General features: G+C 43.1%; 1 protein-coding gene across 1 annotated transcript; it reads right to left on the bottom strand.

The window, feature by feature from the left end:
- Nucleotides 1-13,369: 13,369 nt before the first annotated feature.
- Nucleotides 13,370-44,553, bottom strand: LOC141000984 (carbohydrate sulfotransferase 1-like). Its single transcript, XM_073471883.1, has 6 exons — nt 44,511-44,553; nt 42,139-42,524; nt 35,679-35,892; nt 35,300-35,526; nt 17,230-17,447; nt 13,370-13,706 (listed from the first exon to the last, which is right to left on the bottom strand). Exons 2-6 carry the CDS (start codon nt 42,484-42,486, stop codon nt 13,370-13,372), a joined length of 1,344 nt encoding a protein of 447 aa, XP_073327984.1. The 5' UTR covers nt 42,487-42,524; nt 44,511-44,553.
- Between the last annotated feature and the right edge of the window lie 27,536 nt (nt 44,554-72,089).

The raw sequence follows: 72,089 nt of genomic DNA, 5'->3' as shown, positions 1-72,089 counted from the left end.
TGGGGAGGAGAGAGGACGCTTCTCCAGATACAGGGTGGGGTCTTCGCCTGACTGGAACAGAAAAAAAAGAACAATGCGTAGAGAGTGAGAAGACATAAAAATGTATTGAAAGTGTATGATCATTTTTAAAATGAAACTATCAGGTTGCAACCAATGACTTGAGCACTCTTAAATTTAAATTCAAGTTTAAAAACTCACACTCATTATTATCAGATGAATTGCTTTACAATAGTGTAGGGGGGAACATGTTAAACTGATGTAGGAATTTAGGATTGATTAATACCTGATACAAGCTGATGCAAGGTGCTAATGTTTCATCAGTGAATGAATGAATGAATGAATGAAATAATTAAAGGTTTTGCAAAACATTTTTTGTTATTTCCTTCTGTCAACACCATTTGAGGGACACTAGAGGCACTTCTGTTTTCCCCTTTTGACATAAATTAGGTCATATCTATAACTGTGAACTTAGGTGTATTGTTACTAAATGTGAACAAGCACAATAATGTGAGAAAATAAAGGCACTTCAAAGAGGACAGTAAGGAATCAACACAAACATTTCTCACCTTCAGGATATGAAGAAGTGCCTCACAGCTATTCCCAAGCTTCTTTGGTGGTGAAGTTGGTGAGGGGAAGAGGGATGGGAGTGCATTGAAGAGGGCGAGTGTGAAATCCACTAAAGAATATAAGAATGAACAGAATGGTCTGAATGTTGTACAAATATCAATACATATACATATTGTATGGAACAGCAACTTACCACTGCGGACATCCAAAGGGAAAGGGGGTTTCAGGACTTTCTTCCACACACCGTAGAACTGCACCTTGGCACAGAATTCTGCCCATCTTCCTTTTACTTCCTCAATGTATCTGCTGTTGGTGCCACCTACTATGCGCCGCAGCTCATCCATTGCCTAAAACAGCATTGTGCACAGTTCAACAGTTAACAATGCATTGAAATTCAGTACACAGATGGATACACAGTAACTCAAGTACAACAAACCAACATACATTTCGAACATCTTTGAAGCATGGATATGCCTCAAAGATTTTTGCAGGTCGGTCCTCTTCCTTTGTAATATCTGCATCAATGAAAGCCCGTCTGGCCTCAAACTCAAGGTCCAAAATTTGAGCAACATCATTTTGATTGGGTTTTGCATTGGGCTTATTGTACATGTTGCTCAATGTTCTGTAGTGCCTAGCCTGCATCTTCAGACTGTCCTGGCCCACTGAAATGACAAAAAACCAAGCCGAGACATTTCAATGTTAACACTTTAACAACAACACAGGGGAAATAAAGCGTGGTTAAAATACAATGCACTATTTTTTGGGAAACTTTAATCCAATTTCATGGATGACAGGCTGAGAGGTGTGCTGAGGTGGGCTTACCAAAAACATCCTTTGCAGACGTGGCTGGTGATGCAGACGTGGCTGGTGAAGCAGACGTGGTTGGTGAAGCAGACGTGGTTGGTGAAGCAGACGTGGTTGGTGAAGCAATCACAGTCGTGGGTGCGGAGCATGAGGCTGACTCGGATGGCAGCAGTGATGTTTTGGTGCCACTCTTTGGCTTCTTTCGCACAGAGGGGAGTGGTAGTGGGGATGCTTTTTTTTTTTAGAAATAATGAAAAAATTCTCAATACAATTATATGACAGGGCAAAATAGGCATATATAAACACAGTGCATGTCATGAACTCTGGTTCAACAAATGTGGACAACTATAGTTTCATTACATGATTAAACATTTTTAGTCATAAACAAATTTGTATGACAGCCACCCTTTCATTTTTTCCCCACAATTTGCATACCTGCAGAGTTGTCCTCGCTGATGTCATCATTGCTCTCAAGAAGTATGGTATTATTACTCGAGTAGCTTGTGTCTGTCCAATCTGTCTCCATGTCCTGGTTGTCTGCGCTGAAGAGAGCTGTCTTGGCCGCTCCTCTTTGTGGTACGGAGCCCTGCCTCTTCCTTGGAGATCTCATATTCTGGAGTCGCTTGTACATTTTGGTGTAGATGGTCAGCTGTGGTGAAAGAATGTTAGATAAATTGTTTGTCTTGTTGCTGACCTGTCCACAGTTTTGGTTGAGAAAAATGAAAAATATTACTTACATATGGCATATTATATCACGTAACATAGGGAAATAGTCGACAATCTTCTGTGACATGGCTCTCATTTCCAGTTTGGAGGGGTATCTTGCTTGTTTACCCATGGGACTAGCACGCAGGATTGCAACCATGCTAGTGATTGTGTTCCTTACAAGTCTGCAACATAGCTCCTTTGACATCTTGTAGTTCTTTTCCTTTCCATTGCAGAGCAATGCAAAGTACTGACTACGCACCATGTCCAACTCGGAATCTGTGTACACCACATACTCTGGAGGGTCTGGCATTTTCATTGTTTTCTCAGCAGATATGGGGGCGGAGGCTTGCGGCTGGCATGGTGGCATGGAGCTAGTTGAGGGCATAATCCCGCTTCCACTGCAAGTGCTGGCATCTTGGTCCGTGGTATTTTCACACTATTAGGATTATGTAGGATGAAAACAAAATGCATTAGGACCATTAAAATATGGTACAATTTAATTTGAATAACTATTATTTATTCCAATTTGTGTTTACATTTGATTGATGAACTCCCAAAGTTTCTTTCTTCTGAGAAAATTTCCAGGACCAGGAAAAAGATCCTTCAGGTCATCCCGGCTAAGGCCTTTCAAAGCCTCCTCATCAACACCGGCAGCTGTAATATGACAAATAAATATCTTAAGATGAAGCAATGCCAAGCTACAGTACCAAGCAACATAAAGAGGTGCCATTTATCTCTCCCTCTGAGCTCCAACACATTTGTAAACTGTTTAACTAGTTGTCTGTGCTATGAAGCCTCCTTAAAGTCAGCGAAAATAATCATAAGCCTATCTCACAAAGATGCCAGCCCCAAATAAAATCAAGGGTAAAAATGTTAAAGTCTGGACTTTAAACATTGGGCTACCTTTATGCCATAAGTTCAGTGTTGGTCATATTTTTTTATTTATTTACATTAACTAATTTAATTAATTCATTTAAATTATTAATCAGCACATTTGAGCTGCAACTGTGGCTATTACTCAAAAAATCAGATAATGAATAGCAAATTTACTAATTTGGTTTTCTTTAGCTATCAGCTTTTATTATTATTCCTACAAACTATATGCCAAAAGCACCTATACATCAAATATAAACTTTATTTAGTGTGAATGCTTCAAAGCATTCACACTATTGTTCTTCTGGGATTTATTAGTGTGAATGCTTCAAAGCAAGCATCTTTCAGCCTTGTACTTTTCAGCTTTTTAGCTTTTCAACTTGTTCAAATATTCAGCTTTTTCAAAAAAAAAATTAATATGGAAGCAAATGGGAAAATCTTCAAATCCTCTTCAAAACTCATCCACTTTCAACCTCTTCTGGTCCCTCATACTTTGAGCTAGAGACACCATTCCAACTTTAAAATATTCACAAGACCTTGAACTATTGGTCATGTATTTCACTTTTTGAAAATCTTTTACGGTTTTTTTACGGTTTTGAAATAATCACAGTTTTAGTTTTAAGGATTTTTAACTGGTCTTCTGGTTTTATAATGGGTGTGTATTGCGTGAGCTAGAGTGCGTGACATCATCGCTAGAGTGGAGAGCAGCTGCAAAAACTTTAGAAAAAACTGTCTTCAGCTTGATTTGGGTCCCACATCTTTTACTTCACATAGACAATATATACATAGAAATGTAGGAAATCTTGTTGGCTTTCAGATGATGGTCTTATTTCAGATGTAGGACTTAAACTTTTGGCTGTAGAGGCCCTCGAGCAACAAGCACTCCAGCAACTCCCCCATAAGCCGCAGTGTTAACTTTGAGCCTAAATTTCTGGAGTGGAGCAGACGGTACCGGTTTTGTCTCTTGCTCTCGTACCCTCATTTTTCACTCTACAGAAATAAAAAACATATCACAGGCTTCAGCAATGTCTCCTGTTACTCACTGTATACATTTTTTGGCCATAATCATTACACTTTTTTCTAGACCTGCAGGTGTTTGGGAGGTGTTTTCCCATTCATTCTTATGGGGACATTTTCACATTTTGTTCTGCTACTGCTCCAGCTTATGTGCAGCTACAGAAACCATTCAACTATCAAACTGTTCAGCTTTTTGAGCTCTTTCGGCATATTACTTTTCAGCTTTTCAACCTTTTCAAATATTCATCTTTCTGCCTTTTCAACTTTTTCAAATATTCAGCTTTATGTTCAGCTAGAGAAACTGTTCAACTATCACAATATTCAGCTTTTTCAGCCCATTAAGCCTTGTGCTTTTCAGTTTTTTCTGCAAAATCTTGACCATTCATTCTTATAGTTTTATGCATTTCCGGCAGCATGTTCAGCAGATTTCCGAAATCACTTCAGCTGTCAGCATTCACACTGTATTTTCGCAGGAAATGCAATTTTTCTAGTTGTGACTTACCCTCCAAGACCGATACAGTGGCATCGTCAAAAATATCCATTCTGGATTCATCGGCTCCCCGACGAATTAGGCCTAACAGGTGATAGGCTACCTAGCAAAAACACAGCCAAACAGAGCTCGTTAGTTAGCATGCAAAAGTGCACATGAGCTAACACCACCTAGCTTGCTAAGCAAGTACCCCGGTGAAAAACAATTGAAACGATAACCGTCACAGCAACAATCTGCTCTAAAATATGATTTTGGCGACTAATATTAAAAGTTCAATTAAGTTTACTGACCTTGAGCCGCTGTTCCTTCACGAATGTAACGTGCCTCCTTCGTTACTCAAGCGGGGAAATCACTTGGACGTAACGTAAATCCTGACGTCATTGAGGTGGGACAGTTGGAGGACATGAGCCGACATGAACTGAGGATGTAAACATTAGCTTGTTAATAAAAGATTTTTAAAACAAAACATTTACCATCTTAAAATTAATGAAATAACATATACTCGGAGAAATTTTGTGTTCAAATAATAAATACAAATGATAGCATGAGTGCCCCCTCCCCCTCCCCCATCCACCTCAGGGTCATCAGCCAGCGACAACAATATCGCCGCGCAAACCTGGCGCCAACGGTGCATCACTACAGACGGATCGGCATCATGGCAGCGTGGAGGTGTATGATTTGTTTCGTCTTTGTTGCTCTAAGTCTTAAAATCCTACTAAGCCACATTAATGCAAGCCACAGTCGCAGCCCGGATTTTTGGGTTTACTGTGGTATTGATGGATGTGAACAGGACTTTAGAGTTTTCAACTCCTTCTTTCGCCACATTAAACGGACGCACCTTCAGTATTTTCGGACTGGAAGCCCACCAAGTGGATGGAGTACGACGCCTTCTTCTCGCTCTTTGGGACAGGAAACATTTGGTGTGTCCGTTTTTGCCAGCTGTAGCACCCCTGCAGCGGACAGCACTGTGGCTGTCCCACCTGGTGCCTCTCTACCTGAACCGTCACAGCAGCCTGACGCTGTCGGCCGCCTTGAATCCGTAAGTCTCCACAGTTCCATTCGTTTTGACCTCTGAGGGCCTATCTCGCCAATTCATTTGCTCTCTGTGTGATGCTGACTTGTGTAAAGTGTTTTGTTTTGTTTTATTTTATTTTATTTCCCACATACAATGGTGTATTCAAAGCCTGGCTTCCTTGAATCCATACCGGGAATGCACGCATTAATCAGGAGTAGGCTATATGACCTTCTTTTTACAGTCTATATGACAAACTTTCTCTTTCATATACAGTAATTGTCTTCAGTGAATGCTAAGTTACCTCCGTAACACGACGTTATTCACGTGAAACGCACATAATTGAACGAATTTCACACTTACCTTGGGAAGAGACGTTAGAGCTGCTCAGGTCCAAGACCAGTGAGGCAAATGTGGGATTAAAATTATTTTTTCCCCTCTCGTGCGTCCTGTTCCTCATCAATTAGTCCGTATTATGGCACGCTTTTCTCCATAAGGAGAAATGGGACAAAATGTTTTCAACTACTGTAACGTTATACAAAGGGCAATAATTGGAAACATTTTCTCATAGACTGTATTATTTACGTGCTTTAGTTCATTTAGTTTTTAGTTGTAAACAAAGTAGTACCCAGTAAAGTTAAGGTTACCTCGGTAATTAGAGCTGGGTACTTACTTGCTGAATAATAACACTGCTGTCTGAGTCAATTTTACACACTCATTGTTTGTTGTAGTCTAATTTATAATCTTGAAAAAAAAAAAAAAAACCACTTCACTGTAAGAAAAACAAAAAAACAACAACAATTCAAATCAACCCTGATTGTGTCTATCTACTCTTACTTTTATCACTTTCTGAAGGAGCAGGCTGTTGCTGTGACATCCAGAGCCAGACCTGATATTGCTAGATCTGCAGCGGCATTCGCCATCAGTGTCCGGGAACAGTGCCACTTGTCACAGGTAAATTTGTCTTGATGGACAAATGCTTTAATGGTACTATTGATATCGTATAATAATTCCTTGATACAATGTTTATAAAAAAATATAATTACTGTAATAATTCCTTTCTATATTTCAATGTTAACTATGGGCCTGTTAGCAATAATTATATGAGGGGAATATATATGTATATATATATATATATTTTTATATATATTTTCACAGAGAACTGTCAACAGCGTCATCTCGGGGGTGCAACAGTACCAAGCTGCTCTCCTTGACACACTAAGGGAGAGAATCAGAAGGGTGTTTGAAGAGAATCCAGAGACAACTGCTCAGCTCCAAGATGAGGCTTTGGCTACTTTTGATACATTCACGGATCCTTTCTCAACCACAGCATATGGACAGAATAAAACTATCCGGGAACTATTCAATCCAGTCAACCCAGAGGAAGTTGTGATGTCCCAGAAGATTTGTTGGGTAAAGCGTGGTCCTTCAAGGGTCATGGCCTTAAGAAACAAAAGTTTTTACTATGTGCCACTCATTCAAAGTCTCAAGCAGTTACTGACCAATTCTAGAATCTTCACAATGTTGACCACTGTACCACAAAGAAGTAGAGAGGGATTCTTGTATGATTTTACTGATGGAGTCCTTTTTACATCCCACCCCTTATATTCTCAAAGGCCAAATGCATTGCAAATACTATTGTACACCGATGAAATTGAAATATGTAACCCTTTAGGCCCCCATGCCTCTGCAAATAAATTATTGATGTTTTATTACACTTTAGGGAATATTGATCCAAAATTTAGGTCCAAGTTGGCTGCTATAAGACTCCTTGCTATTGCCAAGGCAAATGATATTTCTCAATGCGGTGTTGATGTTATACTAAAAAGAATCCTAAAAGATCTGACACTTCTTTACAATGGTGTTAGGATTGAAACCCCAAATGGTGAAATTGAGTTGTTTGGTGCGGTGATAGCCTTATGTGGAGATACACTTGCCCAACATGACCTTGCTGGGTTTAAACAAGGTGTTGGTTTTGCTTATAGCAAATGTAGACATTGTGAATGCTCCTTTGATGATATGCAAAGTATTTTTGAGGAGAATAAGTTTGCTGAAAGAACTTTGGAAAACCACATCAGGCAATGTCTTGAAATAGACACAGCAAGCACAGAAACATTGAAAGCATCCCTCAAAACCACTTACGGGATTAACAGAAGAAGCAGGCTAGTTGATTTTCCAGCATTTGACCTGATCAAACAAACTCCACAGGATATAATGCATGTAATTTTTGAAGGTGTTGCACCAATGGAAATAAAGCTTGTGTTAAAAAACCTGATTCTGTCAGGACAGATAGAATTAGATGAGATTAACTCAGCTATTATAAATTTTCCTTACTCACCTCTAGATATACGAGATAAGCCATGTCCTATTAGTGTCAGCACTTTAGCTGCTAATGACAATAAAATAAAACAGTCATGTGGACAAATGTTAATACTTTTGAAAATACTACCTTTCATTTTGAATGATATGGACAGTGAGTATGTCAAATTTATTCTCAAATTAATTCAGATTGTTCAAATTATCCTTGCTCCTGTTATTTCATTAGAAACTGTATTGCGGCTCAGGCACATGATTGAGCAACATCTGCATCAGTTCAAAGAACTTTTTTCTGAATCCAATGTCATTCCCAAGCAGCATTACATGCTCCATCTACCTAGCCAAATCATATCTTTTGGTCCTTTAGTAAGAAGTATGTGTATGCGATTTGAAGCTAAGCATAGCTATTTTAAGCAGTGGGCTTCCAAGTTAAATTTCAAAAATGTATGTAAATCGCTTGCAAACCATAATCAGTTCCTTGAATGTTGTCAAAATGAAATAGGCACTGAGCATCCAATTTTTGCTAGTGAAAGAGAATCAGGGCCTGTCTCAGCTGTCAAAAATGTTGATTATGTTAAAAGAAAAGTCAAAGATTTTTTAGGCATAGAGGTCATGCAATCTGTTGTCTCTGTGAAATGGTACATCCTCAATGGAAATAAGTACATAAGTGGGAAATCTATGATTATTGTAGATGTAGATGGTGCTTTCCCAGTGTTCGGACTGATAAAAGATATCTTTGTGATAGATTCCTCTTTAGTTGCTTTTGAGTACCAACGTTATGAAACACTGAATCTGAATCCAGAGTTGCTGGCATATGAGGTGGCAGTTCCCAATGTTGCCCAGGCTACAGAATTTGTAAAAGAACTAATTGACTGCATTTCCTATTTTCCAGTTAGTTTCAAAGACAATACCTTTGTTCCAATAAAATACAGTCTTTGTGACATTATTGCCCACAGACAATAATCTGGAGGAACAATAAGTACTGTATGTATGGGTGTATCATACCATACACATCATGTATTGTGTTGGGTGAACCCAGTTTGCCTGTTTTCTGTTTGCTTTGCCAGTTTTGTGAACATCATCAGCTTGAAGTCAGAGAAATAAACTCTGTTTTTCAGATGCTTTTTGTGTGACTCTTGAATCAAGCAAGTTGAGTTTGTTACTGAATCTTAAAACAAGATTTATTTGAGGAGACTTTGGGTAAAAGATGTAATATATCTTATTTTAACAGTTATTTACCTCATTTTAAGATTCCCTGCCTATTTGAGACAAAAAAGACAAGGTTTGCTTGATATAAGATTGTAGTGTAAAGTTGAACACTTAAAATAAGAAATTAACTCTTAAAACAAGACAAATTATCTAACACTTCTAAATCTAAGTTTTTTTTTCTTGGTAAGAACCAAATAATTTGCAGTGTACCAGGACTCACCATCAGGAGGTGCTGTGGTTCCACCGAACACAGTACAGATTAAACATTACAACTTGATTTCAGTCAATCTTAATCGTAGAGAAACGGGAGAAAGATCAGTTTTATGAGCTTCTTTTACTGATTCTTAATGTGTTAGAATTAAGATTGTGAGATACTGACTTAATGGTTAATTAGAAATGGTCTGAAATCTGGAAGAATACAGAGGCCATTTGAATGGAATGTGACCACAGATAAGGATACCAGGCATATGTCGTAAATAACAGAAGACAGAGTAACAGCATAGAAAAACACGTCAGAAGGTGTCTGGTTTCCACTCTGGAGAGTGTTTGTGGATCAGAAGTCATAGAGACAGAGAGAGAAATAGGTAGAAAGAGATCAGGCTTGTTACTTAATCTGCAAATGTAAAGACATTGTATTAACACAGTCTCTGATAACCAGATGGCTTCGGTCCCTCCTGATGTGGAGAGAGTAGGTAACTTCATGTTTCCTCAGACTGACCTGTGAGGGCAGGATTTATCTGTTTTGAGGCGAAAGAGAGTTCAGAAATGGGAGAGAAAGTTCATCCAAAGGCTTTGGGTTGTAAATTAATTAAAACTGTCCTCATTTGAAGTCTTTATGGTCCAGGCAAACACTATCCTCTCTGCCAGGAGATAAGATGGTCAGCCTGGAAGACGCCTCCTTCCTGTAAATCTTCTTCATCCAGATGAAAAGGGTTAACAAGAACAACAGGGCCTCAGTGTAATGCAGAGGCGATGGACAGATATGTTCCTACACGTTTATATTTTTGTTCAGTGTATATACATCTATATTTATTATTTTATTAAAGTAGCAGGGACAGCCAAATGTAGCAGTTTACCTAAAAACGTATTTTATTTTCCAGATTTTTATGAAGTACAGCAAGATGCTACAGAAATCAAAATTAAACTGAGTGACATGTGATGTACATTGTTACTGGAATATTACTCATGATATATTTTCTCTAGAAGTGAATGATTAAACGGGTTAGACCTTAAATTAATTTTTTGTTATCACAAAGAGAAAAGTAACAAAAAAGGTGTCCTTGGTTATACTATGGGTAATAATAATAATAATAATAATAATAATAATAATAATAATAAAGGTATTGAACTACTAATGAAGCTTCTTTGACCCAGGCCGCTGGATTTCGCTGTATGACATGAGCATGTTAAATTTTAAAGACTCATTAATGTAACCAGAGATTTCTTGTCTCCTCTTGAGCTATTTACTATAATCAAATCAAAAAAATAAATGAAATTCATGGTGGAGTGTTAAGGATGATTCAGGAGTCTTAGGAGAAAAGCTGCTCTGTAGTCTGGTGGTACGGCAGTAGATACTTCTGTATCTTTTGTGAGATGGCAGCAGGGTGAACAGACTGTGGCTGGTGCTGTCTTTTAGTATCCTTTGGGCTCTGTGCAGACATCTCTGGGTACCATCTACAGAGCATCAAATGATGATTTATGTGGTTTTAATCAGATGCAGAGCCTTCCCGTATTAGGCCTTGCACGAACTATGCCAGTTTTCCAATCTGATTGAGCATCCATTTGACATTCATGATAATAATAATAATAATAATAATAAAGTCCCATCCATAGAGGCCGCACGGTGGATCAGACTTGGCTCTGACCCATTGAGGCATAGAAACAGGACCTCTGAGGGTGTCCTGTGGTGGAGGCCAGTTTGACGTGGGAGGCAGGGGGGTCTGCAGAAGTGTTAAAGTGGATGATTCAAGCTAAGTGGCATCCACATGAATACCAGGACCCAAGATTTCCCAACAGAACATTGCATTGAAAAAAACATTATTGATGTTAATCACTTAACCTATGTAGGATTATCAACCACGGGCAAATCTGGATTCATTCAGGAAATTTCCCAGTCAGCCCGGTGTCTTCAGGACACCCCCCTGAGAGTCATAAAATGACTCCAAACACTCCAGGACATCGTCTCGAGGACATCAAAGAGTAAAAGACCTAATGATAAGACAGTTATTTCAGGATAGAGCACCAACCTATCTGATAAACTGTCACCAGACATGGCTATCCACTATTTTCCGACGTAGCCCACAGAAAGACGTGTGAACTGTTCTCTCAGGACCTCGGACCCCAGGGTGCCGTGGCCTGTGTACTTATCTACATGCCTGTCTGTTAACTCACACTACAGCGTTTCTCACGCATATTAATATGTGTGTTAACAGATGCCCTTTTGCCTGATCAGCAAAATGTTTCACTGTGTTATTGTACTGAATATGAGGTCATATCGCTGGTCAAGAAATTGACAGTGGACTGTACAATAACTTTTATTTGCACCATATTAATACTAATATTTTGAGCTATAATTTTAATCTTACATCTGTCAGCAGTTGTAATGTTGTGGCTGACTGGTGTATATTTCCAGGTTATAATGATTTGCTTTTATTACATAACATATTATTCACTTTTTATAAGTAGCTTCTCTTGTAAAAACAGCACATTTATTTATCTTGTTATATCATAACAATTCTGTGTTATTAAACAAAATGAACATATATTTTTAATCAAGAAACTTTTGTTAAAACACTTTAATTAAGCTGGTTTATTGGCATAAGTGAAACATCCATATGTTGCCATAAGAAGAAAAGGATCCAGCCAGTGCCTACATAGATGACATTTCATTAGTTAGAAAACTGACTAATTTACATGGTTTTGGATTATGCTTAATTTCCTGTTTTGGATGAGACAAAAAGAAGTCTTGATTTAAAGGCTGTGTAACAATGTGAACAAAGACATGAAATATACTGATACAGGGAAGCTAAGTGCCCTTGACAATCTGGACTTTAATCTGGACTAAATTATATTATTGACCCCCCCTTCAGTTTAGAGTTAATCAGCTAAAACATGCTATTACTGAAAATATGCAAGCCGTTGTTGAAAATATTAATGAATGCACGTATACAGTAGTTGTTTGGTATTCTCCACTGAGGGTTAAATCCTGTGGTTGAGGCTGATCTGAGATCAGGGACACCCAAACCGGTTTAATCTAAACTATTAAACAATAATATTGTATAGCTACACAACAAATCATTAATAAACAAACCAAGTAATATCTTACAAATTCAAGCCCATTTCAACAATAAAATACTAATAACCAAATAGAGAAAAAGTATTTTGTGCTGTGGTGATGATCGGCCAAATGCTACTTGTGTCAGTTGATTGAGTCTGCAGTCACATCAAATTTCTATTTTGTACTAACTTATCATATTAAAACCAAAAAACAATTCTTGTTTTATTGAATTAGATTTTCTGTCATAACCACAAAGTTTCTTGCTATAACAAGATATGTTGTTGTAGAGTTTTATAAAGTTGTCATTTGTCATGTAGTAATAACAAGAAAAAATATGTCATTATTAATTGAAAATATAACATGAAAATGATCTTGTTCTGAGAAGTATATTGAGACACTGAGAAAATATAGTTTAGTAACGGTGGCAGTATTACACTATCATATGTCCATGTTATGTGGTGAAACATTGTGCTATAATGACCAAGCGAGAATGTAAATCTATATACTGTAATCCTAAGTACTGTATCATAGGCAAACTCTGTGTGGGAATGTCCTTACATAGTCATCATTCTGTAAGGACATTCCCATACAGAGTTTGAACGTGAAACGTCGACATCTATATACTGTAGATTCTTAATGAAGTGTTAAGTTAGATTTAAACACAGTAGCCCCTTAAATGATCATGATGTACTGCATTTATTAACGTAATGTGGTATTAATATGTGGAATGGTAATTCAGTGAAAAAAGATTGAGATGGATAGATAGATAGATGGATGGATGGATGGATGGATGGATGGATGATGGATGGATGGATGGATGGATGGATGGATGGATGGATGGATAGATAGATAGATAGATAGATAGATAGATAGATAGATAGATAGATAGATAGATAGATAGATAACACTGATGCCAGTGGAGATGATGTCAGATTGTTTTATAGAACTTTGAGTTTGGACACAGCTCTTTATCCACAACAGACCTAATGACGATATCCAGATCAGTCGGTCAAACATCTTTGACAATATAATCTCAGTACTGTCTTGTTTTGCTGGTTTCTTAAACCCACATTTGACTATGTATGTCATCAGTTGTTTAAAAAAATGGGAGGAACGTCCTGTCCTCCACCAAAGAGTGTGAGAGGTTTCTTAATTCTCGGGGGTGGTAGACTGTCTTGTATCCAAGAAGCTCCAGAAGCGGCTGACAGGCAGTCTGAGTGTAAACCACCATGTCAAAGGACAGTTTCACCCTCCAGTTCTCTGCATTAGCAGCAGAGTCCCGAACTGTGGTGAACTTCTGCCGAGATGACAGATCACTGCTGCCCCGGGTGTTGTTGATGATCCAATCCTTGACACTGTGGTCCAGAACCAGACCAAGGAATCTATAGAGCTCCCTGGTTTTCTGGAGAGGAAACCTGGCCAAGTCTTCATACCTGACCAATGACAGGGAAGGAAGAATGAAGATCATTCAGTAAAAAAGGACAAAAAAGACAAAATTAGTAATTTGTTTGTGCCTCTGACCATTACATAAGTGAGTCATGGTTAATGTTTTGTTTGGGCAATTCAAACAAAATGTTGAGAGCAGCGAACAGAAAAAAAAACAATGTTGCCTGTTGCTTGGACACTGGACTCAAACAGCTTTTTAATCATAGACCATATTCACACTGCCGCCATTTTCCTCAGACGTCACATTCAGGTTGGGAAGCTCAAATGTCGTACTGCTGTGTTGCAGGTTGCAAGTCATGTAAACGTAGTATATTTTATTAAATGAGAGAAGCATTTAATCTTGTCCTAGCTGACATTACTGTTTGATTTTATCAAGTGTTTTACATCTAGGCTTAAAAAAAATGTGTCCACGGTGTGTGGGTTTCTTTCACAATTAATTTATGCACTTAATATTGTATTATGTAACACTATTAAACGTTAATCTTAGCTAGGAAGTGGCTGAATGCTAATCTTAGCTTAATTGCATAACGGGAGCTAAGGGACTTAAATACGTTGTTTTACCTTGAAATGTGGTCCTCTGTTTCTCCAGATTTTCACTATCCATAGTCTTTTCGGTTGCTGATCAGTATGCAGTGACATGATACTTTGTCAGAGGGAATCTGACAATGTTTATAAAACATGCCACCTGGAACACAGCAGTACAACATTTAGTTTCCCACCTTAGCGTGACATCAGAGGAAATTTGGCATTGTGTGAATATGGTCTATGGTATAACAAAGTTACTCTGTTTTCACTTTTGATTCTTACAGAGGACACTAATATTCTCATGACTGCAAAAGGTTGCTTGACACGAAAATGTGAACACAGGTTATTTTAAGTGCCATTTTGAATAAAAAGAAGAAAAATTCAAAAGAAATCATGGAGAGCTATCTTATAAATAAACTTAGATTATAGTAGAACTAGAGTGCCACATAGAGTGGCACTCCCAAATCCACATTTTCATTCCGAACTGAAGTTCGACATGAGCATCCTTTGTGTTAGGCTTTTGGTATTGAATTTACACTGATCAGCCACAACATACAGACGAAGTAAATAACATTGATCAGCTAGTTACAATGCAATGTTTGCTGGGAAATCGTGGGTACTGGCATTAGTGTGGAGGCCACTTGACATGCACCACCCACCCAAACACCGTTGTGGGCCAAGTATACAACCTCATGGCAACGGCACTTCTAGTTGGCAGTGGTCCCCCCAACGGCACAATGCGCTCTGCAACATCACAAAAACTGCAGAGGAATGGCCAGAGGTACGTGACAAAGAGCCCAATATGACCTGGCCCCAAAATTCCCCAGATCCCAATCCGATCAGGCATCTGTGGGACATGCAGGAACAAGTCCAATCCATGGAGACTCCACCCCCCAACCCACAGGACCCAAAGGATCCACTGCCCCGTCCCGGTGCCAGACACCACAGGACACCCCCAGAAGTCTTGTGTCCATTCCTTGATGGGTCAGAGCTGTTCTGGTGGCACAAGAGAAGCTTCCAAAATATAAAGCCGGTGGTTTTAATGTTGGGGCTGATGGCAAGTCAAAACCTCCACTTTTTGGAAATATTAATCATAATTATACTTCAATGTTACTACAATTTTTTGACATATTTGTGGAAATGACGTCTTTGAGTAGGTGTTTCTCATGTGAGTTCAGTGAATTTGAGAGCTAGAGTCAGACAACATTACTGAGAACATTATAGAGTCAATGTCAAACACTATAGAACCAGTCACAATGTTTGTTTATAATGACTTCTGGGTACATCAAATCCATCTAAAATGCATGTTTGATGCTTTCATATCTCATTAATTACAAAACTTTCACTAATGATAGGTTAGACACCTATTTTACCCATTTGGCCACAGACTGAAGAAAATGACAGCTTGAGCTTACCCAAAACCAGCTTCTAGTGTAACTTGTTTCTGTTGGGTAAATATCAAAGATGCTAGCAACACATGAACTGAGCACAGCAGGAATGTCAGTTAGGTCATACCACCGTGTTTAACCACATATCCTTAAAGGTTACAGTTACAGCTGAATATGACAATAGACTAAAGATAATTTGCTGATGTCACATATCATCACAATGCAAGTCAATCACCAGTTGTCTACCAGGAAGTGACGACTGATGTCAGCGCAATGTCACAGTGGCTGTGTCCGAAATCACTCACTCATTCCCTACTCCCTACTCACTACATAGGGAGTCCAACATAGTGGACTATATAGGGAGCTCATCGGCAGAAAGAAAAAAGCACTTTCGGACACTACTCGGGCGCCGTTAATTACGTCACTGCTGTTGCACAGTTGAAATGTCATACATCGATGCTGGTTGTGGACTATCCGTAATAAATACTTGACCTATAAATACCTAAAGATGAAGGATTTTCACATTCATACAAGACATCTAAATCACTAATGTATTGTCAGTGTCAATAATTCACTCATATTGTGAGACTACACCCCCTCCTGTGGAAAAAGACATGGCACAACTTTGTTCTTAAATCAGATTAGATGGATGGATAAATAGATAGATACTTTATTCATCCCTTAGGGGAAATTCAGGTGTCCAGTAGCTCATAAAAACATACATGAATAAATAAGTTAAAAATAGCTCATAAAAACACACATGAATAATGCGTTCGTTTGCCATTTTTCTCTCAGCACAATGCATGATGGTAAATATTGCTTGGTTAGTGACCATTGGGTGAACACTACTTTTTGCGATGCATTGTGGGATACTTTGAGTTCACTATATAGGGTATAATAATTCCCACTAGACATTCGGACAGCACTACAAAATGGCGTACTCACTATGTAGTGCACGATATAGGGAGTAGTGAGGGATTTCGGACACAGCCAGTGATTCGGTCTAATCGACTCAGAAAGTAGAAGCTAGTTAGCCAATCTAGTTCCCAGCGCACTGTACAATTTGTGCATGTCAGTTCAACACCTACTGAGTGCCATGCTAAATGGAATATGGTGTCCATTATTTTTTAAGAACACCTATAGCTTGCCTGGAAAAAACATTAGGCTATCAAAACCAATGCCTTAAAGTCATTTGGTTATGGTTGTTAGCTACAAGCATGTCAAGAAAACAAGCAAATAAACTGTTTGGGACATTAAAATAACAAACCATCCATATTTTTCACCATATTTTTTGGTAATGATCCAAATATCTAATCATATTTATTCAAGAAACAAAACGAATTTAGCGCCTGTGCTTCAGAGGTTACAAGTCAAAATGTACTGTAAAGTGCTTTATAGACCACCACATGGTGACAGTCTGCACCACTTATTTATCAGCCCCACCTTCAACCAAACTTTGTTGTTGGAGTCATCATGGTGACTGACAAACAGCTGCACTGATGTAGGTGAATGGGCCAGAGTAGTGTAAATAAAGCGCTAAGGCTTACACTGTGTACACAGACTGTATGTCCACAAATACTACCTCTGTCCTTCTCACCTGAGCAGAATGTACCGCCCTCTTAGCCAGGCAGGTCTGGCCAGGCCTGTGGACACAGACCTGAGGAAGTCCTCACACACTGTGTTGATCTGTCCCAGGTCCAGGTTGTGGGGTCGCCGTCCGGTTGCTCTCCACAGACGCCACAGCCGGTAAGTGTCTCGAAATGTCTCAATACGAGATGCCAGGATGCCACGTGGATCTCGAACAAGTTGGACCACCTGATGATGATGAAACATGAGGAATAAACTGTGATTACAACGTCAGCAACGGTACAGATGTCTCTGAATGAGTTCTAGTTCTTCTAGACACTACAGGCTGTTTCTTGTGAGGCCCACCAGGATTTCCGTGAATAAAAAGCTGTTGTTTACTGTGTCTCTCTCCTTGTCTATCCATCTTAATTGTTTATCCTTCGATTTCTGAGTCTTTCATAGTCCCACTGGTACTTTACCTTAGCTAACTTTAGGCTTTTAACACTTTTACGTTTTTTCTCGAAAGGATCTTCTCTTACTGGGTAGTCTGTTGCTGCCCGGTTAGCTTTCCTCAACCTAGTCTAGCTTACTGGTTTTGCCTTTCAACGCAGTTGACAGCCTCGATAAACAAGTGTTACGATGGCTTGTGCTGACTGTTCTGCAGTTGCAGATAGGGTGTCACTATTAGAGAGACGTGTCCATGAGCTAGAGCAGCTTCTTTCTGTTAGCACCACGGGCACTACAGACAGCTTTAGCCCCGGGCCTGATAGTAGGCCTGCTAGCCTTAGTAGTAGCTGAGTCTCGTTGGCAGCTGCTGTGAAGTTTGTCCCTGCTCGACCTTGCCATGGGATGGGGCGCAAGAGCAAGTCACCGGTTGTGTGGACTGGTCAGCAGTCATCCCTCCCAACTGCTAACCAGTTTTCTTTCCTTGCTAGCCCAGTTATTAGTCCTGCTGGCTCGCGTGCCTCCCCAGCCCCAGCTGTCAGGGCTAAATACTGCAGGCTAGTGATAGGAGACTCCATTACCGGCACCGTTAATGTCACCAGCCACTATTTGCTGTTAACCTGGGGCCAGAGCTTCCGACATAGAGGCTAATCTTAGGGTGCTGGTATCACGCAGGGAGAAACTCCCAGCCTCTGCGACTAAACCATTGCAGCGTCTCCACAACGCTGCAGCGCGCCTCATTTTCAATCTACCCAAATTCTCCCATGTGACCCCCCTCCTCCGTGACCTCCACTGGCTTCCTGTTGCAGCCCGCATCCAATTCAAGCCGATGGTGCTGGCCTTCAAGGCCGTCAACGGAACTGCACCCATCTACCTCCAAACACTGGTCAGACCCAACCCAGCCTCCAGTTTAAGTATTGTCATGCCCAGTCAAAATTGAAACCTAACGAAAATAATCAGTGGCTCACTACATCTCTAGCTTCACTAGAGTTCACTACAAGTGAGGCGAGTTTGACGGGATTATTTGTCTTTAACACAACTGCCAAAAGCCAGATTACTGCATTAGCCATAAGCAAGGGAACAAAGTGTTTAAATCCAGGTGAACCTCTCAGTGAACTCAGCACTCAGCAGAGACTCTGGTTCTTTCTCTCCTCTCTGTAACTTTACATTCATGAAGGAAAGTACATTTCCCCTTGTTGAAGAAATCATTCAAGTCCAGTTGAGTAGTTTGCTGTGGTGATGTGTTTATTCAAAGTCTACCGGTAGACTGGTGGACTGACAGGCACAGAGCGGATCTGAGCCGGTGAGTGAACCCAGAGCAAATGAAACAGTAGCATTTTATACAGTAAAAACAAAGAAGATTCAATCAGGTTCAAACAATAGGTAAGCAAAAGACATGCAAAGGGAGGGGGGTCTGCTCTTTGGAGAGTGTGATCAGCAGGGGGTGGGGGAAGTAAGGGGGCACACATTTAACATAGTGATCAAATCGTCTGTCCATTGATTAACTATCCATTGATTAACTGGTGTTACGCAAATGTGTATCTACAGGATTTAGGAGACAGACAGGAATCAACATTTACGTCTGGAGGTCAGAGGGCACTTCTCAGATGTCACTCTAAATGTGTATTTTCTTCCTCAATTCACCCTTTTTTTTTTTTTGTAATTACACACAAGGTCATTCAATGTCAATTTCAGTGTTAAACGAAAAATCTGGATTTTCTTCCTCTATTGGTGGAGCAGGTTGGGTTACAGTGGAGTACATGATATTATTAGTGGTTTGAGTGATACATAACTTGCACATAGATTTGAAACAAGTAATCAGAAGAATGATAAAAGTCCCAGTCAAACAAACCAGGGGTAACAGGGTTAAGAAATGTCTTTGCAATATTATGCAAATGGTTCGTTATTTCTTGTAATGTGGCATTGTGGTCAGGTATAAACGTACAGCCTTCAGTTCCAATTACAGCACAAGTTCCTACTTGAGAGGCCAATAAGTAGTCCAGTGCAGCTCGATTTTGTAAAGTCATCATCCTTACTGCAGTCATTTCTTGTGAAAACATGAACATGCCTTTTGCAGTGGAATTTGCAAGATCTTCCACTGCACGGGAAAGGTCTCTTATTTGGTCCAAGGATGTCATGACTCCATAACTTGGAAAGAGAGCACCACAAATCTTGTCTATAGTGTTTGTATGAGAGACTCTGTGTATAAGTCTCTTTTTACCATGTGAACCTCCGGTGGCACAGTAAGGACTCTCATAGCTGGTATCACATGACCCAGACCACATAATGGTCTATTTTGTAATGGATTGGGACATGTACGGTGTTCCTTGGTGGAACTGAGATGAAGTATGTGAAGTAAGTGTCACATGATGAAGTGGACAGAGCCATTAGTGAAAGTCCTTCTCTTGTGCTGTGGGGTATGAAGCCACAGACATAACAGTTCTTTGGGTTTGGACTATTATCAGCAACCATTTTTTTTTTTTGCCAATTGGAGAAATGCATTTGACCACTGTGGTTCATATCCATTTAGAGTCTTTCCTTTCTGGTGCATGGAAAGGTCCTGTTTGTGGTGTCTGTAGCTCTCTGTGCTCTGTGGGTGTGCTGGTGGGTGTTCTACAGCTTCTTCTGGGCCTCCGGTGCCAGCATTGCTCCTCTGGTCCTCTGGAAGCTGGCGTACATCTTCTTCTGGGCCTCCGGTGCCAGCGTTGCTCCTCTGCTCCTCTGGAAGCTGGCGTACATCTTCTTCTGGGCCTCCGGTGCCAGCGTTGCTCCACTGCTCCTCTGGAAGCTGGCGTACCTCTTCTTCTGGGCCTCGGACACCTGTGTTGTCCTTCAGGGGGGAAGGTCCTTCCCAGGGACGCGGCCAACTCTTTATGGCTCCGTAGGCGATGAGGAAGATGGCCCACTGGATGTAGAGGGACCCCGCTGATTTCTTCCGCATGGTGGAGGTGTCTTCTTACAGTGGGATGCGTGGATCCAAGTAGAACGACCCTCACACTTGACTGCTGTGTTGGTGGTAATCAGGACGTGTTGTGGTTTCGACCAGATAGACTGGATAGACTGGACAGCAGAAGTTAGTGCAGAGCAGAATGTTAACATCAACTCATCCATTGCATGGAGGTATCAGAGCTGAGGGTGCAGCAACTATAGTCTGGACTCAAATGCACGACTCAAACACAGCATTAGGCAGGGTAACAGCCTTTACTGGAAAAAACAGGTTCGGTACACAAGTAATCCGTCAGCGGGGGCAAACAAACCAGACAGGGATCAGGCAGCGGCGAGGTCGGTACACGAGTAGTCAATCAGCGAAGGCAAACTAAGCAGACAGGGATCAGGCAAAGGCGAGGTCAACCAGAACACAGGCAGGGGTCAATACCAGGGAACTAGAAAATACTACAGAGCAATACAGGCTAAGAAGTAACGCATGGGGACAAAAAGACGAACTGGCAATGGACAGGGGAAACACAGGGGCTATATAAGCACACACACAGAACAGGTGAAAGTAATAAGGGCGGGGACAGACAATCAAGGAGGAGGACGAAACCACACGAGGAGGGAAGGGGAATCTGAAACGAGAGGAGAAGTCAATACAACGAGATAACACAGGAAACAGAACTATAACATGGAGCGAGTCATGACAGTACCCCCTCCTCTAGGGACGGCACCTGACGTCCCAGGCTGGTCAGGGTGGCGGCGGCGGAAGTCCTGGATGAGCGTAGGGTCCATAATGTTACTGGACGGGACCCAGCTCCTTTCTTCAGGGCCATAACCCTGTAAATCCACCAGGTACTGGTGACCACGGCCCCGCCGTCGGACCGCCAGAAGCCGCTTCACAGTGAAGACTGGGCCGCCATCGATGAACCGGGGGGGCGGTGGGGGTCTGGAGGCTGGACCAGGGAGCTCTCCATCACTGGCTTGACCCGGGCCACATGGAAAGTGGGATGCACCCTCAGAGACCTGGGCAGCTTGAGCCGCACGGCTGCCGGATTAACCACCTTGGCGATAGGGAAGGGACCCACAAAGCGAGGAGCCAACTTGCGTGATTCCACTCTCAGGGGAAGGTCTTTGGAGGACAGCCACGCCCTCTGCCCAGGCCTGTAGGAAGGAGCCGGGATTCTCCGGCGATCCGCTGCTCTCTTAATCCTGGCAGAACTTCGGAGCAGCACTTGACGGGCCCCGGCCCAGATTCTGTGGCAACGACGGATGAGGGCCTGGGCTGAAGGGACGCTGACCTCCTCCTCCATGACTGGAAACAGCGGCGGCTGATAACCATGGGTGCACTGGAAGGGGGAGAGACCAGAGGAAGAGCAGGGCAGGGTGTTGTGGGTATATTCCACCCAGATGAGGTGTCTGCTCCATGTTGCAGGATTCTGAGATACCAGACAATGTAGTCCGGTCTCCAGTTCTTGATTCAGACGCTCAGTCTGGCCGTTGGACTGGGGATGGTAACCCGATGTTAGGCTGACCGTAGCGCCCAATAGAGAACAGACGGCCTTCCAGAAACGGGAGGCAAACTGCGGCCCCCGATCCGACACCACGTCCTTCGGGAAACCATGGAGACGAAAAACATTCCGCAACATTACCTCCGCCGTTTCCTTGGTGGAGGGTAACTTGGGGAGAGGGATGAAATGAACCATCTTGGAAAACCTGTCCACGACAGTAAGGATGGTTGTGTTCCCTTTCGAGGGAGGCAATCCCGTGACGAAGTCCAGGGAGATGTCAGACCAGGGACGATGAGGTACAGGAAGAGGACGTAGAAGCCCTGCTGGGGGGTGTCGAGAGACCTTGTTTCTGGCGCACACCTGACAGGCTGCCACATACTCGCCCACCTCTTTCTCCATAGCGGGCCACCAGAACCGTTGTTTAATCACAAAGCATGTTCTCTTGATTCCTGGATGACAGGACAGGAGGGAGGTGTGGGCCCAGTGGATTACCTGTGAGCGAAGAGGGACAGGAACAAACAACCGATTCCGGGGGCAACCATCAGGTACCACAGTGTTAATAATAGCTTGTCTGACCTTCTCTTCGATCTCCCAAGTGACTGCTCCAACTGTGCAGGAAGGAGATAGAATACAGAGCATCCGGTTTAACATTCTTGGATCCTGGATGGTAAGACAGAGAAAAGTCAAAACGATTAAAGAACAGTGCCCACCTGGCCTGCCTGGAGTTCAGTCGCTTAGCGGACCGAATGTATTCCAAGTTTTTGTGATCTGTCCAAACCAGGAATGGATGCTTAGCTCCCTCCAGCCAGTGGCGCAATTCCTCCAGGGCCACCTTAACAGCCAATAGCTCCCGATTGCTAACATCGTAGTTCTGTTCAGCAGGAGAGAGTCTTCTGGACAGGAAGGCGCAGGGGTGCAGCTTGTGGTCGACCTGGGACCGCTGAGAGAGGACCGCCCCGATGCCCAGGTCTGAAGCATCCACCTCCACCACAAACTGAAGATTAGTGTCGGGTAGAGTGAGGATGGGTGCAGAGGTGAAACTCTCTCTCAGCTTCCGGAAGGCAAGGTCCACCGAGTAGAGCTGGCCTCTAGGAGGAGTCGAACCAGGAAGCAGATCGATACCGCAGTCGTACGGCCGGTGCGGGGGCAATGAAGTAGCCCAAGTCTTGTTAAATACCTCCTTTAAATCCAGGTAGCAGTCAGGAACGCCAGAGAGGTCTGGGAAGTCTGCGTTAGCCGGAGCCAGATGACGTGAGGAAGGTAGAGGTGCAGGAACAGGATCTGAAGGGAAGCAGCCAGGCGAGCAGCTCTTACTCCACCCCAGAATCTCCCCAGAAGACCAGTTGATGTGTGGGTTGTGCTTGGCGAGCCAGGGAAGGCCCAGCAGGAGAGGATGGGAGGGAGAGTTAAACAGGTGAAAACTCAAAAACTCAGTGTGATTTTTTGCCATGACGAGCTGAATGGGCTGTGTGCGATGAGTTACCTTGCACAATAGTTGTCCATCCAGAGTATTAGCCTCCAGAGGCTTGGGCAGGGGTGTGGTGGCCACACATGGTGACCACCTTTAAGTTGAGTATTTTTGTTGTTATTTTATTTTAAATGACGACACACAGTATTTTCTTTCATACATTATGTTTATTGACAGTTGTTGATTAATTTGAGTGCACGCATTTTGGTTAGCAGGCTGTTCAATATTATTTCCTTTTGTTTGAGTTGAAACTCACCTTGTGTGTCTTATTGTTTGCAGCTCTCCCCAGCTCTGGAAAGGAGGCGGCGCCTTCCAAGATGGCCTCTTATGGAAACGGAACAGGAAGTGGAGGAGGCCACCTTGGAGGTGCCAGAGGGGAGGCTGGCCTTTCTTTGAGATTTATTTAATTTGAGATTATTAAGATTTTTAAGTTTGTTTCATGATTTGAGTATTTATGTTGAGTAGATATAGGTTTTCATTGTAGTTTCTGTTCACATTATGTTTATATCTATTATGAAAGTAATGGTTTGTTTGTTTCCCCCCTATTGTGTCATTTGTTGGCCGGCCAGTACCTATATAACCCCCACCTATTGTTTCATTCAGGAGGTCAGGTATGTTGAGTTAAGTTGCTGTTTGTTTAAGTTGACCTCAGTTTGAGTAAATAGGGCCCTTCTTTAGAGTTATTTTTCTATTTTGTTGTATTTGTATCAATATACTTTTTGAAATTGTTCCTTTTGAATTGAGTTACTAATAAATTAATATTTTTTTGACAGTTGCACCTTTGGTTCTCGAGCCTTTTCTGTTTGGTCCCTGACAAGGGGTAACCGGCTTAGTCCAAGTTTATCAGCCAATCGCCAGTCCATAAAGCTCTCATCAGCTCCGGAGTCCACCAACACCGGAAGAGAGAAAGTTTAAGAAGAAGCCACCAGCTTGGCCTGAACCAGATGGCGAGTGAACATAGAAGAGGAGAAGGTACGGCTCACCAGCGCCCTCTTTATCAAGGGTGAGCCCGGTCTTTTACCGGACATGAAGCGACGAAGCGGCCTCTCTGAGAGCAGTAGATACAGCGGCCCTCTTGCATCCTGCGACGTCTCTCCTCTGGGTCAAGTCTCGTCCTTCCCAGCTGCATGGGTTCCTCCTGGGCAACAGGGGGCGCTGACGATCTGCCTCCCTGGAAAAAATGAGGAGGAGAGCGCCATGAAGAAGCCGCGGCCGCGGACTGCCCCCTCTGGCTGGAGGGAAACACCTGGGATTGTGACCTCTCTCTCTCTCACTCTCTCTCTCGCAGAGTCGTTTGTCTATCTTTACAGAGAGAGAGATTAGCGAATCAAGGTCCTCGGGGAGTTCGAGAGGAGTCAGTTGATCCTTGAGTTGGTCTGCCAGACCATGGAGATAAGCATCACACAGAGAGAAGTTATTCCAGCCGCTGTCCACCGCCAGAGTGCAAAACTCGATGGCGTAATCTGCCACCCGTCGTTTGCCTTGATGGAACCCCATGAGTGCTCTAGCTGCCTCCCGGCCGGGAGTGGTCTGATCGAAGATCTTGGAGAGCGTGGCTTTAAAATTGTCCAGAGAATTACACACCGGATCTCTCGCCCATTCCGCCGTGGCCCATGCTTCGGCTCTGTCGGAGAGATGAGAGATTATGTAAGACACCTTCGCCCGGTCTGTTGGGAAGGAGGCCGCTTGCATTTCAAAATGCAGCCCGCATTGTACCAGGAACGAGCGACAATTCTTGGAGTCCCCGGAAAACCTCGTCGGGTTGGACAGGTGAAGGAGAGGAGCCGGCGTGAGAGCTGGAACGGGTGGCGGCGCAGGCGGAAGAGTAGGGGTGAGAGGAGGAGCGGCTGCCGCCGCGGACACCGCGGTACAGAGATCCACCACTCGTCCGGTCAGTTGTTGAAGCTGCTCACCGAGGGCACGGAACTGGTCACCGGCGATGGACTGGAAGCTCTGTTGCTGGATGGAAATCCCCTGGATCTCCCGCTGGACTGAGGTAAGTCCCTCCTCAGTACTGTGGATACGACCACCTTGAGCCCGAAGCGCAGCGAGCACGGCATCCGAGTCGGCTGAGTCCATGTTTAGGGCCAGTTCGTACTATCAGAGCTGAGGGTGCAGCAACTATAGTCTGGACTCAAATGCACGACTCAAACACAGCGTTAGGCAGGGTAACAGTCTTTACTGGAAAAAACAGGTTCGGTACACAAGTAATCCGTCAGCGGGGGCAAACAAACCAGACAGGGATCAGGCAGCCGCGAGGTCGGTACACGAGTAGTCAATCAGCGAAGGCAAACTAAGCAGACAGGGATCAGGCAAAGGCGAGGTCAACCAGAACACAGGCAGGGGTCAATACCAGGGAACTAGAAAATACTACAGAGCAATACAGGGTAAGAAGTAACGCACGGGGACAAAAAGACGAACTGGCAATGGACAGGGGAAACACAGGGGCTATATAAGCACACACACAGAACAGGTGAAAGTAATGAGGGGGGAGAAGAGGAGAAGTCAATACAACAAGATAACACAGGAAACAGAACTATAACATGGAGCGAGTCATGACAGGAGGTCCATCTCCTTCATGCATGGTACTGAGTTGCTTGGAATAGTCATTGGTCTTCCAGTAATGATCTCATGAGGTGTGAGCTTGCGTTTCCTGATAGTTGTGGACCTCATAGACATTAGGGCTATAGGCAATAGCATTGTCCATTTCAAACCTGTTTCCGCACACAGTTTGGCTAGTTTGTTTTTTAAGATACCATTGTGTCTTTCAAAAAGCCCTGCAGACTGTGGGTGGTATGGACAATGTAGTCTTTGTTCAATCCCCAGTGATTTACAAAGTTCAGTCATTATTTGTCCAGTGAAATGACTACCTTGGTCTGACATGATTGATTGTGGGAGACCATATCTTGGAATAAGGTCTTTCAGCAAGCATTTCGCTACTGAAACAGAATCAGCTTTCTTGCAGGCCCAGGCTTCTGGCCAGTTGGAAAACATATCTATACATACAAGAATATTTTCATATCCATCACATTTTTACAATACAAAGAAATGGGTACCACAACGCCGCCATCGTTGTGGAGCCAAAAGTTATTTACAATTTTACATCCATGGGAAAGCCACAATTTATGCACCTTCATATCATTAGATTCTTGTAAAAAGATCACATCATTAGGAGAAGCAAGATCATTAGCAGGTAGGGAAGGACAGAGCTTTACAAGGACAGACATACCTATTTTGCCAGCCTTTTTTGCTGCATGGTTGGCCAGAGCATTGCTTCTTGAAACAGGTCCTTGGACTTGGTGTGAGCGTCACATTTAACAACAGCAATAGAGGACGGTAGTTGACATGCATCTAATAATTCACCAATTAGTTTGCCGTGTTTAATGGGTGTCCCTGAGGATGTAATGAATCCTTGGTTTGCCCAAAGAGTACCAAAATCATGTAGACATCCAAAAGCATATCTGGAGTTTGTGTAAATGGTGACAGTCTTACCTTTTGCTAGATGACAGGCCCTCATCAGTGCATACAACTCAGCTACTCGGGCGGAACTTGAGGGTGGCAGGGCAGCGCTTTCAACTATTGAAAAATCATCACAAATTGCATATCCTGCACATGGCACTCCATTTTCTCTATAAGCAGAGCCAGTAGTGTAGAAAACAAGATCAGAGTTGGAAAGAGGAGTTTCTGAAAGGTCAGGACGAGGATTTTGGAAGAACATGAGATGACATCCATGTAGTTATGGGGATCGCCATCATCTTTGTAGACAATAGTGTAGCAGGGTTAAGAATAGTGTAATTTTTAGTGTGATATGTGGAGCTGTGAGTGTCAAAACATATTTTGCCTCTCTGGTCCCTGTCACATGTCTGTGTGCCTCCATGGTTATCAAGGTCAGTGCATCGTGTGGGATCATGACTGTTAGTGGAGAACCTAGGACAATATCAGCAGATTGTTAATTGCAAGCGCAGTTGCAGCTACGGCCTTTTAGACAAGTTGGAAATCCTCTCTCTACAGGGTCTAATCTTGAAGAAAAATAAGCAACAGGTCTGTAAGAAGAATTATGTTGCTAAGTCAGAACAGATTGTGCAAATCCACATTTTTCATGAAATCTTTGTCAGGGGGCACTCTGTTTTAGCAATATGTGTGTTGGCTCAACGGTTTTAAATCAAACCAATGTAATTAGAGGAAGAGGCCCATACTGACGGGGCACACTAGACACTACTCTATCATAGACTTTCCCTTTTCTCTTCACCTATGGGTTGGTTTTGATCTATCAGAGCAGCTAACACAGTTTTCTTGTTATGTTGATTAGTCTCTAAAAGGATGCTGTCTGGTGTGCAATAGATGGTGCAATTTAGTTTGCATGACAAATCTCGCTCTAACAGATTCACGGGTGGGTCTGAGGCAAGAAAGGAGTGGGAAGAAGTGAAACTTAACAGGCTTTCAGTGAAAGGACCTTATAGACACTACAGTAGGCTCAGATACAAGTAGATACATGGGAATACCTCCAACCCCCACAGCGCTCTAACTGTTTCAGCTACTTTCAAATTTGTAGATTGTGTTGGTTTAAGTGTAGAAAGAGTAGCTCCTGTGTCTACCAGGAATGACGTTGATTTTCCATTTCCATTCATCACTAAATTAGGTTTCTTCTTTTGTTGTTTTGCTAATTTAATTAGTGGAGCTTCGGTTATAATTTCTCCTGTTTCAATTTGGTCACTGTCCACAGCTCTATTGGTTATACTGTGGGGTTGGTGACTCTTCTATCTGGTTACCTGATGGAGGTGCCGTGTGCAGGGTATGTTGGGATGTCTTGTATGGGCAGTTTCTTACCCAATGACCTGGCTCACCGCATGAGAAGCAATTCTCATGGTTAGAGAAAGGTGGCCTGTGGCTTTGTTCTTGGTGTGAGGGTCTGTGTCTGCGCTCTCCCTCTTTTTGGAAGCTTCCTCTGCCACTGTGTCCTCCTCTGGTTGTTCCGCCTGTGTAGTGAGACACTTGAGAAACCATTAGCATTTCATGCATTCTACATTCTCTTGGTTCTGTGTTAACTCAATGGTCTTGTGCTATTTCTGCCAATTCAGTCAATGGTTTTCTTGACCACCCAACTGTCAACTGCACTTTTATTCTGATTTTTGGTTGAAGACTGTTCACAAACAAATGTTGCATGTAACGAGGGGGAATTCCAACAATTTGACTTGGTGACAGACCACAATTTTCCTTTGCAGTTGTCATAATTTTTCCATACAGCTTCCTAGGATTGTCATCTTTTCTTTGTTTGATTTTTGTGAGAGGAGTGAAGTCAACCTTACCTCATGTTGAACTACTAAAGCTATGACACTGTAAAATGTCTGAGCTTCCTCTGGTGTGATTTTGGCAAACTCTGTGGGATTGCGGGGAATTTCACAGGCATTAATTACTTTGTCTTTCAAATCAGATGGCAAAGTCAGTTTTAACAGTTGCATCATATCAGGCATATGAGGACTGTAGATTGTGTCACACCGCGGTGATGGGTGTCTCGTCTTGGGATTTTTTGTCTTGTGAATTTCATGTTTTATTTTGAAAAGTAACTCTCCTCTCATTTCAGGTCACTTGCCCTTCCTCTTGTGTCACCTCCAGCCCCATGATCACAGTTCTTGTCTCGTCCTTGTCCAGAGCTCTAAGTTGGTATTCTTTATTCCTTTTCTCCTCTTAAGTAGAGTGATTTTCTGTTGTAATTTTTGTCAGAGCAGTGTTTAAGCTAGCCTTGTTTTGTAACCGCTTTTTTCCCTCTGTTGGAGTGGTTTTGTTTTCATAGTTTTTTTCAGAAGTAGTGTAGTCTAATTTTATAGCCTTTGTACCTTCCTCCGTTTGGAGCTTTTTGTTATTAAAATTTCATAGTGATTATTCCTCGTCAGAGTAGATCAGTGTTCAGCCTTTTGGTTTCCTCCCTTTGGAGGGATTTTCTGTTGTGTTTTGAATTTTATTTTTCCCTGTTCCGTGTATTCTCAGATAGACTAGAGTTGATAGCCTTTTTTGTTATCACTCTGTCCTAAGAGCTGAAAAGTGATTTTTCAGAATAAAAGCCTGCTTGATCTGCAAAACCTCTGCATCTGAGTCCTCTTTCTAGTCCAGGCCTGACAGTATACTCTAGCCAGTATGGACTCAGCGGAGGCAGAACAGCTGTCGGGGATTTTGCAAGCTCAGGAAGCCCGCATCTCACGACAGGAGGAGTTCCAGACGGCGATGGCTGCGCATATGGGTCAGCTCACTTCCCAACTACAGGAGTTGATTGCGCAGCTCCCTCGACCCACCGCCCCGGCTCCCGTAACCACTCCGCCCATGCCCTATGTCGGAGCCGGAAGTAAGTTGGCTCCACCAGCACAGTATTCAGGGGAACCAGGACTATGTAAGACATTCCTCATAGACTGCTCAATTCATTTCGAATTAACCCCCCATGCTTTCCCTACTGATCGGTCGAAGATCACATTCATGATCTCGCACCTGACTGGGAGAGCCAAAGCCTGGGCGTCGGCAGAATGGGGCAGACGTTCACCGATCTGCAGCTCTCTCACAGATTTTCAGGCGGCGTTAAAACGGACCTTTGATCCTGTGACGGACGACTGGGAGAAAGCACAGGAGCTGAGTGGGCTGAGACAAGGCAGAGACTCTGTGTGTGACTACGCCATCCGTTTCCGCACACTATCGGCAGAGAGCAGGTGGAACTCCACGGCTCTATATGATGTGTTTTTAAAGGGACTGGCAGCCCCGATTCAAGATCTTCTCGTCCCTCTAGACTTACCCGCAGGCTTGGACGATCTCATCGCTCTCGCCATCCGGACAGACAACAGACTCGGACAGCTCAGACGACGCCGGGGCGACAGGACTGTGATGACCGAGGGAGCTCCGCGCTCGCAAACACAGAGTTGGCCAGCTCTCCACCGCTCCCCGCCGGAGCAGCGTAATCATCCCCCTGTGGAGGGAGAGGGAGACCCCATGCAGCTAGGCAGGGCACGGCTGACGCAGGAGGAACGACGGAGACGACAGCTGGAAGGAAGGTGCTTCTACTGCGGAGAGGCTGGTCACCTCATTATAACCTGTCCAGCCAAGCGATCTAAGGCGGTGAGTCAAATCACGGCTTCAGGCCCCATCACACGCACTCTCACAAAAGTCAAGCTAATGCACCACACTGTCACCAACTGTCTCATAGACTCAGGAGCCGATGAGAGTTTGATGGACTGTGGTTTAGCAGAGGAATTGGGCATAAAGTCTGAACTTTTAGCTAAGCCCATCAGGGCCCGAGCTCTAGATGGGAAAGAACTGTTTTTCATCACCCATATCACTGAACCACTCCACATGCATATTAAGGACCACAAAGAGCGCATTCACTTCTATTTATTCAAAGCATCCACTCACACTCTGATATTGGGACAACCATGGCTCTTTCGCCACAACCCCCAGGTAGACTGGAGATCTGGAGAAATCCAAGAGTGGGGGGAAGAATGCATCAAAGACTGTTTTTTCAATCCAGCCCAGAGCAGTGATGTAGCAGAAATTAACCTGTTTGCTATCAACCCTGCCACAGAATCTGAGTATCCAGACCTGAACTCGGTGCCCTCCTGCTACCACCAGCTCCGTGAGGTTTTTAATAAGACCAAAGCCATGTCTCTTCCCCCACACCACCCATACGACTGCGCCATTGACCTACTTCCAGGTTCCACCATACCTAAGGGTCGCCTGTACTCCATTAGAGAGTATCTCACCACATCTTTGAATGCGGGTCTAATCCGTCCCTCGTCATCACCAGCAGGCGCCGGGTTCTTCTTCGTAGACAAAAAGGATGGGTCCCTAAGACCATGCATAGACTATAGCCCTCTAAATGACATCACAATAAAGAACCGTTACCCTCTCCCTCTCATGTCCTCTGTTTTTGACCAACTCCAGCAGGCCAAGGTGTTCACCAAGTTAGATCTTCGCAACGCCTATCACCTGATTCGCATAAGAGAGGGGGACGAGTGGAAGACTGGATTTAACACCCCTAGTGGTCACTATGAGTACCTGGTCATGCCATTTGGACTCACCAACGCCCCCGCCATTTTCCAAGCCATGATTAACGATGTATTGAGAGACTTCCTTGACCTTTTTGTCTATGTGTATTTAGATGACATTTTAATTTACTCCCCAGACATTGACACACACCAAGACCACGTGACCAGGGTTCTGAAAAGACTGTTGGAAAACCATCTGTATGTCAAAGCAGAAAAAAGTGTGTTTCATGCCGACACCGTCTCCTTCCTGGGCTTCATCGTAGCCCCTGGAGAGTACAGATGGACCCGGTTAAAATTAGCGCTGTAGCTGAGTGGCCTACACCTGATAGCCGCAAGAAGGTTCAGCAGTTCTTGGGATTTGCTAACTTTTACAGGCGGTTTATCAGAGGCTTTAGCGCAATAGCTGCTCCCCTCCATGCTCTTACCTCCACTCAGGTGCAGTTCCGCTGGTCTCCAGAGGCGGAGAGGGCATTCCAGGATCTCAAGAATCGTTTCACTTCTGCTCCCATCCTCACCATGCCAGATCCACAACGCCAGTTCGTGGTAGAAGTGGATGCCTCCAATGAAGGGGTCGGAGCCATCCTCTCTCAATGCTCGGAACAGGATGGTAAAATGCACCCCTGCGCTTTCCTGTCACGACGACTGTCCAAGGCTGAAAGAAACTATGATGTCGGTAACCGGGAGCTGTTGGTGGTTAAACTCGCCTTAGAGGAGTGGAGGCACTGGCTAGAGGGGGCCAACCACCCATTCATAGTCTGGACTGGACTGAAAATCTTGAGTATATCAGAAAAGCTAAGAGGCTCAACTCTCGCCAGGCCAGGTGGGCGCTATTCTTTAACCGCTTTTCTTTTTCTCTCTCTTACAGGCCGGGGTCCCGGAACGTCAAGCCGGACATCCTGTCTCGACTATTCGACCCCGAGCCTGTTGCCAAGGAACCTGAGACCATCCTCCCACTAACCTGTGTGGTTGGAGCGGTAACTTGGCAGATAGAAGATGAGGTGAAGCAGGCTAATGGTGGAGACCCGTCAGATAATCGCCTGTTTGTCCCTGTTGAGTTGCGCCCACAGGTGATCCACTGGGCTCACACCTCGCTGCTTTCATGCCATCCGGGAGTTCAGAGGATGATGTTCGCCATGTCTCGGCGGTTCTGGTGGCCATCCATGGAGCCGGAGGTTCGGGAGTATGTGGACGCATGTTCGGTCTGTGCTCGTAACAAGACATCCTCCGGGTCCCGCATGGGCCTACTGCAGCCACTCCCTATCTCCTCCAGACCGTGGTCCGACATATCCAGGGACTTCGTCACGGGGCTCCCGGTATCCCAAGGTAATACCACTGTCCTCACAGTGGTGGACAGGTTTTCCAAGATGGTTAGATTCATTGCTCTGCCTAAGCTGCCCTCCGCCAAGGAGATGGCAGAGATCATGATGACCAGTGTTTTCAGGGTTCCACTCTCAATCCACTCTTCTTCATCTCCCTGATTATTCATCACATTTCTTGGGTATTCAAAAACCCAGTCATCATCAGTGCTATCATTACTGGATTCTTTTATCTCTCTTACAGGATAAAGGCTTTTTATTTGATCGTTTTTGTTTGTCTTAGTGTTTCTACAGGACATGTCCAATTGACTGTTCGGCTTAGTCCAAGTCTGCGTTGTGTTTTTCTTTTCTTCTTCTAATTGAGCCATTAGCTTTTTATTTTGATCTATAAGAGAAGCTATTTGAGATTCTGCATTACGGCGGTTACTTTCAACCCTCCAAAGTTTGAGGGAGGAGAAATGCTTAATTCTATCCAGGAGAGTACTCAATTTCTCTCTTAAGTTTTCTAATCTGGTCTGATCAAATGTCCCATTTTGGGGGAATCTGAGAAGACCATCGTCTCGCGTTATTTTAACCCATGGTGCAACAAATCTTAAGCTAGCGTTACCGTAATTATCATGCATGTACTTCACAGGACCAGTTAAATCTCTTAGACCTTCTACTGAAATGACTTCCCATTTTCCTTCTGTAAGATCCCTCTATAAAACGAGAACAAAAGTTACCTTCATACACTCTTACTTTAACCACAATTCACTTACAAATCCTTTCAATCAACATTCTACTCAGAAGATACAAGTCATCCTTTTTTTTGTACCGAGAATAAATCAGATCGTTACAGGATGAAAAATATACATCCAAATATTGGGATTTATCATCCCTGGGATAACGAATTTTCCCCACTACTTCCTACTGGTCCTACATAGGCCTATTTTATTAGTGTTCCAAACACCCGTTCCCCAAAATAGAATCACAGAACTGAATATCTGATCTCTTCTATTTTCTCACATGTTAAGTAGGATGTTAACCCCCAGATGCTTGGCCTTTAGGAGAGCGAGTCATTCTAAAGACTAGGAAAATACAAGCGACTCAATCAAAATCAATCAAAAGCTATGAAAAACAAGCATTCCTATACATCTAAAAACGAACTTCCCAATAACATAATTACAGGAATCAAACCTGTTCTTCTCTATCTCACACTGTTGATGTTAAGTAGGATGTTAACCCCTAAATGCTTGGCCTTAAAAGAGCTCCTCGTTCTAAGACTAGGAAGATAGAATCACAGGACTTCAGACCTGTTCTCTCCTATCAAAACAGAATCACAGGACTTCAGACCTGGTCTCTCTATTTCACAAGTTATGATTCCTATGCATATAAAAACTAACCTCCCAATAACATCAGTTTCGAAACCATAAACCCAAAACAGAAAAAAAAAAAAAATTCACAAAACACACAGCAAACTTACTTAAAATGTCGGATGGCGTCACCCTTCCTTAGGACTCCCTCCTCCACAGACCTCCAACAATGCGCAGTAACAAATTGGGTTTTCAAAAGGACCCTTACCTCTGCAATTTGGTTCTCAGGTCACTGGCATGTTATTGGTCTGGAAAAAGGAGTCTCTGTAGAAGGTCTGTTGCCATCCGGGTCACGGCACCAAATTGTTGAAGAAATCATTCAAGTCCAGTTGAGTAGTTTGCTGTGGTGATGTGTTTATTCAAAGTCTACCGGTAGACTGGTGGACTGACAGGCACAGAGCGGATCTGAGCCGGTGAGTGAACCCAGAGCAAATGAAACAGTAGCATTTTATACAGTAAGAACAAAGAAGATTCAATCAGGTTCAAACAATAGGTAAGCAAAAGACATGCAAAGGGAGGGGGGTCTGCTCTTTGGAGAGTGTGATCAGCAGGGGGTGGGGGATATATGGGGGCACACATTTAACATAGTGATCAAATCGTCTGTCCATTGATTAACTATCCATTGATTAACTGGTGTTATGCAAATGTGTATCTACAGGGTTTAGGAGACAGACAGGAATCAACATTTACGTCTGGAGGTCAGAGGGCACTTCTCAGACGTCACTCTAAATGTGTATTTTCTTCCTCACCCTCCAGCTCCAGTCAGCAGTCAACATTACAGAACAGAAACACCTGACAATGGAGGTCACCTCCGCAGATCACTGCTGCAGTCAGGTTGATAGACAGGAGTGTTTATTCCTCCTAAAGGTCTGACTCTGCACCCAACTCTCTCCTCCAGAGCTGGCTGACTCTGAGCTGCTGAACAGCTGCTCTGCCCAGCCCTCCCCACACCACATTTGGCAAATGTCTTTTGTTTTTTCATAGAGAGCCTCTATAGCAGCAGAAATTACATATTGTGCTTTTAAATATAATATTCATAGTTGTGATTATTTCTCTACCTTCAGGTTAAGTCTTGGGTCCTCAATCAGCGCTCTTAGGTCACTTATTTGGGGAATCCTGACCGTCTTGATGGCTGCGTGGCGCTTTGCTCTACAGGCATCAGCAGCCAGCGATACATTGAGTGGTCCACACCTCTTCACACACTCCCCCTCATCAGACAGCACCAGGCTCTGCCCCTCTCGGCCCAGCTGGGCCTCACATACAGGGGGGGAGCACAGAGACAGGCCTAAAGAAAGGACACATACAATTTAGGAAAACTGTACATAACAATAATGCACTGCAATTACAGCTACATACATAAAACATTAGTGTAGTATCAATCTCATTATGTGAATGAAAGCAGGACAAGTGGACAAAGTGCTGAAATGAGTCCCTTACTAGCTCCTCGTCTGAACAGCTTGTCGGTGGAGTGGTTGGCAGGACGTGGTCGGATGTAACTCTCCAGACTGCTGAGGTGACAGTGATACAGGGACCTCAGCAGGTCTCTGGCTGCTCCCAGCATCACCCTCCTCTCAGCAAGGTTCCGACTCTGTGCCAGCCGAGGAAGCAGCGCCAGCTGGACATGGTATAGAGGCTCAAAAAGGTAGAAGACCTGGGATATGAAAACATTGCAAGGTACAACCAATGAAAGTTGAGTACCTCTTTGGACAAAATAAATGTCATAGTGGGTGTTATCCAGTGTTGGGGTTGTTACTCAAAAAAAATAATGTATTACACATTACTCATTAATTTCAAAAAAGCAATTGTAAGTAATTGCCAGTTAAGAATATGACATTAAACCTCACATATACCCACATTTCAGCCCTATCCAAGGAGGACATACACAAGATTGCTCTTGTATGCTCTTTAATACCACAAAGCTGATAGTAAAGGTGGTGGAAGCCAGCCCAAACAGCACTTCAAAGAAAAATGTGCGCTGTAGGCTGTAACGCCCCAAAAACAAAAAACTATGTCAATACATAATATTAAAGAGGCTGGCCCTCTTAACACTGCCTAGTACAAATATAAATTACCTCCAAAAAAGACATCAATCAATAATATGAGACTGGCCTTCTTGACACCATTAAATGATGATGAAAGATGTGCATGTTGAAAAGGCATCTGAAGTGCATTCAAACACCCTCAAACTAATTTAGTAAAGTCACTCACCAAACCATAGCTTCATTGTAGAATAGTCCAGCTTATGTGTTGTGTTTATCACTAAAGCAGTGGTTGTACCTCATGAGGAGGAGTTTCTCAGACAATCCTCCTCAGAGTCAAAACAAGACTGCCCAGGCCGAGGAACATCCCCACAGATGCACTAGATGGTGTCACTGTGTTGAATGTCATGGAAATGATTATTGCACAATTGTGCATGAGGAGGCACATTTGAAGATAATTGATGAACTTACGTTGAACTGTAAAATGAACTGTTAAATTGGTAAATTAGTGACTGTAATGTGATTCTTGAATTTAGGAACAATGTTACATTACGGTGTTACAGACAAATGTAATTAGTTTTCAACACTGGTGATGTCACATGTATTACTGATCAAGTGCCACAAAGGTTGCTGAGCTGACTGAACAGTCAGTGCCACCTCGGCTCTGTGCATTTGCTAGAAAAGCTCCAACCTCCAAAGTCCCTGAAATACTGACTACGCACTCTGAAATTCAGATTCTGCAAAACCCAACTGAATACTAATGCAGAAACTGAAAGATGGAGGAAGGTCTGAACTTGAAAAACATCAATAGTGATACAGAGCTGCCATAATATTTGTTAGTAGCCAACCTGCGATCCAGAGCGCTGCCTAACTTTTGCTCAACAACAAATATTAAAGTCTCTTACCACATCATGTCATGTTGTCACGAGAATCCAACAGTCTGCAATACTGCTTGTATTTTCATTAACACAGCACCCAGTCAAGCACCCAAAATCCTCATAAAGCAGCTTTCTTATGGCAAATGGTTTGGAGATTGGTGAGACACTGAGTGAACTGACTCACTAAGCCTAGTGCTATCTGCGCTGTAGGAGGCTAACTGTGGGCTGTGATAGTGTAGTCAAGACCGCACCAACCGAGACCAAGACAATACCAAGACCAGAGAGTACCGAGACGGACACAAGGCCAAGACATTTGGAGGTCGAGACCGAGACAAGACCAAGACTTTTAGGGGTCGAGACCGAGACAAGACCAAGACCATATATATCAAAGGAAAATCATAACAAAACATCAAAATGTGAGTTTTCTTTTTTTTAGCTGGGGGAAATCTTTACACTACCAATGATTTGAAGTTATTAGCTGTTTTTGAGAGGGTCCTTTTTCACTCTTATCAGTAAGGCATGGACAAAAAGCCTATCAGCAGTGGTCTTGACCGGTTTCGTTCAAAAAACCCAAGTCCGCCCAGTCCAAGACCGAGACAAGACCGAGTAAAAAATGCCCTTGATTCCAAGACAAGACCAAGAACCTCAAAAAATGGACTTGAGACCAGTCTCGAGACCAAGACCGATCTCGAGTACTACAACGTTAGGCTGTGATGGGCAATGTTACAACATCACTTGTGCATTGTTGCATTTTCCCAGAATTTAAACATAGTATTGTGTTTACATGTGTAGGAACACATGTCCATCGCCTCTGCATTCCATTGAGGTTCTGTTCTTGCATTAATTACTCCTCTCATCTGCAAGCTGACTGTTTTCAGGAAAGAGACACCATGAAGTCTCTCACCTCTTCACCTGACTTGTTTTGCTTTCAATGAAACCATCAGATGGATGCTTCACAGGAGAACCCCTCTCCTTTATTTACAGCTTTGAATAACCATTTGTCCTCTTCCCCCACTCAAGATATTTACACTCCTTTCTCTCAGGTCGGTCGAGTTCATCATCAAATGAATCCACTCTCCAAAGTAAGAGTACTCTGGGCCTCTTCTCTGTTTTTCTAGCCCTCCTGCCCAAATGGTTTACGACTATGCTTCTCTTATCACACATTCCAACCTATAATGGTTTCTGCACTCATCCAGATTTCAAGCAAGTTCTAAAATACCATTAAACCAGGAACTCATCCTCTTAATTCTAACAAATTAGGATTCAGTAAAAGAAGTTCATAAAACTGATCTTTTTCCCATTTCTCTACGATTAAGATTGACTGAGACCAAGTTTTAATGTTTAAAATGTCCTGTGCTCCGTGGAACCACAGCACCTCCTGATGGTGAGTCCTGGTACAGTTGGACGAGCTGTTTAAGAAATATTCTGTTTAATATGTTTATTGTTATCACCAGTAAATGTCTCTGATATGTTTTTGTTTTAACAAGTATTAAGCTAGAACTAGGAGAAATATGTATAAGTGATCAATTCTACCAGTTCTACCTACTGTATATTCAAGTGTGTTTTCTTTTACGTTTTAATCAAGTTTTAATTCCTTTTGAATGTTAAGTGATTTTAATCATGTCATAATCCTTTTCATGATAGACAAAGTACATCTATTGAGCCATGGTGAGATTCTGCGAAAGGTGAAGCACGGTTTTGAAACGTTTAAAACTATAGTTTAGTTTTAGTGAGTTCCTGTGAATTTTCACACTTTATACTATCTACTTGGAGACAAAAAAAGCCGGCAGCCCTGCCCCCAGGCACGCCCGCCATTTGGAGACAACAAAAACAGAGAGACATCACTTCTCTCAAGTTAGTCTAGGCTTAGTCTCACTCTTACTCCTGAAACTTACTTAGTTTGTACCAGAACGAAGTTCTGTTTTAATTTGTTTTATACAGTTAAGTATCGTAACCTGATTTAGAGGAAGTGAACTTAATTTAGATTATCTTGCATTAACTAACAATGGAAGATCCGCCTGATCAACGTATCATCCTCGGTTATTTTATTCAAAAAGTTAGATTTAGTTTACAAAGTCAGAGCCTGAGAACCACCCGAAGCAACGAAGAAGAACATCTTTATTAAAATCATCATCACGACACTACAGCAACTTGCTGTGTCCAAAACCGTGCATGCGGTTTCCAACGAAAGACAGACTCTTTGACAAGCCCCCAGCGCTCGCTAGCGGTACCATCCTGCTGGGCATTGAGCCAAGATCTTCACCGGATCGGTACTGGACGAACTGCGCTCTTCCTAAGACATCGGACCGAGGTCTCCAACCGGCTGATACTGGACGAGCTGACCCTCAGCCATTGGACCGGGACTGCCAGCTAGAGTCGCAAATCACCTGAGGGAACCCGCCTCCGCAGACTCAACCACTCTGCTAAGAAAGTAGGCTCTCCATCACTCATAACAGCTGGATTCACACATGATACATGAGATGGTGTCTATGGCTCTGATCTTTTAGTTTAAGAGAAATTCGGTTAGGATTTTGGTAGTATTAAAATTACTCCCGTAATATTTAAATGCTTCAACCTAACTCGTGATCTCACCATCAGCCCATATTCCACTAATAACCCATTACTTAGTTATTCCACATTTCCTGTTACCTGTTTTTATTCATTTAAATTGCCATTTCATTTATTTAATCTGAATTATTTAGTCAATAAACATATTTAACCATATGTCGTTGTCTGTGCAGGTTTGTTTTTAATGTGGAGAACCGATGGATCTGTGTAGAATTCACTAATTCATTTATGAGATTGAATAAATTGATCTGAAATTGATTAGAATTGATACAAGTTAACCTTGTCCAGTCGAATTTGATTAATTACCTCCCGATTATTCAAATAGACAAAACAACGGAGGTGGTGAATCCGTGTACCCTTCGTTCTTTCGTTTCAAAACCAAATTAAAAAAACGGAAAAACAAGTTTGTTTTCATGTTATTCTCTTTTAAACCCAGAACAAAAAAACAGGAAAAACAGAATAACACAAAACCACATTTTGTGCCTGTCTATTCTTTTACGGTTGTTCTACCTGGCGATGACGTAGCGTACACACCACAGACCCATTATTACCGGACTGGACAGCAGCCGAGAGATTTATTAGGTTAGGCTACCCTATTATATCCAATACAATCATGATCTAGTCTGTCCTGAGCCTACAAAACAAAGTTTGAGAAATGTCTGCATGGTGTAGGCTACACCTGCTTACAGTGCAGCTGACAGATGTGCAGCCATATATATTTTCCTCATCGCTACCTGAGCCACCATCTGATCCTTCCTCCCTCACGTCCTGAGGAGTCTCCTGGACATATTCTGTATTCTGTGATTTCCCTCTTTTCATTTCTAACCGTTCAGTTTTTGCTGGTAAACGCCCGGTGTCTCCTTCTTTCTCTCTTTCCCCCGCCTGCTCGCACGCACGCACGCGATCGCGCCCGATTCACATACCGGTAGGCCTATACAGGTAAAAATAAATGTGATATTATGAAAACATTAGCCTACATATTGTTGTAAATATTTTTCTCTGACAATAGATTAATAATTATAGTAATAGGTTACAATAACAAATGCTTTTATTTTGAAATAGAAATGTGTTGTGTTGTCTTCCGTTAGTGTAGCAGACGTTAAGTTGCTACAAAGAATCTTCTGGTTGCTAGGTAACGAATTGGACCTTTCCTCCTCGTGTTTTTTATTTCGCCTCTGTTGTTTTCCTCCTTGTAACTGTTCAGTATTATGTGTTTTAATCAGTAAATATGATCGGCATTCAGCCCTTAGGCTGAGCCGGCGACTCCCCCGGAAAAAGACAAAGCTTGCCAGTGCAGAGACGCTCTATCTTCAGACCACGTTCTGGCTCACTTCGTGCGCCTCTGACTCCGCAAAAATCTCCCAGCATTCCCCGAATTTTCAGAATATCAAAATAACAAAACAATAAAAATCAAAAACTTAATTTTCATGTTATTCTGTTTTTGTTTTAAAACAGAATAACAGGCACAAAATGTGGTTTTGTGTAATTCTGTTTTTCCTGTTTTTTCGTTCTGGGTTTAAAAGAGAATAACAGAAAAACAAACTTGTTTTTCCATTTTTTTAATTTGGTTTTGAAACGGAAAAACGAAAGAATGAAGGGTACACAAATTGTGGTGCCCCATTAACGAGTGTTTTATTAATTGCCAGTGATTAATAAATTACATTTATTATTAGTGTATCTCCTACACATGTTTAATTTATAAAAATGACCACATTTATCGAATGATGATTCCATTTTCCCTTGGCTTCTGCCTTTGTACATGTAGTGCAGCTGTCTGGTGACTCGTAGTGTTGTCACGATACTGGAATTTATACCTTTGATGAAATACCTTGAAACATATCAATATTCTGTGCCATCTTTGGCCTAAACATTGAAGGCATAACATTTTAGTTTTTTATTTAAGGATTTCAATGAACTTGTGACCATAGTCTTAGAGATTGGGAGGAGGTGGGGCTATGTGGTACCTGCAGTGGTGCATGTGTGTCAACTTGATGTTGGACAGAAGAGAGAGTGAGAAACTGCAGCCGGTACTGCTGTTAGAACTTGTTGCACACAAGTGAACAATCATGTGTTACAGGTGTTATTCAGAGGTGTTTGCTCGACTGTTCTCTTCTATTTGATCCAAAATAAAGTTTAACCAAATAACCCCCCGCAGTTCAGCCTGGAAGATTAATCCCGTCATGTCTGTCAGTGGCCACCCAGCAGCTTGTTTTAGCTCTGACACACAACTAAACGGGCCTTTCTAGATCATGTCCATAAACTGTATTTGCCACGTGTGGAATCAAAGTTTTTGACACATCTCAGAAATAGTAAAAAGAAACGGAATGTATTACTCAGTTGTCTCAAAGAAATGGTTCTAAGTGCATGCTCGAATGTTGTCTTAATATAGGCCAGCAAATAAGATCGTATTGTTTGATTATGGATGATAATTTGATATGAAGTAGGTCGTGTGTATCCATATTACATACTAACCTCTGGATGCTGGTTGAACAGCTGACCCACAAATGAGGATCCACTCCGTGTGGTGGCCAGAATAAGGATGTGGGTTCTTTTGTTGGCATTATAGGAGGGGAGGGAGATGGAGGGGGAGGAGGGGGATTGAGGGAGGATCTCATCGCAGCCCTGCTCTGAGGACTCGAGTGTCTCCTGGCCCAGTCGTGTCAGATCTCTGAGGCTGCAGTTGACAGCATGGCCCGTGGGTGCCAGGCCCACAGAGCACAGCAGGCTTAAAGGTTTGGTGGAGAAGGTGCGGATGGCTGTGTACTGGATAGCTATGGACGCTAATGCTAACAGCACCATGGACTTCCAAGAACACTGCATGGTGGCTGGACAGATGCATCAGGAAGCGACAGCACTGTCTGCTGACAAGGGGTCAAAGACGGGAAGACACAAGGAGGACAGGAGACAGGGAAGACATATTAACACAATTGTCTTTAGTTTTCTTTACAATTTTGGTAAATTCTTGCCAATCAATCTTTCATTTTCAGCAGTAGGCAGCAGATGTCTTTAAGGTCCATTTGCACCTCCCCCATGGCAAAGCAAAAAAAACAGAAATGGTTTAAGAGGCACTGTTTGTGTGTATTAACACAATATCAAGATTTAATTTTTAAATATCATGATTATCTCCAATACAGGTGTATCGACTTACATTCATAAAGTGGACACAAACACAACACTAATGAATGCTCATGTTGCTCTGTAGCTGCTGGATGTGTCAATAGGCAGCTGTTCAAGTTGGTAAGTAATTGTCTACTTTATAAGACAAAACATTTGAATGTTGTTTTCAGCGTGGCAAAAATAATTAATTAATAATGCAGCATTAAGTCATGTGTCCTTTCTGATAAGAATATTGCTAAAAACATATACTGCCTGGTTTTAACTAAGCAAATAGCTAAGAGCCTTCCATTGGATAATTACTGCAGTGATTAATGTGTTTCAGCTGCCAACAAGTTATTGAACCCTGACTGATGCAGTGAGGAGCTTCTCATTTCTTAAACATCCATGTCAGAAGACATATCCTGTGGTGGTGGAGAAGATGTTACTCTGTTTCAGAAGGGTCAAATTATTGGCCTGCAGCAAAGAAAACAACTAAGGAGATGCTGAAACTATTAAAACTGGGTGAAGAACTGTCCAACACATCATTCAAACCTGGAAGGATAGTGGTGAACCATCATCTTCAAGCAGCTAGTAGTGCTAACTACAAACAAAACTCATGACATCATACCAGTGTGATGTGTTGAAAACTTGTATGTTGAGGTAAAGTTGTTGACTCTTTGTCTTCTTTGTCTCACGCATTCAGTCCTTTTTTTCATACCGTTTTATTTCTATTTTTATTTTGTTCATTGAAAACAAAATAAGACTTAATCTGAGCTGCTCTGACTAAAAGTGTATTCACATTGTGGTGAAAAACACCTTTTGCTTGCACCTCCTTCATGACTGCATACTGTAGGTGGTGTGTTGTAACATTTCACTCATATTTCTCTATCTCAGTCGACTGAAAATCCTGATTCATAGCCCGTGCTAATAAGTAAAGAAGGTTATTGAATAGCATAAAATGGAAGTAAAGCACACGCCCTCCCAGAACTCTACAATAACAAATAAGCCTCATTTGGACACCAGGTTTGTTACCTTACACTGGTTGAAACGTAGCACTTTTAAGCACTGTTGGCAATTACCATAAATACATCACACACACAAGAAGGCATCTGGATACTTGCAGAGACAACAGGTGCATTCCTGTGTGGACAGGGGACAACAGATCCCATGTGCACTCCTGTGTGGACAGAGGGGACAACAGATCCCAGGTGCAGTCCTCAATCTACCATCAGTTGATCTGCATAACAACTGTGTGTATCCAGACCCTGTCATATGGGAACCATCGATCTACCACAAATGCACTATTTTACTTGTTTCTCTGAGCCTTTTCCAAAAATTTGATTTTCAAGATGTACATTTTTTGGATTTCTGGTTCTGTGATACATCAGTCCCAAATTCGACTTCAACTACGCCACTGGGCCTATGGCATATCAATCGAATCCGTGCAATTAAAAATAAATGTCCGTCTGTCTGTCATTAAGGTTATCTATCAATCCAGAATAATCCAGTGACAACACTAGCCTGTACATTGGCAGCACAATGCAGGCGCTAATCCAGCCTGACATCAGTCTGTCAGAGTCGTGCTAGCTGAAGCCTTATTTCCTCTCAGTGCTTCTGGCTGGGAGCTAACAGCGACAGAGCGGGAGGTTGTTGTCGTCCTACACATCACAGGCCGCTCCATCCCTGAACACCGACACCTCCCCGGGTCTGGTTACGCCTCCCCGGGGCCTGCCGGTGCGTCTGGTTACCTCTCGTCTGTGTTTTAGCCGTCAGCAGCATGAAGCGACGGGCTGGCCGTGGTGTAGACATGATGATGCTGCTGCTGCTGCTGTTGCTGTGTGGCTCCACCGCTCGCTGAGTGTGTCTGTGATCCGCACAAGGAGGACGAGGACAGGAGACAGTCCGAATATGACCGAACCCACTGTGTCAGGAACCGTGACGAGCGGCGACAACATCCACATCCACATCCATCCACATCCACTGCTGGACTGCTTCGTGACCGGTAGCTACAGGTCTGTTTACGGCTCTCTCTACCGCACTACATTCTCTCTCTCTGTCTCTCTGCAACTCTCTCTCTCTCTCAATTCAATTCAATTCAAAGGGGCTTTATTGGCATGAAAGTTTAACAACAATGTTGCCAAAGAATCTGTCCAAACACTCGGACAGAACACAACAAATAACAACACCAACACAACACCAAGATTGATTTACGTTAATTATAGTGTGTGTGTGTGTGTGTGTGTGTGTGTGTGTGTGTGTGTGTGTGTGTGTGTCGGTCACTCACTGTCCCTCAGGTTGTGGCATGTTGACACATATTGGGCAGCAGATATGCCCTGTCTCCTCCCAGGAGTATTTTTAATGTTGAGAGGTCTATGAAGGTATATTTGGTGCAAAAGTCCTGAGCAGTTGTGACAGTGAATTTGTATCTGTATAAAAAAGAGTCACATGTGTATCAGTAAAGTTGAAGTCACAGAGAAGGAGTTGCACACCTGTAGAATTTTTTTGTGTCCCACAAATAGAACTCAACAGTTACACCTTCTCAAATTCTTCATTACAAGTGCACAAATCCTGTTACAAATCACAAATTAAGAAATACCTGCTCTCACACGTTTTGCTCCAATTGTTGCAGCAAAAATGGTGCAAAACACATGTGCACACCTGTATCAAAGAATGTGAAGATGTGGACAAAATTTGAACATCTGTAAATCAGTATGTGAGTTCGTGTAATGAGAGTTGCACACCTGTAGAATTCTTTCTCACAAATATAGATTTTTTTCTTGGATATTTTTTCAGCACACAAACAAATCAGTAACTACAAGTGCTTGAATCTGCTGCTGCGGGTCACAAATCAGTAACTACAACTGCTTGAATCTGCTACTACGGGTCACAAATGCCGTTTTCCTCTTTCAAATCCCCCGCGCTCTGACTTTTACACCAAATATCTCAGCGTAGTTGGGGCAAAAGTGATTTGTGTACCTGCAAACGCGATTCGTATCTGTAGAGAATGGGGCGGGCTTTGTTCGGGGATCAGAGAACCACAATTGGCCAGTTCTTCTTCTTCTTTGAGTCGTAATGGTGGTAGGCAAAGTTGCTTATACGCCATTGCCACCACCTATTGGACTGGAGCGTGGAGCCGACCGTGGCATCTTAACAGCAAAACATCCCGCCTAGCCATCAGCCAGAGCTGCTGTCACGTCTTGAATAGACCGCCTTGACTCAGCGGAGGAGTTGGCGTCTGATGTTTAAGGTGCGTATGTTTTCTGATATCACCACCGTTATACATTTATGTATCGTTTTATTATGCACTCCAGTCAGCTACGCTGGTGAAACATGTTTAGTTAGGTTAGCTCCCCTTGCTTCCCGAACCGTAAAGTAGCTAGCTAACAAATTATAACGTTAGCTATGTCACTAGGTCGCCTTTTTTTGTGTTAAAAATACATTTTGCTGCCATCCACAGAGCAGTACACAGACCAGCTTGATGCTGGTACTCCAGTCTGCATCTCTGTACCACAGTCTACTGTATGTAATACACTGACTGTGTAGTACCTCATACAACCACAATTCAAAGAACCCAAACTATTCTTTAAATACTTCTATTTAAGTAAATCATAATATTTCTTCCACCACTGCCTACACATACTAGCCTTCACCTTATTGTTTTATAATTATTTAGGAAACGCCATTAATTTCATGTTAAGTGAATACTCATGATATGACACTCACCTGGGAAGACCCAGCCTGATCTGACATTTTTCTAGAAGGCAAAACAGAATCAATGCACATAATTGAATATGAGGGTATAGCGACAGACGACTAGATAGCAAGAAAAGTTAACATAGCTAACGTTATAATTTGTTAGCTAGCTACGTTTTCGGGAAGCAAGGGGAGCTAACCTAACTAAACATGTTTCACCAATGTAGTTGACTGGATTGCATAATAAAACGATACACAAACGTATAACGGTGGTGATATCAGAAAACATACTTACCTTAACAGGGCTCTACGCTGACATGTTTCCCAATGAGCACATGTGCTCCATATATGGGATCACAAAAAATATGTAGCTATTTATCGATGCTTAACACTTCACACTTAAATAGGCATAAATTTTGATTTACAGTGTTTTTATAGTCTTTGATTTCATTTTTTTTTTCATTTCAGGCAGCACAAAACAATTTTTTTAATTTACAGTGTTTGATTTCATTTTTTTCATTTCAGGCAAAACAAAACAATTTTTTTCAGCTTCTGGCCCCTGCAGTATTTGCAAAACAATGGTTTTGGTGTTCACTGTCTGATAACTAAACAGGTCCATCACTCAACAAAATAAAGAGAAATGTCCCACAAAGCAACGTCACATGACCAAACAACTGTAACGTAGTAACTGGTCGTCTCTTTGGCAACTTACTATATGAGGAAAAGCCTCTGTCCGACCGACTCTTCATCACATTTCTGCCCGAAAAACAGCGTCTGTCCCCGTCAAAAAACTTTAATTCACCAACTGTTCGTCGCGGTGAAAAAAATCACCACGATGGTCAGTCCTCCCGACCGAGACTCAGTGAACTTTCCCCCCAGAAAACAGCCTCCCTCCCCGCGAGTGAAATTGTCAGACAGCGTCCTGTTGACTGATGGTGATTATGTAATTATGTAATTTAGAGAAAAACATAACTTTGTCACTTTCCAGGATGTTTGGTGGGTCAGGATCTCAACCACAACACATTATAACAGCATCCATATAATTATAAACAGTCAGCAGGTACATGTTTAGACAAACAGGAGGACGCCAAGAAACACCTTGAAAAAAACACATACGTCATCATCATGACGTGTACTGTCACGCCTCTTTTGGAGCCGCAGCGCCGGCTTTCTGTGTGAATTACACTCTGGTTCGTCTTTTACGCCGGAGCTGCTCGGCTCTGTGTGAACAACCAACGGTGGAGAATTGGCGAACCGCCGCTGCGGCGATAATGCGGCGTCTCTGTGTGAAAAGGGCTGGTAACTTGTGGTTGTGATGGTAACTTGTGACCTTTGCTCGCACACTGTGCGCCGAAATCATTTTCCCGGTTCGCACATACATTTTTTAGGGGCAAATGCGAGTGAAATGCTCGCGCTGTAGAGTCCTGCTTAAACATCAGACATCCTCTGCTGAGTCAAGGCGGTCTATAGACCCCTTCACAGATTGTAAACATCCGGGTGGGCGGGGAGATCACTGGAGGCAGAAGAAACATTTGAACACAGTGGCTAGGTAGCTAGTTAGTATTGTTTAGGCTTGTTTGGCTATCGTTATCGTACACAAAATGGCTAAAGAAGGTGAGAATTTATCGCAGTATGTACAGACACTCACTGTACGGGATCGGGAGTGTTATTTAAAAAAATTGACATTATCAGATGGGACCATCTTGACCGACCCTTACGCACTCAGTCAATGGAAGGACGACGTGACAGGTTTACCCTCTGTTGAATGGCTGGAGATTTACACTTACTTCATAGAGAAACCAAGCGTCTACAGTAAAGAAAAACGTAGGGCATATAAATCGCTAGATGCCTACAACTATGTCCTAAATGGTCATGTCCAAGACTTGCAATACAAAGATATATCAGACGAGTTTTGTGTTGTGCGAGCCGAAGTTTTACCTAGCCAGCACCAAGGCCACAAGACAACGATGTACCAGGCTTGGGTTATCGTGAGTCGAACAAACAACTACGTCTTCACTGCAAACTGCACTTGCATGGCTGAGTAAGTAACTTACATTGAATGTTTTCTAGCCTATTTTCACATCATGTGTTTAGTTATTGTGATGGTAGCCTATAACACAGGCCAGAAACAGTAAGAAACAGTAAGATAATTAACAGGCATTGCAGATTAGCACAATCAATGTTAGACGTTGTTATGCTCTATAAACATGTTAGCTATCACTCAATTTAATTTTCTATCTGATATTGCAGCCTAGGATCCTGTTGCAGTCATTCAGCAGCCATACTATTTGGGAACTGCCCATTGGTCCGACCTCCCATTGGTCCGACCTCCCATTCGTCCGACAAAATGCCCATTGGTCCGACCTCCCATTGGTTCGACCTCCCGTTACTCCGACAAAATCAACCACAAGTCGGACCAATAGGAGGTCGAACCAATGGGTGGTCCCGTTAGTTCGACCTGTCATCCCTACTTTCTTACAAGCGCTTTCATTGCGAGCATGCGTCTCTCTCTCTCTCTCTCTCTCTCTCTCTCTCTGAGAGTTTGTTTTAACTCTGCTGTCCCAATGCTTTGGCAACATTGTATATCACAGTCGTGCCAATAAAGCAAATTGAAAGAGAGAGAGAGAGAGAGAGAGAGAGAGAGAGCTCTCGGAAACGCGCGCACACACACACACACACACACACACACGGACGGAGCGGAGCCAGTTTCCTCTCGGTGCCGTTAACCGATTGTGCCAGATGCGCCAGAGCGCGCACCTCTGCTGCCCGACAAGGACAAGCCCGTCCCACACAAAGAAGAAAGTGGCGGCGCTTGGAGGAGACCATTGCTCGTCTCAAAAGGGACTACAGTCAAGGGGTCAGAAACCTAAGGCAGTACTGGGATGCAGTTCTGCACTGCCTCCACAATTTTCTTTGAGTGGGGCGGGAGGTAGGAGAGAGAGGATAAGGGAGGACAGAGGAGCAGGGAGGCAAGAGGGGAGGGAGAGAGGGGATGTGTGGATGAGAGAGAGAGGTGCAAGAAGGAGAGGAGGGAGGAAAGAGAGGAGGAGGATGGAGGAGAGAGGAAGACAGGCAGGAGAGAGAGGAGGAGGGAGGACAGAGGAGCAGGGAGGCAAGAGGGGAGGGAGAGAGGGGATGTGTGGATGAGAGAGAGAGGTGCAAGAAGGAGAGGAGGGAGGAAAGAGAGGAGGAGGATGGAGGAGAGAGGAAGACAGGCAGGAGAGAGAGGAGGAGGGAGAAGGAGTGTTGTTCAGTTGTATTTGTTTGTTATTTATGTTTTGTTCTATTAAAGTTCATTTTCAATTGTTGCAATATTTTGTCACGTGATCATTAGAAATCCTGTCTCCAACCGCATCTTGGTCACCAAACATTGTTTGATTCTCATTACAGATTTCAGCTAAATCTAACCTGAGTGGGCCAAAAAAAAATCCCCGTTTCCAGCGTGCGCAAAACGAATTATTCCATTCAACCTGGCAAAGTAAAAATTTTTTTTAAAAAAACGGTCAATATTTCGTTTTTCTATAACCAAAAAATGAAACATTGGTGTTTGTTTTCCTGTTTTCAGCTAAAAACAGAACAAATAATAAACAGGGAAACCAAATAATAAATAATAAATCAACTTTTCTAGCGAGAGAGAGACAGATAGCGCACATGTATACACGTGTGTGTGAGTGAGTGAGTGTGTGTGTGTGTGTGTGTGTGTGTGTGTGTGTGTGTGTGAGAGAGAGAGAGAGAGAACCCGATCCACCTGTCTGTCAATGAGACACACATGTAAGAGTACGTGTGGTTTATTGTGTTTGTGAAGTTTTTTTCAATGTTTAATTATGGACACTATAATGAGCGCGCAGCAGTGCGTAAAAGCCGTGCGTAATGACAGCTCCTCCCCGGTGAAACACAATAAACTGCACCTCTTCTCTCACGTGTGTCTCATTGACAGGTGGAGCCTATATGAATAATTACATAAATTAATATACGCTGTAACGTCGGGCTTTTCCTTGCTCAGCAGCCTCGGTGAGCGGAGAGAGATAAACACAATGTAAACAGCTGAGAATTTGGACACCCATTTCTCGCAACTTCATGATATGTCTCTCCATTCATGAACATATCATAATAATAGAGATGTATGGCTCGAGTTAGGTAATTATAACGTATTATATACAGAAAAAATAAATATTGACCGTTTTTTTGTTTTTGTTTTTTGTTTTCCTTTGCCAGATTGAATGGAATAATCGAATGGACGATTGCGAGGTGTGGAGAGATCTGGCACCTTTGATTTTAAATCAGCAGTTGCACATTTCTGCAAAATGCTAAAAAGTAAATTGCCATAAGGCAGAAATAGGTTAAGAGATTTTTCTGGTTTGTTTCCAAAGAGTTTTTACTCCGCTTTATTTCAAACACAGACTGTACAGTGAAAGGACATTTTTTAATTTCAAGTTGGCAGCTCTCAAATATCCGACCTGTCTGTTTAGATTACAGATGCATTAGTCCAGTTCGAACTAGTGAGGACCTCCCATTAGTTCGAACTCTCATTACTCCGATTGTCGGAACAATGGGAGTTCGAACTAATGGGAGGTCGAACTAATGGGAGGTCGGACCAATGGGAGGTCAAACTAATGGGAGGTCGGACCAATGGGTGGTCGGACCAGTGCCATGGACCCTACTATTTAAGGTGGAGTTGTATGTTAGGATGGGGAGAACAGCACAGCCAGCAGTCACATCAGGGGAATGCCTCTGGAAAGGGACAAAGAGAGAGGCCAAACCAGCCAGGCTTAGTGACATCAAATTCCAGAGGCCTTCGACAGGAAAGTTGACAGCAGCCCCAGCCAAAGTCAGAAAGTTCAGTAGCAGTGCTAGAGGTACCAGTATTAGGCTTAAAGGGTCTGGCCAGTCATGATCATTGTCGGAGTGTGAGGGAGGGAGGGAGGGAGGGAGGGAGGGAGGGAGGGAGATGGGGAAAGGAAGGGAAGTGGCAGGGAAGGATGAAGGGTGGGAGAAAGGTAGAGACACAGAGGGAGAGCAGGAAAGGGAGTGAAAGGGTAGGAGAGATAGGGAGGGAGTGAAAAGAGAGGAGACAGAGAGAGAGAGAGAGAGTGAAAGGGAGGGAAAATGGAGAGAGTGAAATGGAAGGGAAATAGAATGAGAGAGATGGGATGAGAGAGTGGAAGGGAGGAATTATTGAGAGAAAGAGAGAGAGAAAAACATACACACACACACAGTTCTGAGTAAATAATGATTGTCATTACTTGAGGTTTAAAGGGATAGTTCAGATTTTTTGACATGAAGTTGTATGACATCCTCACCATCAGTGTCGTGCATCAGCAGTGACTTTCCCCCCACTGCGTCCTGTGAGCCGAGGTCTGTCCCGCTGTTGTTGCTGAAGAAAGTAGTTACGGCTAGTTTGCGGGGTCACGAAGATAAAGCGTTTTGCTTCAAAAAAAAATATCCGTTCAAAAGAGTAAAACATTTGCATCACAAAATCGTTTATGACAAAAAAGTCAGACCTCACGATCACCTGGCACTATTTCCCCTCCCTTCGTATCACTGCGCGCTTCCGCCTGTTGACACACGGCACCGCTCCGTCAGCTGTTTCACGGTGTTTACATGCTCGGATGTGCGAGAGAGCTAACGTGAGAGCTAACGTGAGTACTAGCGAGATTATTAGACAAGAGGATATATAAAAATGGTGCGGATTTGCGATTATCCGGGTTGCAACAACAAAGCTCACACCAAGTCGCCGTATATATTTCACCGCTTTCCTGTCACGGACATTGCTATTAGGCAACTTTGGCTTCTTGCCATAGGCTTGAACATTGAAGCGGGACTGCCAAGGGTGAAAAAGCTTCGTGTGTGTAGTGCACACTTCAGCAAGGCGATTATGTTCCTACACGCCCAGGAAAGAGGAAGAAACATGTTTTGAAGAGCGCTGCTGTGCCACGACCCCAGGTAAGAACAACTATCCACAAGCTAAAGATGGTGCCTTTTTATATGATGGCTGTTATTATTATTGTCAGCAACTTGGACCGCTTCTCTGTCTCCCTCCTCTCTCTCTGCCCGTTCTAACTCCATTTGACGAAGCTCGGTGTCTGTGTATTCGGGTTCATAAAGATATCCCTTTGGCTCTGTGGTAAAAGGAATGTCTTCATCACTCGTTTCGTAGTCAGACATATTTACGTTTACCATCCGAGCATGTAAACACCGTGAAACAGCTGACGGAGCGGTGCCGTGTGTCAACAGGCGGAAGCGCGCAGTGATACGAAGGGAGGGGAAATAGTGCCAGGTGATCGTGAGGTCTGACTTTTTTATCATAAACGATTTTGTGATGCAAATGTTTTACTCCTTTGAACGGATATTGTTTTTTGAAGCAAAACGCTTTATCTTCGTGACCCCGCAAACTAGCCGTAACTACTTTCTTCAGCAACAACAGCGGGACAGACCTCGGCTCACAGGACGCAGTGGGGGGAAAGTCACTGCTGATGCACGACACTGATGGTGAGGATGTCATACAACTTCATGTCAAAAAATCCGAACTATCCCTTTAAGTTTACTTTCAAGTCAAGTCAAACTTTACATACAGCAAAAATAGACAAAAAAGAAAAGTAGTCTGACACAGGTTTGCAGTGTAGTAGTCTGTATCAGGGTCTGTGTTAGTGTGAAGCAGGTTTAAAGATTCAAAAGAGCTGTATTGAACGCATAAATCCATTAGTCTACACCAAATACAACCAATAATAGCATGTTCATGGTGCTATATTAATATAATCCAGGATAATGCGTTTTTTTCCTTCCTCTTCCTCTAGAACTCACAGATGAAGACATCCAAGAACTCCGCTCGATTTCCCCTGACGCTGCCATTCTAACCAGCATGGAGGACAGTGAGACTGACACTGCATCAGAGTGTGAGCTAGTAGAGGATCTTCCGGAGGAGTTGCCAGAGCCACTCTCTGCCATGTACGACCCCACACTTGGACAGCAGAACCCAGTTGGCATAGCTGAGAAATGTGAAGAGGCTTACCTCAACATGAAGCGCAACATCCACCCTGACCAGTGTGAGAGACTAGAAGTGAAAACAAAACAGTAGGCAAAGTCCCAAGACTGGCACACTCACAGGGAAGGCAGGATTACCAGCACAACATTTTATAGTGTATGTACAGGTAATGGTGACCATTTATCCGAAACCACGAGGAGTGGATGCAGAGAAGGGGGACAGAGGGGAAGGGGGGTGAAGAGGAGTGGATGGAGAAAGGAGGAGTGGATTGAGAGAGAATGGGGGGTTCAGCATAAAGTCTAGATTGCTGCATTGATCCCACATTCGGCTAGTGCACACAGCAGAGTAACTTTGTGAGCCAATAGTCCTGATTTGTTTCATGTCCCAGTCTATAACTATACCTGTATATAATTTGCACTTGTATTTGCACTTTGCACTTGTATATATGTTTCTATTTCTGGACAATGGATTAAGACAATACTTTTTCTTTGATATTATTAACCTATCTGAAATACAGTAACTGATGTTGAAATAGTGGCATTTAAAATAAGAGGTGGTCATTTGCTGTACATTAAATGAAGACACTTTAATTCGATTTGAGTTTTATTTGATGATTATTTCATCTTCTTAAATTCTAATCCCAAACAATCATAACAATGTAGTATAACAATTATTGCAATCTAGAAAAAAGCTCAGTATGAAAGGTTTCTCAAAAGGAGCAGTATAGAAAAGTGAACGAGTAAAAAAGCATTTATGTTCTGAGTTCATAGTTTTACTGACACAATACATTTCATACACGTGACGTTACTCTATTTTGGCACTACAGATTTGCAGAGATTCGTCAGGGCACCACAAACAATCACCATGTCATCCAACAGGCTAACTTGGGAAATTTGAATAACAGAATGCAAAATTTTGAAACTCTTCCATCTGCTTATAACTCTCTCTACATGTATTCTCACACGTGCCAGTTGTCTTGATGAGTCTACTTCACATGCCGGTAACTGACTCTTTCCTTTAGTGAAACTTGGTACATGCAAGGTGGCACCATATGCAGCAAGTTCATCCCTGATCAAGAATCCCCTGTCTGCTAAGATTTCATCTCTTGGCTCTAGTAGGTCCAAAAATCCTGATTCCAGTGTTATTTGTTTATCTGACACTCTCCCACCCCAGCCTTTGGACAGGAATGAAACTGCCCCTGCCGGAGTTATTCCCACCAGTCACTTAGCTGTATTATTATGTTTGTAGTTGGACCAGGTCTGAGCTCTAGCAGTCAAGTTAGTAGGTCTCTCTATGAAAATTTCCGTACAGTCAATTATACACCGGCATCTCTTGAAACTTTGCCTGAAACTTTTTGGCATATTTTTAAGGATAGCACCCTTTGCTGGCCACTTAATAATAGATTTTAACATCTTTGCCATTACAGGTAGCCAGGATCTTAGAATGTTTGAAACTGTGCTGAGGGAACAAAGTCTGGACTGTTTTCATCTGTAGAAGCCTCGCCTACAAAATAAGATGAAGCTTTATCAGTGTCAGGCAGTCTAAGCTAACGTTAAATAGCCTACTGGTTGGGCTTGTTAAATTTAGCTACTAAGTTAGTTAGCTACCAAATGTTAGGCATGGCAAGATACACAAGAAAATTATGTATTTAGCTAGTTACCTAGCTAGTAACGTTAGTAGTAATTACCTGATATGAAGTGCGCGCTGCAAACACAAGCATTTTTGATGATTGCCTCCGTCCAGTCCTTTCTTCTGATTGCATTTAGCCATAGTTGTCTCCGTTTTTTTTGACTGGCAGGTGGTATCCGATAATATTTTAGATTTAAGCCATTACTCTTTTGGTTCTGGCACCCGACAGCACAACAAGATGACACCATGGTAGCAGAAATGGCAAAGTCCTGGAGCTACTAACGTTAGTAGTTGCCTCCAAAATCGGTTTGTTTTGCCTCCAGTTGAACACGTGACCTAATCGTGACGTAGGCTCAGAAGGGGCCTATTCAAGACGTGACAGCAGCTCTAGCTGATGGCTAGGCGGGATGTTTTGCTGTGAAGATGCCACGGTCGGCTCCACGCTCCAGTCCAATAGGTGGCGGCAATGGCATATAAGCAACTTTGCCTACCACCATTACGACTCAAAGAAGAAGAACTGGCCAATTGGGGTTCTCTGATCCCCAGAGCGCAGGGAACTTGTGATTTGAAAGAGGAAAACGGCATTTGTGACCCGTAGCAGCAGATTCAGGATTTGTGCACTTGTAATGAAGAATTTGAGAAGGTGTAACTGTTGAGGTGTATTTGTGGGACACAAAAAAATTCTACAGGTGTGCAACTCCTTCTCTGTGACTTCAACTTTACTGATACACATGTGTGACTCTTTTTATACAGATACAAAGTCACAACTGCTCAGGACTTTTGCACCAAATATACCTTCATAGAGGTCGTTCAGTTCTTTGAACTCTGAGATTACCGAATTGAACTTATTAAAATAAATGTTCCTCGTTTCGTTGAATGCTTTACATTGTAGGAGAAAGTGCATCTCTGTCTCAACCTCACCTGTTGAGCAGTGACCACATGTTCTGTTTTCTTTTGGTTGCCATGATTTTTTGTGTCTTCCTGTTTCAATTGTCAGTTTGTGGTCACTGAGCCTGTATTTGGTTAGGATCTGTCTCTGCTTTCTATCTCTGACAGTAGAGAGATATTCTGCTAATTCATAATCTCTTTTTAGGGCTAGATAACATTCTAATCTACTTTGGCTTTTAGTTTCTTCTTTCCAATGTTCCAGGCAGGTTTCTTTACATTGTGTTATAATTTGCTTTACTCTGATTGGTGTTTTGAGAGCAATGTCGTTGTGAGGCTGGTCAGACTGTGTCTGAGAGAGGGCAGCTAGCCTCAGTACCAACTGACATAGTTGACTCTGACTCTGTCTGCCTCTGTCTGTCTCTCTGTCTCTGTCAATTCAATTCAATATGCTTTATTAGCATATAACAGAGACAGTGTTGCCAAAGCATTAAGTAATAATGAGATTACAGTAAAAAGAAAAAGCAAAAGCAAAAAGGTACAATTCGTAAAATCAAGAAAATAGAAAAAAAATTAACACTTGATGTGTGTGTTTGTGTGTGTGTGTGTGTTGATGTTGGTGGTGTGTGTGTGTGTGTGTGTGTGTGTGTGTTGATGTTGGTGGTGTGTGTGTGTGTGTGTGTGTGTGTGTGTGTGTATCGGTACCCGGACAGTGGAGGGTCTGGGTGGTTGTGTATTTAGCTCCTACATTAGACCCTCCATCACACAGTGAGTATCAGTATCAGTATCAATCGTTCTAACAGGAAGGAATTATTCAAAGTTATCAAATAATTTAAAAAATTTAATCATTAAATTATTTATAGATCAAATAAATGTAGTTGACTGATATATTCAAGAAATAAATAAATAATGAAGAATGAAACAATTAAAAAGAAGTCAATACTGAGTTGTGTTTCTCAGGTTCCACTGGCTGTCCTCAGGTCATGACATGAGGTGAATGTAGCTGCAATGCTCTCACATTTAGGCATTTCCCCAAGTAAATATGGGAGTTTCTCTATGTCTGTTATGTTTTCAAATTCAGGGCGTATTTTTATTATATTGGGAAAATGTTCATTTCTCAGAGCCTGGTATTTGGGGCATGAGGTGAGGAAGTGTAGTTCTGACTCTACCTCTTGTCTGTCACAGTGGGAGCAGAGTCTCTCTTCCTCTGGCAGCCAAGGAAAGTGCGTTTTGGCTTATAACTCCCACATACTTTGTCACACATTCAAAAACCTTATATCCACGCGTTCAGTGAATTGTGCTGAATCTCATGATATAGGCCACGCCTATTTCTGCCTACCGTTTTTTTTCCGCAAACTCGCCAAATGTCGCAAACCTATTTTTTCGAACTCCTCCCAGGCAACTTCACAAATTTGCAAGAAGCTTTGCACACAGCATCTGTGGACCCTTCTGACAAAAAGTTATTAAATGAATTTTGAAATTCCAAAGAATACTCAAGTTATTAAATAACAACTTCCTGTACATTTTCTTCCAAACAGGAAGTGTTACATATCTCCACATTGGTGTGTCCCAATGACATGAAACTCAGGTTACTACTTTGCCATGAGCCCCTAAGGCTCTGTGCAAAATTTGGACAGATGACCACTAGGTGGCGCTCTTTAAATTCAAGTATTTATATCTCCACATCAGTTGGTCGGATTAACACAAAACTTGGTACACTCATTGCCAATGCCCTCCTGAGGATAGCTGATGAAGGTGTTACCGATCCGACACTAGGTGGCGCTGTGGTGGCAGTCTAATTTTATATTTGGCACTGTGCCCACACCATAACAATTATGTCAATTAAATTCATAGGGGTGGTATAGACTGGCCCCTGTAACTCACACATCAAAAATGAACAGCAGGTGGCGCTATTATCAAGGCAAAAACGTTTTTGTCCAATAACTCCCACATAATATGGCGCACATTGTGAAACCTTATATCTACGTCTTCCCTGCATACAGCTGAATTGTGTGATGTAGGCCACGCCCACTTTCGGTGCTAAATTTGCATTCGCAAATTCGCGAAATGTCGCAAACCTACTTTTTCAAACTCCTCCCAGGCAATTTCTCCGATTTGCACCAAACTTTGCACACAACATCTGTGGACCCTCCTGACAAAAAGTTATTAAAAGAATTGTGATAGTCTAAAGAACGCCCAAAATATAAAACAACAATTTCCTGCACATTGTGGTCAAACAGACAGTCTTGCATATCTTCACCAAATACAGTCCGGTTAACACATGGACAGTTAAGACACGCACACACAATAATCGGCCAATGGGGCCGGATAAGCGCCACACCCCAACAGCAGCACGCCCCGATGCGCGTGGACTGCGAGGGCCCGTTCATCACTGCTTGCAGTTTTAATTTACTCTGTGTTTTAGTTGTTTCCTTCCAGTATGTGATATAGATTTCTTTTTGTTGGTTGATAATTTGGTTTGGTCTGATTGGCTTGGTGTTGTGGTCCCGAGCGGTGGCGTCGTTAGCTCTGGGCTTCCGGGGCCCCGGACGTTTTTTTCCGGCAAAAATTAAAGTTTTTAATACAGAAATAGACACATCAAATCACCCACTTCAGACAGTCACAACCCTATGACTCTGGTCACAACTCTCACCCGCCCCCTCCGCCCACACGAGCCCAGACCTAACTGCACAGATCACTGCGCGTGAGAAGTTGCCTCAACAACATAAAAGTAACTCCTTCACAGAGCATGACAAGCATGTGCAGACGTCGCAGACATGGATATCCGTAGCTTTTTCAGGCCAAAGGCAATGCTGGCAAAGAATCAAGAACCAACTTCAGGTAACGTTACCTTAGGTAACGATAACGTTAGATAGCACCTCACCTGTAGGCTATTCATCTGCACAGTGGTATTTTCTCTTAACGTGGAAACAGAGTAACAGTTAGGCTAGCAGTAAAATATTGTGTTTTGTTATGAGAGTCGCAACAACAGCTTAACCTCAGTTTAATTGCTGTAGCTGTGTGTGTGTTCTATGTCTGTAGAGTCTAGGTGGAACCTGTGTTGATTTTTCTGACTCTTAGGTCGTTTCTGGAAGACCATGACTTTTGTCTTTTCCAGGTTAACGGTCAGGGCCCAGGTCTGACAGAACTTTTGCAGGTGATCTAGTTGCTTTTGTAGAGCCTCCTTTGATGGAGCGAGCAGTATTAGGTCATCTGCAGATAGTAAGCATTTGACTTCTATGTCAGAGAGGTTGAGACCAGGGATATCTGACTCTTCCAGGGATTTGGCCAATTCATCAATGTAAATATTAAACAGGGTGGGGCTCAGACTGCAGCCCTGCTTCACCCCTCTACTTTGGGGGAAGAAGTCTGTTTCCATGATTCCAATTTTTACAGCGCATTTATTATTTATGTACATTGTCTTAATAATATCGTAGATTTTTCCTTCAGTACCTTGTTCTAGTAATTTCAGAAACAGACCATAATGCCAAATTGAGTCGAATGCTTTCTTGAAATCTACAAAACAAGAGAAGATTGTGTTTTTGTTCTGGTGGACATGTTTCTGGATGAGGGTGTGGAGGGTGTAAATGTGGTCAGTGGTTCTGTGTTGTGGTGTAAAACCAATCTGACTCTTGCTCAGGACATTATGCTCACTGAGGAAGTTTTGCAGACGGCTGTTTAAGATGCTGCAGAATAACTTCCCCAGGTTGCTGCTGACACATATGCCTCTGTAGTTGTTTGGCTCATATTTGTTTCCACTTTTAAAGATTGGAGTGATAATCCCTTGGCTCCAGGTGTCAGGAAAATGTCCAATGTTCAGAATGAGATTGAATAATTTCAATATGGCAGTCTTGATTTTATGGCTGCTAAACTGAAGCATTTCATTTAAGATGCCATCAGGGCCACTTGCCTTCCTTGGCTGCAGGGCCTGGATCTTAGCCAGCAGCTCCCCTTCACTAATTTCATAATCTAAAGGATTTTGGTTGTCTTTAATGATTGATTCAAGGATTTCTAGTTTGTTGAGCAGATTATTTTGGGCTGAATCCAGTGTGATGCACTGTATAGATTTTTAAAGTGTTTTTTCCATATTTCCCCATTTTGAATAGCCAGTTCTTCCTTGTTTGATTTGTTGAATGAATGCCATTTTTTCCAAAAATTATTTGAGTCAATGGACTCAATTACTTCAAGTTGGTGCTGTTCATGCTGCTCCTTTTTAGCTCTCAGTGTTTTTCTATATAATGTACTGACATTATTATTTCCCAATACTGAAGGCGGAGCTCATGATTGTCAGGTTGTCTGTGTTTTTCATTGGATAATTTTCGGAGTGTTTTTCTGAGACACCTGCAATCAGAGTCAAACCACTTTTCATTAGCTGAGTTTGAACTGTGATGCTGAGATTTTTTCAGATTGGATAGAAATGCTGTGTTGTCAAATATGTAGTTAATATCCCGAACAGCCGGTTCAGGCCGTCATTACTGTGGGGATATGAGGTGGTGATAAAATGGTCTAACTGAGATTGGATTGTTGGATGACATGTCATCCTTGCTATTACTTGTCCATCTATAAGGTTGTTTGGAGTGGTTGAGTTTACTGGGCTCTGCTACATGGGGGTCAGTTGGTGTCTTCCTAATGTATAGGGTAATTTTGCTGTGATCAGATAGGGGTGTTACGCTGGGTTCAGACAGGACGCTGAAGCGCTGCAATTAGCTGCGAAGCGCCGTGGAGCGGAGCCATTTTAGTTTCGGCGCCCATGTTAACCAATGGTGTTGTTCACATAGGAAGCGTCGCGGCACTCAGCTCTGCTGCCGGCGCATGCCGTGCAGCGATCGTTTCGGCGTCTGGTCTATTTTTTTTGCATGCCGCGGCCGAATGTGTCAAGCCGGGCAGGAAGTCAAACAAAGCAACATTGAGAGAATCCGGTCGATTTTCAAAATAAAGCAAATTTCAAAATAAAACTATTTTCAATAATTAAACACCCCGATTGACGAATGCGATATATATATGTGTGTGTGTGTGTGTGTGTGTGTGTGTTTTGCGTACACAAAAGAGAGAGAGAGACACAGAGTGGGCTCGCTATAAGGGTGGGGTGTCAAAACATACACACGCAAACAGAGACAGTGAGAGAGAGAGGCAGAGAGACGCCGGAGTTGTTGAAGATGGATGATGTGAAGTTGATTGTGGAAGTGGAGAAGTACAAGGAGTTGTATGACCCCCAGCATACATTCTACAAGGACAGCTCCAACGCTGTGACTACAGAACAGCCGAGGAGCAGAGTCACTTGCTGAACGGCGCTGAGAAATTCGCGTCTGGTGTAAACAGAAGGGCTGTGGCTCGCGAGAGAATTTCCGAGCGCGTCACTTCGCGGCACTTCGGCATCCTGTCTGAACCTGGCGTTAGGGGGCTGACAGTGAATGCTCTTAGACAGAGGGGCTCTAGGTCTGTAATACTATAGTCCACTGTGCTGTTGCCAAGAGGAGAGCTGTTTGTGTAGAGACCAAAGGAGTCCCCTCGAAGCCGACCGTTGACTATGTACAGACCCAGTGTGCGACATAACTGCAGCAATTGATGCCCATTTCTGTTGACGGTTTTGTCAAAGTTGTTCCTGTGCCAATGTGAAGGAGAGGGGATGTTGATCTGGCATGAGCCATCATGAATGGCATAAGCAGGGAGCGCAGCAGCAAAGAAAAACCCAGACAGAGCAGAGCAACCAACAAGATACAATGGTAAGGTTCATAACAGATGACGGGAGGAGCTGGGGTGGAGGTGGGTTGCAAAAAAGCCAGCAGAGGAAGCAGCAAGGGAGGTCGGGCCAGAGCAGTTTAAATAGCGCGCTCTGAATGCAATTTCCCAATAGGAAGCAGGCACGGGGAGTCAGCTGAGCCATCAGCTGATCTGCTTGGTGTTGACAGCTACGCTGTTGATGCTGATTTAGAGCTTGACGTCGTGGCCTGCCAGAACTAACGCTACGCTTGATTTCAGTCAGGACCACTTTGTCTAAATATTTTTTTATTTACTTGCACAAGTTTCATTTGGCGGTATGGTACTGTTCTGGGACCCCCTGCTCTTCCACGCGCTTGCATAGAAAGCCTGAGGCAGGAAGAGCACACCTTCCTGCCCTTCATGAGCCATCATGAACGGCATAAGCAGGGAGCGCAGCAGCAAAGAAAAAACCCCAAAACGACCACACCAGCAAATCCCTGGACCCTCTTGCTACAAGAGATGTCAAGAGGCTATCTGAGTTGGAAATAAATGTAGCCTATTTAACTAAGAGATAAGCCAATCCGTTACCCCTCAGCTTGATGAATAAAGAAGAGAGAGACGTATCCTATCATGCCTATATATTTTTATTATCCTGATGTAACTACAATAATTGGCTCATGGCTTTTTGAGCATCTAGGATGGCTCTATTCCCAGGACGCAGATAACGTTCATAAGCAGATGAGGACCATCTGACCATGGCTTTTAGGGTGGACACAGGAGCGACCATTGCTGCTGTTGTTGCTGCTCCTATGCGGAATGAATGAGCCGTGTAGCGTTCTGGAGGGAAACCGCAGAATTGGCAGAGGAGGCGGAGGCGAGAGGTGAACCAGGCTCGTGACAGGGGTTCCCCTCCCTCCGTGATGAACAGCGGCTCCTGTGGGCTGGCTGGAGCACGGCTTCTCAGATAGCGGACCATGAAAGACCATGGACAAAAATCAGAATTAGTTTGAGAAATTGGGACTGATATTCCCCTTCTGTCTCTACTTTTGTGTTTTCTTGAAACATTCCAAAACTGATAATGACTGTGGACTGTTACATCGCCTATGGTGAGGTCTTGAGAGGGATCAAAAGATCGTGTGCGTGTGGTGAATTCTCCGCACCTTAAAAACCCATAAAAGGCTGTGAGGAAGACTGTTTCTAACAGTGAGTCTGTATATGAACCAAAGCACCTGTTCCTTAAGTGAGTGATTAATTTGTGCAAAAATGGAGGAGTGAAAGGAAGACGAATGTCGTTGCCTTGTGGTTTCTCTCTTTTAAAGCCGTTTAGCAGGAGCTTAATGGATGGATTCTCTAGCAAGCTGTTGGCGGATGGATCCAAGCAGTGCAGGTGAAACTGAACACCTGCGAGGAGGCCTTTGATGGAGGACGGCTGCATTTTGCGGGACTCAGTGGGAATACTTATAGGAAGAATTGTAACAGAGAAAGTGGAACAAAATGCGGTGAAATAGGACAGTCATACAATTTTAATGTAGATTTTGCTAAACCAGAACGCATATAGTGAGCAGCTGACAGCATGTATGACTGCAAGGTGGTGTCTAATCTAGCACCGTATGGCGGAAAGGAGGGCAAGGCAGGCTGGATGGCACTTCTTCTGGACACAGTCTGTGGAATTTCTGAAATTCAAATCGAGACAGAGCATCAGCAATCTTATTGTCCAATCCTGGAATGTGAGCTGCTTGAATGATGAAGTTCCCCAGCACGGATGCCCAAGTAAGGCGTCTTATAAATCTGTTAATTAATGGTATGGAGGAACGCCCTTTGTTGATAATGTGAACAGCTGCTTCATTGTCACAAAAAAATATAATTTTCTTCCTGGACCAGTGTTTCCCCCAGAGAAGACAAGCTACTACGATTGGGTATATTTCCATTATGGCAGAAGAAGAAGCACTGGCTGGTAGAGATGACAATTATTTTGGCCACGCATCAGCAAACCACTGGTTATTAAAGAACCCCCCAAAACCCATGGAAGGAGCTGTGTCGGTGAATAATCTAATGGCCAAAGATGATTCTGTATTATCATTATAGAAAAAAGAAATGCCGTTCCATTTTTCAAGCAGCAAAGACCAGAACTGGAGCTCTGATCTGCACCCTTCATCAAAAGTTACTGTGTCGTGTAGATTTTCAACTGTTTTTGAGAGGTCAAGAAGTCTGGATATGAATGAGTGGCCCTGAGGAATCACGCGCATGGCAAAATTGAGATGACCTAGCAGGGAGAGCAGATCTCTTTTTGAGATGGTTTTTGAAAACTGTTCCTTTATTATCTCCCTGATGCGATTTAATTTCTCGAGAGGCAGGGACGCTTGCATGAGAATACTGTCTAATTTAATACCCAGAAATTCAATGGCTTGAAACGGACCTGAAGTTTTTTCCTCGGATAAGGGGACTCCTAGATTTTTAAAAGTATCTTTAGGTGTGGTGATAGCATGATCTGGCTATGAGCAGAAAATTGTCTAACAGGTGAAGCACGAATGGCAGCTTACAATTATTTAACAGGATCCAGCAAAGAGCTTCTGACAACGTGTCAAAGATTTTTGGACTGCTGCGACACCCGAAGGTGAGCCTAACTGCAAAATACATTTTCTCTCTCCATTTAACACCGAACAGATGCCATTGAGAAGGGTGTAAAGGCATAACTTTAAACGCGTCTGTGATGTCGGCCTTTGATAACCACGCACCTCTACCTGCTTGTTTGATAAGCTTAATGGCATCGTCGATTGAGGCATAATACAGAGAGAAAGGCTGTAGCGGAATGAGGCTGTTAACACTTTGGACTCCACCCTGATGAGGAGCGGATAAATCAATGATGAGACGCTTTTTGCCGGAATATTTCCGGGTATCAACACCTATAGGGTTGATGCGCGATACAGGAAAAGGTGATTTATCCAGAGGTCCGATCTTGAAACCTTTCCTGACTTCTTTCTCCAGTAAAGTGTCTACTATTTCAGGCTCTTTCAAAGCAGACTGCAGATTATTACATGTATGAGACACTTTAGGCAACCACATCAGACCAGCCATGAACCCTTGAACCAGTCCAGTTAACAAATAATTGACAAAGCAGCGGTTTGGATGCTTCCTTAAAGCCTTCCCCAGCTCAGCCACGTTGACTGGGGTTGAAGGTTTTATTTTTTTCTTTTCCTTCCTCACGAGGCGGGTTCGTCTGGGGCACACTGATTTTGGATGCCCGTGCCCACAATAGCTGCAAGCATGAATATATTTACAGTTGACAAATTTGCATACATTTTCGTTGAAATTATGGCACATTTGAGTCCAAAAAGATGTCACCTTATTCTCATTGGTTTTTGGGCCTGCCGGCGGATGGACTATAGCCACAGATTTGGGACACATATTGGATGATTGCGAGAAAGAACCACAAATGGAGCAAGAAAGAGCTTGGCGGCCAGTGCAGTGCCTGCTGATTAGAGCCAGGTCAACCACAGACCAGTCCAGTCTTTGGTTGAACCTCTGAATGAACATAGCAGCCCTGGCAGAGAATGATTTGTGGTATCCATAGAACAGAGTTCCACCGTATGACATGGCAAGATCGGCAATGATGGAAAGATAAAGTGTCCAGTTCGGCTCGACGGGATGGATAGACTTCGCAGATTACATCTCTGTATACGAAATAAGCAACAGTGAATTCTGCTAGCGTCAGAGTCTTTGCAAGTCTCGGATCACTATCTTTGAACATCACAGACACATCACCACAATCTACCACATGCTTATCACTGAAATCTGAGCACAGCAGGATTTGGACTAAATTGACATCATTACCTGCGAGGATCTGGCTTCTCAGATTGCAGGAGATGGCAGCAGCAGGAGGGTAGAATGGGACACTGGTGGAGATTGGGACTGCACTTCCCAGAGTTCTGTGCAGGATTGAGACGCTGTCGAGGGGTGTCGGAGTGATGTCATCGGCCCGCGTCGAGGAGGAAGCAGCAGGTTCCCTGGATGTAAACACGGCGGCCTGGAGAGAAGAGCTAGAAGATGAAGCGGTAGCGGCCTCTAAGGTCTGGATCCTGGAATTCATGCTGGAAAGGGATGTCTGAATGGAAGACAGCGCTGCCATGATGGCATCGTTTGCTGGAGCTGCAGAGCCGACTGCCGAAGTCGGGGCTCTAGCTCTTTTGGCCGGCGGGGCAGCGGCTGGAGTCGGAGCGACTGCTGAGTTACGGGAGCTGTGTTTGCGTTTTGCTGTAGCTTTCCAAAGAACGGAGACAGGAAGCTGATCGACGGGTGGAGGTTGAAACCCAGCGCAATTTAAAAATAAAGCAAACAGTTCCTGGTGTGATGCTCCGACTGGAGTGGTAACATCGTTGGCAAACAGAAACTCCAACAGCTTTGGAATCGGCCAGTCATCGATCAATGGGACATCTGCGTCGTTACCTTTGCCTGCCAGGCGAGAGCTTCAACAGAGAGAAGGAGCCCTCTCATCGTCGTAGATGGCTTCCTCTGTTTCAGAGTTTTGCTGAGGCTCCATGATACCGTCACTTTGCCACGGGTCCTCATCATGGACAGAGGGCGGCGACATCAGGAGCAGCAGGGTGAGTATGAACACGAACAGCGATCTTTCCTTCATACGGGAGCTTGTCTTGCAAAAAAGCCAGCAGAGGAAGCAGCAAGGGAGGTCGGGCTAGAGCAGTTTAAATAGTGCGCTCTGAATGCAATTTCCCAATAGGAAGCAGGCACGGGGAGTCAGCTGAGCCATCAGCTGATCTGCTCGGTGTTGACAGCTACGCTGTTGATTAGGGCTGGGTATCACCAGGTACCTCACGATACGATACTATCACGATATTTTGCCCACGATAACGATAATATCACGATACAGCGATTCTGCGATAATCGATATATTGCAAGAAATTTCATCCACGATACATCACGATATCTGAGTCACTGAAGGAATTCAGAATTTATTGACTGCACTGAATCCATTTCACAGGAATTACAAAACATTGTCAATCAATTTCACATGAATGACAGCCAAGTAAAACAAAGTGTATACTGCACAGTGGCTCTTCTTAACACACACTGACCGCAACTTGTCCAATGTCCTTGTGTTATGTATAAGTCTTTAAGGGAAGAATGAATAATGCTTCACCAAAATATTCTGTCTGTGCAAATTAACAGAAAATTATAAAAAAACAAAATGAATGCAGAAAATACACATTTCAGTGCTAGTATTATCAACTTCTTGTCTGTAAACATGGACACATCAGTGCTGCTTAACAAGCAGAATCAAATTGTTTTATGAAAACTGGCAAATTTCACTGCATATGAAAAATAAACATTTAAGTCAGTGCATTATAATATCATAAACACCTGGGTGGTCTATGAAAACCTGGGCACACATTTTAACTTGTACTTACCACCATGTGTAAAGTTTAACTTAAACCTGCACTGCAGACTGCACATACATTTCAGTGCTAATACTAATATAAATGTGTTCTTTATAAACTTGAAAACCTGAGAACATTTAACTTGTGCTTAGTACTTAACTTGCGTAAAGTTTAACCTAAACCTGTACTGCACACACATTTCAAAACTGCATGTTCTTCTTCAGGAAGAGCAACTGGTCAGCATGCTCAGAGGTGAGACAGCTCCTCTGAGAGCTGATTATGTCACCTGCAGTAGAAAAGACACGTTCCGCAGGTACACTGGTCCCTGGGACACACAGATGTCTTTGGGCTAGCTTGGCAAGGAGTGGGTAGGCTTGAGCATGAGATTTCCACCAGTGCAACGGGTCATCAGTCAGTGGTAGAGGTGGAGCATCTAGGTATTGCTTGACCTCCGTTTCAGCTATGGAAGTAGCCGACAGTCGATGGTGGGTGGTCTTGAACTTCTGCCCAAGGAGATCAGCAAGTGCAGACTTCCTTTTCTTCTTTGGTGTGTGTGCATTGGTCTCTGGAGTCTGCTGCTCAGTGCTTCCCTCCTTGTCGTCAGTAGGAGGAGGGCTCACTTGAGATTCATCCATGTCTGCATCTTCCTGTAAGAAAATGAACAGTGACACATTATTTACATTACTATTTAAAAACATGTTTTTAGGTCATATCAAGTCTCAAAACTATTACTATCAATTTTACATTTTTATGCATGTCTTTTTAATAACAATAATAATAATAATAATAATAAGAAGAACTTAGATTTATATAGATTTATTTATTTATAGATTTATTTTTATATAGATTTTTATATATTATTTATTTTTGTGCATGTATGGATTAGATAATGCCTATATGGCATCTAGCAGAACTTAAAGGCACAAAAGAAGAGAAAGAAACTAAGAGAGAAGATGACCTACTCCTGTTAAAATCATCTTAATAATACCTTAAGAGCAGCAGCCATTTCCATCAATTTGGCATACGTGTCCTGAACGTCTCATGGCAATAGGAACTGCAGAGACTTAAACCTGGGGTCTAAGGCTGATGAGATGTGCAGGATGTTTTTCTGCTCCACAGAGTCATATTGCTTGGACAGGTCTTGGTGGATGGTGGTCTTGATCTCTCTGACAAGAGAGGAATCTTCAATGGTGCTGGTTGTGTCACTCAAAAGCTGGGCATGGAGCGGAGCGATGATGAGATTGTTGGGCTCTTCTCCTCGCACATGATATTTGTTGCCACCAGCATTGGCTTGAGGGCTTGCACAACCCGTTCGGCATTTGAGATGTCGGTCTCATTCAGGGTGCAGATGTCAGTGGTACTCTTTCTTGCCTTAATGAAAGAACACAGGACAGAATGGAACTTTTATTAAAAACATGAATTTAATGTACATTTTGAATTTTCATAATTATATTATTACACATTATATCCAATTTATATTTTGTTATTTGTAACCTATCAAAATTCAACTTGCCTATGCTTTAATGCAAGAACAGAGCAGCACAGAACTATAAAGAAATTAGATAATATTGAAATTATGAGCATATTTCAAGCTATATCATTTATTCAGAATCACAACATTATTAAAATTTAATCTAATCTATATGATGTACAAACAAAACAGATACACACATAGATTTTAATACACAAACATTACGTTATCAGCAACAATATAACGTTAGATTAGAATAAATAACCTACCTCAGGAGATAACAGGGCAGCACAGATCGCAGGCTGCTGCTCCAGAAACCTGGCCAGCATCTCATAAGCGCTGTTCCACCGCACAGCAACATCTGTGATGAGCTTGTGATGTGGCAGTCCAAGCATCCTTTGGTTTTTCTTCAGTGCATCGGAGGCTGCGGTGCTTCTGTGGAAGAACGTGGAAATCCTCCGGACCCTCGCAATGAGTCGAGCAACAGCTGTCACTTTCAGGGCTTGCTGTGAATCGAGGTTGAGTACATGTGCAAAACACTGAATGTGTTGGTATCCAGTCAACTCAACAGCAACAGTCATATTAGATGCGTTGTCGGTATGGTCTAAGTTCTTTACAAATAAAGCAAGCAATCGACTTGGTAATACTCGCAGCCCTGGGAGATGCAGAAGGAAGCTTTGCTTTAAATACGGTGTTGATTGTAGGCTGGCTTACAGAAACGTTAGCATTAGCGTCGCTGACCGTCCTCTCCTCCACGGCAAGCTCAGGATGATGACGGACAAGGTGGCTATGCATGTTCGTTGTGTTGCCTGTGTACTTGACCTTCGCGAGACAGTTCTTGCAGATTGCGAACTCTTTATCAAGTGTTGCTCCATTGTCCATATAGTAAAAGCCGAAGTGGGCCCAGACTTTAGATTTGAAATTCGACGGTGCATCTTTCACGTGTTTTTCTCTGCTGTTTGCTAATCCTCCGCCTTGCGCCATTTTCTTCTTCTTCTTCTGCTTCTTCTTTTTATTTCCTTTCAAAGAGTACTCTACCGCAGCGCCTACTCTTATTCGTGCTAAGCGCCATCATGTGGAGGCTTGAAGTAGTGACTCTGTAAATCAAAATTGTAGCAGGAGAGAGAATCTGTTTAGAACGGCTGTATGTTTATTGTTTAAATATCAATATTTGGTGCCCGTGTATCGATAACGTGGCGCGAGACGAAATCTCGCGATATATCGTAGTATCGATATTTTGGCACACCCCTACTGTTGATGCTGATTTAGAGCTTGACGTCGTGGCCTGCCAGAACTAACACTACGCTTGATTTTGTCAGTTGGCTCAGTTCAGATGGATTTCTCCAAGTTTTCTTTGGTGTTTTCTTTTCTGTTTTTCTTCTTTCAGGGAGGTAATTCCTCTAAAAGTGTTTCCTCTTCAAAATTTGACATAAAATTTAAAGTTTATCTCATCTTAAAACAAAAAAAAGAGATCTTCAGGAGCTCTGTATGACTGTATGCCTCTGCATAGCAGCTCTCTCTCTCTCTCTCTGTGTGTGTGTGTGTGTCGTCTCTCTGTCTCTGTCTGTCTCTCTGTGTCTCCCTGTCTCTCTGTCTCTCTTTCTCTCTCTGTCTGAGAGTGAGGCTGCACGCGGTGTGGACTGCTGCAGGTTTTCCTAACTTCTCCTTTGTTCTGTTGGTTTAAACCTTTACTTTCTTTTCTTTCCTCTTTATTGTGCATGTCCAGGTAAGGACATTTCTTTTGTTTTTAGTGGTTAAAATTTGGAAAAAGAGACGAAAGTCAGCATTGAGGTGAGTGAGATGGCGTCTGCTGAGACGCCATCTCTGTCCCTCCAACATGGCGCGAGGCTGGTCCCTGGGCCCGGTGTGCCGATGGAGGTGGTGCTGCTGGCTGTGGGAGAAGTGGTGGGGCATGATCAGCTGGTTTATGCTTCCCGGATGAACAAGGCAATGATGGTGTTTGTCAAACAGGACCAGTTTGTTTATAAGTTGGTGGAGAGTGGGGTGGTGATACAGGACATGTTTGTCCAGGTCTCTCCCACGGTCGGTGCCGTCCACCAGAGTTATTGTGTCCGGTGTCCCGCCGTTCATCCCAAATGAACTGCTGGAGAAAGAGTTGCGGAGGAAGAAAAATGAAAGTCTAGTTAACATGGTCATGCATCACAGGGTGTTTCTTATGGCTCTTATGACTGTCTTCTGCCGCTGCTGCTGCTGCTGCTATTTCTTTCTGTTCTCTCCCTTTCCATGGATGGGCTTAGTGTTGGATCTTTAAACATGAATGGAGGGAGGGATAAACAGAAAAGAGCTCTAATTAAAGAAACCTTTCAGCAGAGGAAACTAGACGTGATGCTTCTTCAGGAAACTCACTCTGATGCTGACAATGAGACTGACTGGGCTTTATGGACGGATGTCTCCTGTGTTTTTAGTCATGGAACAAATTTTAAGGGGGGGCGTGGCCATTTGTCTCTCAACAAGGTTGAATTTTAACATCTTGTCCTCTGTAGAAATGTGAGAGGACGGGCCTTGGTGGTCGTGGCAGAAATAGACAGGGTCACTTTTTCTTTTATTAATGTCTATGCTCCAAACACAGGATCAGACAGAGTGAAGTTCTTTGAACAGCTGAAAGATGAACTGTCTCAGTTAAATCTAGAAAACATCATAATGGGGGGGATTGGAACTGCACGTTACGTTTTACTTTTGAAAGGATGAATGAAGAACCTCATCCAAAGTCCTCCATGATACTGAACAATTTGGTTGGTCATTTAGACCTCATGGAGAGTCAAACATCCAGGTGACAGACAGTACACCTGGTTCAGAGTAAATCACAACAACGCAGTCAGTGCAGCCAGGTTAGACAGGATATACATCTCTCACAGTCTCAGACCAAAACTCAGTGACAGCTCCATAACACCAGTAGGTTTTACAGATCATCATCTCATCATGGCCACTTTAATCTCCTCTCAAACAGGAAAAACATCTTATTGGCATTTTAACAATAAACTACTTCAGGACTTCAAGGCCTTTTGTTAACAGTTTTGTTTGTTTTGGGATAACTGGAGAGGGAAGAAAGGGTATTTTGTTTCTTTAGGTCAGTGTTGGGAATTAGGTAAGGCACAGATCAGGGTTTTCTGTCAGCAGTACACATCTTACTCCACAGCCAAGGTTAAAGCAGCTTTTAAGAAATTAGAAGAAGAAATTAGGCAGTGTGAGGAACACATAGATGTCCAGTCAAACAAAGACATGCTGGGGGGGAAAAAAAGAGACTTGAGTGTTTTATTACCGGAGAGAGTGAAGGGGGCACTCATAAGATCCCGCTGCATTGGACTCAAAGACATGGATGCTTCAACTGCCTTCTTTTGTAATTTAGAAAAGAAGGAGGCGAGACAAAAACTCATGGCCTGTCTGCGTCTTCCTGACGGAAGGATGACAACAAACCCGGCAGAAATGAGACAACATGCAGTAGACTTTTATTCCTCTCTGTTCAGGGCTGAGGACTGTGACCAGAGCTGTGCTTCAGAGATTCTACGGGGTCTTCCTCAGCTCAACGATGGAGAGAAGGCAGACATGGACAAAG

This window comes from Pagrus major, chromosome 8 (genome assembly GCF_040436345.1).
Source record: "Pagrus major chromosome 8, Pma_NU_1.0".
In the NCBI taxonomy this organism is placed as follows: Eukaryota; Metazoa; Chordata; class Actinopteri; order Spariformes; family Sparidae; genus Pagrus; species Pagrus major.
The sequence above is the reverse complement of the archived record's forward strand: the minus strand, read 5'-3'. Positions and strand labels throughout refer to the sequence as shown.

Bases quoted from the DNA above. Each gene is read 5' to 3' on its own strand.
- LOC141000984 (XM_073471883.1), bottom strand. From the start codon at position 42,486: ATGCAGTGTTCTTGGAAGTCCATGGTGCTGTTAGCATTAGCGTCCATA. The intron at 35,527-35,678 runs GTAAGGGACTCA...TCCTTTCTTTAG, and splicing joins GCTGTTCAGACGAGGAGCTA to GCCTGTCTCTGTGCTCCCCC. The intron at 13,707-17,229 runs GTGAGAAGGACA...GTCATTGGTCAG, and splicing joins GGGCGGTACATTCTGCTCAG to GTATGAAGACTTGGCCAGGT.